Here is a 72089-nt window from a genome sequence, read left to right on the forward strand (position 1 = left end):
CCAGCTGGGATTATATATTGCCTAAATGAGGTCCAAGCATAATGCTCTGTTGTAGATAAACATTACAATTGAATACACATTTAACATTTATTAAATATTTATTTCCTTAAAATAATACAGTTTCATATAACTCTTTTTGTAGAACTTCACTGTATAACTCAGAACAACAACAGAAAGAAATGTTTTAAATTTCACTTGAGAACTTGTGTGCCCATCTGTATTTAAAAGGCATATGGTAGATGAATAGAAGAATGGCCTCATGGTACCTTAAACTTAAAACTCTCCCAGAGGTTCGAAGCATTTATTCGGCAATTGATATCATTTTCAAGTACCCTCTGGCAAATATCTTCCATTGCCTTATCTTGATTGGCTACAGGGTATCGGTACACTTTGAGCCAGATGGTTCTCAGTTACAGGTTTAATTGAATAATAAAAACATATTCCTGCATTTTCCAGGGAGGTTTATGAATGCTGTATGAGCGATTTATAATTTACTGCATTTTCACTAAATTGAATCCTAAATAAACAATGGTTTATCTCACTTTTGATGGTGAATGAACTTGTGTTGTGTTACTTTACTATTTTATATATTTAAAATCATGCCCAATTTACTCACAGTAGACGAAGAGTTTATATCACAGTGCATACAATGGATAAAGTGCACCATCCAATCAGAACTAAATGAAAAAAATCTGCTAAAGCATATTGTTAAAGAAATAATAAAAGTTCCAGCAGAATGTCAAACTGTTTGTCTAAGTGCTGCACAAGATCTGCCCCTGGGGTCTTCCACCTACTCAACAGCGCAGCCCGCATCCCAGGGGCTGTGAAATGAGATGAATGTTCAGTAAGGTGTACCAGACCAGGCAGGAAAGGAAAAACTACCTTAAAAAAAAAGAAATGTGCTTCTCTTGTACTTTCTTTCAAACATGTTTGTAATGTTTGTAAAAAGTCATTGAATTACATTTTTTGTCATGTATTAATAATATATATATATATATATATATATATATATATATATATATATATATATATATATATTACATCTAAATAATATAATGTGATAAACAGACATTTATTATTTTTCATAATGAAAAGAAATCTCACTGGGACATGTTTCTTTGCATAATTATGCTTCATGCTTATGACAACAGGCATGATGTGTGGGGTGCTGGGAACTTGAAAAGGCCCCAGATATATTAAAGCCTTGACATTTTACCATTTTGAATGGTACAATATTGCTTAAATAGTCAAACGGGAGCCAAGTGTAAGTTTGACAGGCTCCCCAGAATAAAGATCGCAGACCCGCATGCAGATGGTTTGAATTTCAAATGAAAGAAATGTGTTGGAACTGAGTGACTTGGTGAAAAAAACTTCCTTCACAGGAACTCCAGTAATTAAAACCCATGAGGCTAAGCAGGCCAGAGCTCCTAGTTTGTAGTGAGAGAGTCGTGTTTCTTTGACAATTGAGCCGATCTGATCTCCATCTCTTACCAGGGATAATATTGCTGAAATATTATTCTCCTTTTTAATGAACATTATATGGATAAATCATATGTGGAAAACGAGTATCTGATTAAAAATTCAATGCCACATTTCATATCATATTGTTCTTGACGAGCCATTTGAATCGCTAAAAGAGGTGATAGACTAGCTGTGCTAGAAAACCCATGGGGGGAAGAAAAGTATTGCATGTGTTTTCAAAGACAAAGTCTCTGTGATTTAATGAACAGTTGCCTACCTTTATTAAAGACTTCTACATCTTTAAAAACAATTACTTAAAAAATATACATATTTTTGATTATACTTTGACTAATGTTGCCTTTACATTGTGTGAGAAAACATGTTTGAAGGGCAGCATGAATGGCATGTTTTTCAAACCAATACTCATTTATTTATTTATCATCTGTGCTGTTCAATTCAGTTCAAAATCAAAATGAGATTTAGACATTAAACAATATTGTTTCTAGAAAAGAACACTATTTTATTTTAAGGAATATAAAATGCATTATTAAATCTGTTAAAGCTCTTACTGCTAAACACACTAAATACATAAAAAGTAGGTATGTAGTTTATTTTAATGTTCAATTAAGTCCATTGGTACATTTTGAGTTGTTTAACAATGCAAATGTGTATGTTACTCCCAATAAGAGTTACCCCATTCTCTTATCATTATCATTTTATTTTATAATGTATTAAAAAACACTTTCTGTTTGTATGTATGTGATTTTTGTTTTAAAGAATAACTATGGCCTTTCTTGGGCAATGTGATTTGGAAAAACTGAAATGTATATACAATGAAAAACAAAATTATATATGTACATAGTGGTATTTATTGTATGTTTGTTTGTGTTTTTATGCTAGCAGTACCTGTTTTATGTTTGTTTTGTTTTTTAATTTCTTGCAGCTAACTTGGCGTTTCAGAGTTTGCAATGTTTGTAGTTTATATCTGTGTGCATACAAGTAAGACCTACAAAGCTAGAAATTTTTCATTCAAAGGTTAATGGATAGGCAATGTCTAATTTATATATTTTAAACAGGGTATGTGTCCTACATTTTTGTTTTTTCAAATTAAAGAAAGATCATGTTATGAAAACAAAAAACAAATTAATGAAAATGTGCTTTTTTATTTCTGGTGCCCTTCGATTTCCAAGATAAAGACCACAGTAGAGAGTTTGTAGAAGCAGCAATTTGTTTCTGTGTGCAGAGCGTTGTTGTTGGATGGGAAATAATGGTTGCCCCTTTCAAGGAAATCTTTTTATTTCTCTACCCTGCTGCTACTCTGTGAGGGCTTCTTGGAGCAGGTCACTGGCTGAGCCAAGAACAATTTCAACTTCTCAGTTTAAAAACAGCACAACACACAAAGGAGCTTGTAAGACCACACTGAAATTTTCTTAACTGAAAATTTCTTCAGTTATTTTAGCTCAGTTTTTGATATATATCCTAAATTAAAGCTCAAGAGCTCAGCTATGCCATGTAAATTTTAAATAGTAATTCATACGTGTCAGTCACTCATAATGTCTGTTATTTTAACACCGTTTGCCAATATGCAGATGGAGGGATGGCAGGGAATGCATTCCCTTACATGGCTTCACTGTTGTGGGTCTTTTCTTCAGGTAGGGTTGAGCTGGTGGTAAATACACGCACACACACACCCACACACGTACACACACGCACACACACATTTTGTGTGTGTGTGTGTGTGTGTGTGTGTGTTTAACACCAGCTCAGCACTGCAGAGAGCATGTGACTCAGTTACAATGCCAGGCCAAAGAAGTTTGTGGCGTTTTCCAAAATTACGACCTCATTAAATAATCTTTACGTACTTTATTTTTTAAGACTTTTATCATGATTCTACAGTGGTTAATTTATTTGGTAGTTTAAAACATGCATTTGATTACAGTTTTTTTCATGGAGAATTAAAGTTTTATTTTCCCACACATACAAAAAAGCACAGAAGAGCGAGTACGAGTTCAAGAGCGAGTTCATACAAAGCAGTCTACAGAGGTAACTAGCTGCATTTTTATGTATTGTTTGTTTGTCTGTGTGTTTATTAATCAAACAGATTAGAAAGTGTATTCTATATCCATTTTAATTGCAAATCTCCGCTAATTAATTGTTACATTTAATTATAAAGAAATATAATAGATATCTAAATGAAATGTCTGTCAGCAGTTACTGATTTTCAAAATGTTCTTGCTCAAGAAAGTCAACTGTTTCAATCTGTGTTATTAGTGAAAGAATCATTATTTTCTTTATTCTAAGAACTGAAAAAAAGTTGTTATAGAAGTTGTTAAAGAACGCACACACACCAGCAACTTTCTGAATGCCCTTTGCTGCTCTGTCTGGTATAATATCTCAGACCACATAGATCCTGCCTTTAAAGAAGGCAAAGATAGGTTAGGTACCGTGTCAGTTTACTCTTTACTTTAGTGAACCCAGTCCAGCACCAAACCAACCACTCCACTCAATATGATTCAGCACATAGTCAGGGATGGATGACTATGAAGACTAACCTATTCCCTTTCTCTCTGTGTTAAAAAGCAACACAGAACCCACCCTTATGAAGATTTTAAGAGAGAAAAAAATATTTCACATGCCCCGGAAATCTCTCTGTAGTTCAACACACCTGTAGTTTAAAGCATTATAGAAGTATTGACCTGCTTTCCTTTGGGAGACAGTGTGACTAATCATTGCTCTAACATAAAGTGTAGGTTAATCCACCAACCTTTTTGGCCTCTCACAGCCTTCATAAGTATATCGCACACCTCATTAACACATAAATGGGAACATGCTAGCCAGCTATAAAACCCCAACTTTCAGTATGTAGACCATATATTGACTGTAATTCCAGCGAATGGCTTAATGACTTAATGTTTGTGGTTAAGTGCTTAACACCCACATCAAAACTGCATTTCAGGAGGCACACTGGGACAAAAAGTGGTCTATCAGTATCATTTTTCAGCTTAAAAGCTGCTTAACTAGACACACAAAATAATAACGCAATTATTCATTTCAAGGATTTACTTGTGTTACACATACATTTTTATAGTTCTTGCACACTCAGTCTTATAATAAATAAATCATTGTAAAATTATTGTCTGCTACTGACCTGAATTTTGGAGATACCCCAAGCTAAATGACAATGTATTATTCTATCCAGACTCACAGATATATCAGACATTTTATATCAGACCTTTTGTAAAATACGGATATTTGGATATCCTGTGAACAAAGTAATTCCTTAGATTGTTTATTTTGCACGTTTTCCAAGTCTTTAAATCTGAAAAGGCAAATTGTGCAAATAAAATGTTTAGTTTAGTTTGTATACTTTTAAATATGAGATAGTGAATGTGACAAACAGAAATTATAGGTTGAGATTTGGTTAAAAAAAGTTTCTCTCTGACAGCACTGATGTTTGGGCTATAATTCTCTGTGACCAATCACGGCTCAGGGCCCACGCACCGCTGTACGGTACGGACTCATGAATGCAACGAAATCTACATTATTTTCCTGTGAAACTATCATGAACAAACCTATAAATACGGATATATTACTGTAGTAAAATTCACACTATATGTGCGCTCAAAAGAGTATATTTCATATACTAACACATGCTTGGTAGAACATGTTCTGTTATTCGATGTCTATGCACATTTAAAATGGCACTTTCTAGGTTAAAGTTGTATGAACCTAGCAGTAATATCCACTTTACTCAGCACATACGCTAGAGAACATTGGCCTTCTATTCAGATTTTTTCCAGTAACACAAGACACTGCCAGTCTCCTAGAAACCTTCCATATGTACGTATCTTGCCCATCAAATTTCACAGCTACTTTTTTATTATTAATGACTAGGTGTCTGAAAGCTACTGAATTAAAAAAGAAAAAAAGAGATATCAGTTCTAGCAGGCAACTGACATTAAAAACTCCTTTTAACAGTAATCTGTGAACACTGGGTCTGAGTTATATTGTGTACTGCACTGTACAAACTCCCCGTCTGAGTCTTGCTGTTTTTAATTGGCAAGGGCTAGTGATGTATGTTCTCTGTCTCTGGGAGAATATTGCTCCCTGGTCCCCGATTTCCGCCACAGAGCACCTACAGTCTGTTGGAGTTTTTCAAGAGCGGCATGTTTATTTTGAAACAGAGAACACTATTCATTCGAGATACAATCATTGCTGTTTGCTAGATGAAATAATATGAAGAGTGGAGGAAGGGGCATTTTTGAGAGCCTAGTCTTGAATTCATTGAAGCATTTCCCCAATTAAATCAAATAAATATGAGTTCGATCTGCATTGGGTTTCCCTCTTACCCTGGAGCAAGTGTGGCTCATATGTATGGGTCTCTGCATGCTTGATGATTAATTTGTTTCTTTATTTTTATGACCAGGATACCCATTGGGATTTTTGGATGTAGAGCATAATTTATAACTCCAACAATGCATTCAGCATTAATCAATTATTTTTGTATTTTATGAAGCACTTGTTCCAAGTTTCAAAGCATTTTAAATATCCAGGTTACACTAGACATCATATGTATATACTATGAGAGTTATCAATACCCCAAAAAGATTTAAAGTGCATTTAAACAAATATGATGTGCAGACTGCCGAGGGACAGAGCAAACACTACATGAACCTGTTTAAAATATATATACTACTAAAATGTAGTTTTATTTTTTTAATATTAACCTGCTCTGACATATTTTTCTCAATAAAATACTGACCATTTATTTATTCATGATCATTACATCCATATGGTCTCTGTTACCTCCCACAGCAGCACAACATAATATCTTTATTAAATATTTGGAACACCTGAGCTTAGGCCTTTAGGAAATATTTCAGTCTTTCACAAAGTAGATGTGTATTAATATGGTCCAAAGAAATCCTAGATGGCCCAAAAATATTTTAGGGATCATATGATTGCCACACAATTTTTTTTGCGCAATTTAAAATTCATACAGGCATGTATTGTTCTCACATGACATTGTAATATTCTCAACAGCTTACCTCTTCAGCATACATGATCCTGGTGTTGGTTACAATAAATTGTTAGTGGAGTAGAGTTTGGCAAAGGATTTCGGCAAAGCAGAACAACGGACATTAATTGTAAATGTGGATTTATGGGTGGGGGGGTTACACATATGCCTGCCTTCAGTGATTTATAAACAATTATTGTTCAAGACAACTGTGGAAGAGCATTATCATGTGAAAGTTGTAGGTGCAAGTGACAGCATGGCTATGAAGCAGGTCCCATAGCTGTGAATGCCCATATTTGTTTGACACATGACTTAACAATGATGAAACATGTGCCAGTTCAAGATTAGGGAAGCTGAGGCACAGTGGGCTTTGAAACAGGATCCTAGCATATCCTGACAAAAGCCAAGTGCATAGCTCCTTTGAAAATTGTATTAATGCTACTGTTGACCCTGAAGGTTAATCCGTTACCATAGACAATTAGATTTAGTGGCTGTTGGAAGATAAAAGTGGCTAACAACACACCAGCTCCAAGCAGATGAGAAAAAGATGGATGTCGTCAATTTCCTTTAACTTTATGCAACTAAAACTGACAAAGCGAATTGGGAAAACTGTGATTAAAATGCTGCTGTGCCGAGCAATCAATAAGTGATCGCAGGTGGACACAGAGATCTGAAGTCATTTGAATGGCACTTAAATGCCACAGAGCAGAAGACAGATACCAGCAACTTTCTGAACAACTACAGCTTTGAGTGGGTCTCTGTTACAGAAGCTGATTTACAATCTTGGAGGCAATTGTGTGTAAGTGTGTGTGCATGTGCTGTTTTTGTACTCAGCTCTCTTTTAGGAGGGGTAGGGGAGAAAATCATTTTAAGCTAAGATGGCTTTAGAACATAAGAACATAAGAAAGTTTACAAACGAGAGGAGGCCATTCGACCCATCGTGCTTGTTTGGTGTCCATTAATAACTAAGTGATTCAAGGATCTTATCCAGTCTATTTTTAAATTTTCCCAGATTTTCGGCTTCAACCACATTGCTGGGGAGTTTGTTCCAGATTGTGACGACTCTCTGTGTGAAGAAGTGTCTCCTGTTTTCTGTTTTGAATGCCTTGAAACCAAATTTCCATTTGTGTCCCCGGGTGCGTGTGTCCCTGCTGATCTGGAAAAGCTCCTCTGGTTTGATGTGGATCGATGCCTTCATGATTTTGAAGACTTGAATCAAGTCCCCACGTAGTCTCCTCTGTTTCAGGGTGAAAAGGTTCAGTTCCTCAGTCTCTCTGAGTAGGACTTTCCCTTCAGACCTGGAATAAGTCTGGTTGCTCTCCTCTGAACTGCTTCTAGAGCAGCGATATCTTTCTTGAAGTGTGGAGCCCAGAACTGTCCACAGTATCCAGATGAGCTCTAACTAGTGCATTGTACAGTCTGAACATTACTGCCCTTGTTCTCAATTCTACACTTTTGACAATATACCCTAACATCCTGTTTGCCTTTTTTATTGCTTCCCCACATTGTTTGGATGGAGAAAGTGAGGAGTCCACGTAGACTCCTAGGTCTCTCTCACGTGTTACTTAATCTAGTTCTGTTCCTCCCATAGTGTAATTATAGTGGACATTTTTATTACCTGCATGTAATACCTTGCACTTGTCCACAATGAATTTCATCTGCCAGGGTTGGCCCACAACTAAATATTATCTAAGTCCCTTTGAATAACCTGTGCTGCCGAGATTGTATCTGTTGAGCCGCCTATTATAGTATCATCTGCAAATTTGACAAGTTTGCTAACTATCCCAGAGTCCAGATCATTAATATAGATTAGAAAAAGCAAAGGCCCTAGTACTGATCCCTGTGGAACTCCCCTAACAACCTCACTCCAGTTAGAAGTGACTCCTCTAATCGACACCCTCTGTTTCCTACACATCAACCAGTTCATAATCCATCTACTTACAATACCCTGAATGCCTACAGCTTCCAATTTGAGGATCAGTCTTTGGTGGAACTATGGGCTCAAAGTAGCCCACCCTGCTCACTGATTGGGTCAGGAAGAACTGTCACCTGTCACATCCCCTGTTCTAAGTGTCATTTGGAATATTTGAGTTAGCGGCCTATAAATAATTTCCCTCATTTCTTTAAGTAGTGTTGGAAATATCCCATCTGGCCCAGGTGATTTGTTTGTTTTTAATTCTGATAGTCCCTGATCCTGATCGCCAAATCCTGATCTCTCTTAGGGTTTGATTGGACTGGTTGTTAACTCTGTTTTTTCTTTTGTAAAAACCTCTGTGAAATACTAATTTAGAACATTTGCCACATCTTTTTCCAAGATACTTCCATTTTTGCCCTTTATCTGTTTCACTTCCTCCTTTATTGACCTCTTGCTGTTGTAGTATTGAAAAAAGCTCTTTGCATTAGTTTTAGCTCCAAGAAGTATGTTTCTTTCTATTTCCTGGCAGATTATCATCAAATAAATACTGAAGAGCAGTGAAGTTTGGGATGGACTGTCAGGGAAGTGACCAATTTGAACAGACAGACATCACACACTAACCCCTCTTCTTCATCATCATATTTTTCTATAATAACATTAATACTACAACTACTATTACTACTACTATTAATAATAATAATCTTTAGGTAATCTAATTGTAGTGAGAAGCACAGAATTTCAACGAGAAATCAAATTAATTTAAATAAATAAAAATGACTGTTGATTTATTGTCCAGGACTGAGTAATCAGAGGGGTTTCCAGTGCACAAATGCCTTTGATGATTCAGGGTGATGCACAGGATTCCAGGTGCTCTTGCACAGACTTTCCACGCACAGGTCAAATAGCGCAGAACCGCTCTTTTATTCCTTCCAAACAATAAAGCCTCTTTGCCTGAGCTGTGCAAACAGGAGCAGTCGTGCTCTTTCTTTGCTGACTAAGTCTGCTCCACTTTATGCCATCGCCGGCTTCACAGGCAGCCAGGAAGTTCAAAATAAAAAAAAAGGATTTATTTTTGTTTTCTTCCTTTTTTTGTCTCTTTTAGGCGAGATGAAAAATGCTTAGTGATTGTAAGCAATAAGTGCAGGGCTTTTAGTCTGGAAACAGTCTGGCTGCAGTCCAGAGGATGAAACATACAGCATTTGAAAGGGTGAGGGGGGGTTACAGGAATAAAAGAAAAGAAATGCAGGGGATTCAAGCTACTTAAAAATGGAAAATACTATCCAATACAGCATACATCAGGGAGAGTATGAACCCATGGCAAATACAGCGAAGCAACAGACTCTTCACTACATTTGATGGGCTAGAGAAAATTAGATTTTTTTAAGTTAGATTTTTTCCGGTGTATTAGTGAATTTAGTTTTAGATGACCCAAAGCACGATTTAAACAAAAAATCTCTCTAGAAACACAGAGGCTCGATGTGTGAAGAGCAGTGACATCATTAGGCCCGGGCGTCCGGGGCTACAGCCCCGAATGTTTCATGAATAGCCCCGGATCTCGATTTGTTTTCTTTTACAAAAATAATAATAATAAAAAAATAGACCCGGAACTATTCATCTGTCATTCCGATCATGCATTAAAGCCATCGAAAATATTATGATATCATTGATCAAAAACGCAAGCATGATACCCACTGCCTTGTTCACATCTTTGCAGCAACTCCTAAGCTTCCTGTTCCTAAATATCTATTGTTTTTCTAGTACATTTTGACCCCTGCTTTCTCCTGTGTTTATGCCTTATGGATTTCCCTACTAGTCTTGTTCGCTCGAATGCCTGACCTCCTGACTGTGACGTTACTATGCCTCTTGTATTGCCCTTTTTGTACCACGCACCGGATCCTGGCTGTTTACTTGCGCTTGTCATGTCTGCTGTGATCCCCAGGCATGACAGCAAGTATGTTTTGGGTCCTCTGTGTGTCATTCAAGCAGCAGATCTACTGCACATTGCTTGGCACGCGTGCATTTTGTGTGAGCTGAGAGAGAGAAAGAGAGAGAGAGTGCACCAGTTACAGGGCTTGTCATTGTTTGCATCTGGTGGTAGCTAATTCACTAAGGCAAGACATCAGCTGAAGGGCGACTATGGATATAAGAAGCTTTTTCAAAAAGAAAAAGGATCATGAATGCAAGGAGGCACAGGCGAGGCTAGAGGAGGTGGAGGACGAGGACGAGTTATCTCCTGTAGCTGTAGCAGCAGATGAGTCAGGAGTGAGAGTGCCACTGCCTCATCTAACGTTATAAGCTCAGGTTGGTGAAGAAGAGGGCTCTTTAGCTAGCTAGCTAGTCTAGCTCAGTGGTTCTCAAACATTTTTGTCACAAGGCACACCATTTATGAAAACAAGTATTTCCCAGGCACACCTATACATATGATTATAGCTATGTAAATCATCATAAATAAGACTAATTCCAAGGCACAGCAGTGTGCGATGGCACAGTTTGAGAACCACTGGTCTAGCTAGCCTGTACTCACTGTGATATTGTGCAACATGGGCTAAGCATAGAAAGAAAGGATGACCTTACTTAGCCTTTGTAGAATACAGCTGATAAGTCTTCAAGCCATATTTTGTTTCCCCTGAAGCATATGTATGACTCGTATGCATCTCTGCAACCGATTTGGCGATTGAAACACCCATCTTGTTTTATTTTGATTTCACCTTTTGGTAGAGCACAGTGTCTCACATCTTATATTCATTTTATTGTAGTATGTTTTGGGTCCTCTCAAATGGAGGCAATGCTCTAAGGTTGCTTGCTGCTAGAAAATGTATAGCTACGCTAGATATTTATGATTTAATGAAAATATTTCAAGACCATTGATTGACAATGTATAAGTCTAGCTAGCCAGCTAATGTTACTGCTGGCTGGAGATTTTTTTCAGATCAGTTTTTCTTTCCTTTTTCATCCAAAATCTTAGTTAATCTTTTTTAGTAATACTTATTACAAAGTGCACCAGATTAATACATTTAGCTGTTCAAAATCTTTTTTTTCTTCCAAAGACCCCGGACCCCCTACTTTGGGTTTAGACTCTGGGCTTAGCCCTGAGTGTATAGTAATCCTAGCAACACCTCTGGTGAAGTGTTTCCACTGGTGGGTAGTCCTCAGGTGAAAAGGCCACAGTATTTGTATGCAAACACAGCCAGCTTTCAAAATTTCCATTAAAAGGAAAATAAATATATGGCAATTTTACAAAATGGCCAGAAACATTATATTGCATATATTTGAATGTATGTCAATGATTGCTTTTGGAAAAAACAACTGGAACCTTAGCAGAAGGCAGAAGGTTAACATTTGGGGGTTTGCCCTATATAACAGAACATCCTACTAGCTGGAATGAATGAAGGAGAACCAGTCATGGTTTAATTGAAAAATAAAGCAAAGGTCTCCAAACAAGCCTGGAATAAACATATAAACTGCACTAATCAACAAGCACCTTTACAGATTTGGACAAGAGCCTGCAGAGCGACTCAGATAGGCGTGATGTTGCCTCACACGCTGTCTGAGCTTCACAGAGTCATGTTTAGATACTGGTCTTCGGCTTTTCCCAGAACCTGTGGGGATTAAGCTATTAGACATGCCAGGAAGAGCAAAGAGATATTCCAAAGAGTTATTCCCTCCAAAGGGAGTATTTTCAAGTCCACTAGGGACTATTATCACTGTTTGTTTTTGCTGAACGTTATAACATTCTTCCCTGTAGTTTAATATGCTGAATTTAATTTTAATATTTCCCATACTTCAGTCAGGTCTGTGTTTTCTCAATTCATGGACGCACTGATCATATAGATAATGTTGTACGCAATATTTTCCCCTTAAAAAAACATGTATTCGTGTGTCTTTTGACTTTCTCTTAATGAAACTTAACATGCATACAATTTTGGTTCTACTTTTCTTTCTTTTTTTACGTTGACAAGTTACAGAGATCATGATTAGTCTGTCTCTACACCTGTGCAGTCAAGACACTGAACTGATGTTGTTTAAGGGATCGTGGGATTCATCACTGTATGAAAACTAGAACAAAAAGTGACAAGTTTCCTAGCACCAGAAGTCTCAAAACAATTTTGTGTTTTTCAACTGGATGCAAATGAAAGAAATGGAAAAAAACACACCACTGTTTTACTAGGTTGCCTGCTGTGATTTGTCACTTCCCTCCGGACTTGGTTTCCAAGGAAATTTTTGAATACAGCATCTATTTTGCTTGGTACAAAAGCTATAAGACTCACTAAGCCTACCACAAATACAGACCCATTAGCTGCCCACTTGTGTGTCTGCTTCCACAAACTGGAAAAACACCCACTTTATGGCAATCCCCTAAAATGAAAGGTTGATTCCAACATGATCTCCTTCTCTAACCTGTCTGTAAAACAGTGAGCTACAATAGGTGTATGGTTAGCTCATGTCTGCTGTAGCCAGATTAATCTTTTCTTGGGGCCTGACGCAGACAAGATGTTGAAGTTTAGTTATTTTAGGGGGAAAAAAGGAAGAAAATGGATAAGCTATATAAAGTAAAATGATGCACAAATATAACAAAAAGACCACTCAGCTCTTCTGAATCAGCAGCATGATTTTCAAACTTTTTTCTCTGACAGTAAATACATTGCAAGAATGTGACCGTCACATTCTGTTTATAAGCTTTTTACATTCCTCACAAATAATGGAAACCAGGAACAAAACGCCAGCATTGATCTCAGGACACATAATGTGACAAGACAATAATCTCCAGAGACAGACCAAAAAGAGCAGAGAATGGTCTTCAGCAAGGGACCTTTCACAGGCCGGTTAGACTGAGAAGTGTGTGAAAAGGGCTTTGGAGGAGCAAGTTTTTACATCATCATCTGTGTAACTTGTTTGTTTTACTAGAGAGTGTACAGAAACAGATTCGATGTATACAACAGACTGTACACATATACAATGGCACTGGAATTAAATTAAAAAAGGAAAAAACAAACTAAGTTTCCCAACTGATGAGAAATGTTGTAAATTAAATGTTCCATGTGATTCAATAGCATATATTTTCAATTAAAGTAACACTATTGCTGCTACTACTATTAATAATAATGATAACAATTGTATTAATAATTAATATTTCAGTTGGGAGAATATTCTGGTAGAGGTTTTCACCACATGAACTGGATTCACTTAAATGACAAGCAGGGTATCTATCATTGCCTTTTTTTCCTTTATGGTTGTGTTTTTGCTTTGCTTTACAACAAACACAATCTGTACCCAGTTTGGTTCAATGTCTAGAAGGATTAAACGGATTTGAAGGATGTGTTGTCAATTCCTGACTCTTTCATGTAACCAGAGAAACTGAACTACTGTGTAATTTCTGCCATCTTTTATTTTGTGTTTGTTTCTTCAGCTGTTTTTCCAAATGCACTTATGGACAAAAAGGGGTGCAGCTCCGATTGTTTATTTGAATATATTGGGCTGGAATCATTTTCAGACTGGGAGATTTATTTGTTCTACTGAAAAAGTCGCTTGATTAGATTGAACAATAGTCTCCAGTCGAGAGAACAGGCATTTCCTTGGGGGCCTTTTTCGCCCACCAATCCAGCCCTGTCTTTGCCAAATATTTATAATAAATATGAAGTGAAGCCGTCTCTGTCAGCGATACTTACAAAGGGTGTCATGTTGTCAGTTCAAACCACAACAGAAAACCAGCCAGACTAGTAATTCCTATAAAATCCCACCACATGTCAATCAAACTTTACACCAAACGGAATAGACGAGTTTACGCGTTCCAGTGACATTCATTTGATATGCTGTCTAATCGGGGGACTGTCACCATTCAGTTTGACTCTGATTTTTCATTTCCCTGCATCTCTCTCTCCCCTCTCTCTCATTCTCTGTCTCTATTTTCTAAGTGTTTCCAGACTTGATTGAGACTTCCTGCTCACTGTGGAAATTACACTGAAGATTTCTGGCAGCTTTGCACTGATGTCAAAATTGATTACAGTATATAAAACAGTCCTGTGGTAGGATGGTAAAAGCAAGATTGATGTCTCTAAGAGTTTAAGAAGCTCTAAATTTGCCTTTTCAGAGTTCCCTCATCTATCGGCACCACGCTGAAAACATGACATCGCTGTTGGTTCAATCACCAAGTTGGAATCATCACCTTTGAAGTGATACAACTTGGGTGTAGGCTAGGATAAATGTTCTTTTTTACTCCCCCTAATATGCTTTATACCTTTTTAACCAATGTTCTTCTGGAGCATCTCGGGAGTGAGAGATGTTGCACTGCATTGATTAAATGAAAGCTACTGGGTTAAATAAGGTTGTGTTGTCTGAATGATGATAATTTTAAACGGTGTATCTCCTTCTGTGTTGATACTGAAAGACCCCACATCCATAACATTTTTGATTGGTATGTTTTTGGGCATGTAGCACATACACACTGACTTTTAATCTGCATTTTTTATCTGTATATTAATCTGTAGTATATGAGCCGCTGTGGTACACCAGTCATAAATAAGGAAAGGATTGTTGAGCGCCTGTAATGTTTCCATTGAATTTGGCAACGGGAATAGATAAGTGTTTTGTTTTTATTATTTGAGTGTTCATAATTAAAAACGTATTTCCAACCAGGCAGACTTTGTTAGGGGACCAAATTATAATGCCTTCTGATTTGATTGTTTTTTGGGGGTTTTGTGTCTGGTTTTCAGCCTTCTTATAAAATCAAGTGCCCATAATTACAAATGAATTAAGGCTGTAAATCTGCATGTCTCTATAGCCCTTGCCTGTCTAACATTTTCTGTCTGCAATTTAACAAAGGGGAGCCTCAAAACTCAAACACGAATGCAATGAGCAAGGCAGTCGGATTACAATACGGTTCTATCAAATCTAATTGAAACATACAGCTGCTTACAAAGCGGTTAAATGATTTAAGAACCGACTAACTGTGTACCGATTACATCTTCATCCAAAGCTACTCGTTTCACTTGAAGCTTCCCTACTGCTTCGTGTGAATTGCTGTTCCACCTCGTTTTTCTGTTTTTGCTTCACCATCCAAAATCCTGCCATGTTTAATTTTTTTATTCATCCATCGAGTGTGCAACTGCTTAACCAGCATTTATGACGGGGTTCACAATATTGCTAACCCTACACTGGAGAAACAGAGGCACCCACAACTTGGTTCTTTCTGGATTATATGAAGGCAAGCCATTAACACACTATGGTTTGTGTCTTCACATAAGGGAAAATGATGCATAACTCATATTTGCAGCGTTCTGTAAAATACACTTTTAAAATGAACCGTCTTGATTGCCTTCACATAAATACTCCGGGCTATATTCCATAAACTTATTTTTTCTATGGCTCTTACTTATCATACAGTTGGTTTATTATGTTTCCACCCAGAAATACCGTTTTTTTTTTTAAATCACAAATCGCTTGCCAACGAAGGGAAAGGTTTGAGTTGATTTCTAACTACCCAATGACAATGTCCTGAGCTGTTAGAACAGAAAGGTCCCTGATTACTTACTGTTAATTGTGTAGAGGGGTGTGTGGATTGATTTTGGTCAATTTCCAATGCATTTCGGGATTTGAGCCATATAGATCATCACTGCTGACAGGCCTCTAGAGCCAGTGCAAAAAACTTCCCAGTTTCTTAATGGAGGCTCACACAGGACTTCAATGTTCACAATATGGGTCAGGGGGTTGAGTGGACATTACCCATCCCCTGGTCTGAATCCACAATGGACAGGGACGTGGATTTCTTCTAATAAGAATTTCCTCTGGCCAGGAAATGAAGAGGCCGGTGGACAGTGCGCTGTATGTTTTAACATGAGTTTTTCCATGAGATCCAAAACAGCTGCTGGGAAATACTTCTATGATAGCCATTATTAAGGGTACTTAAGTTAGGAAGAGTATTTATTTAAACATGAGAGCTACACCTGTATTTTATTTGAGGGTAATTGGAAAGGTCACTTCTGTTGACATTAGGTTGTCTTCATTAATTTCATTGCAAATATCTAAAACAGCTGGTTGGCTGAACTTGCACGAGCACGGTGGACTTTACACATACAAGATTATATTTATCAGATTTGAACCAAAAGTGGGTTTTTGGACACAGTGCGTTGCTTTATTGAAATGAGAGGCCTGGACAAAAGGATAATACAGCTGCATCCAAAGAGCAAGCACTAAAAGGAGCAGCCAGCAACACATTTTAATTGAGAAGATGAGTCCATGAGACAGGGCCTGATTCAGACAACGATGCCACAAGCAGATATATACTGCATGCATTACAGATGTGGGAAAATCAGACAACCACATTTTTTTTCAAGGAAATGCATTTTAATATGAATGGTTCCTATTTAACTTTAACAGTAAAACCTGAGTTTTAAGTGTTGTGCTGGGTGACAGCAAAGCCAGTAAAGCTGAAGTTAACTCAGCTCTACATTAAGCTCATTAACTTAGCCAGTAGCCTTTACATCATTCTCTATATAAGTTTTAAAAGGCTAAGTGATAAAAAAAGTGTGGCTGCAAAAAAATAATTAATAATAATTATAGAGAGATGAGGACTCTGTGACAAGAAGGATCAAAGACAGAGCAGATGTCAGCCTGTATTTACTGTCTGTATAACAGTGTATCAAACTGAAGGCTTACAGATTTACTGGCTCTGTAAAAATAGTTGAGAAAAATGTGTCTGAGTCTGTTATGAGACATGTTTGACATTAATGCTTCAGTGTATATTATACAGCTTTGAAACTTTTAGATTTAGGCGACACAACCCAAGGACAGGGGGTGGTAATGTTTAGATACTAATTAAAAGCCAGCGAAGGCACAGTCCTATTCCACATGCGCTTACTCATGTGGAAAAGAATAGCAATCGAGATTTATTTTTTTTGAAAAAACTGTTATTCCTGGCAGTGATGTCATTCAATAAATAGAATTTGCTGAGTGATAAATCATACATACTGAGATTTCTGAGTCCCGGCAGCAAGAAAAAAGAAAAGCAGTTTTCAAAAACGGGGATCGAATGACCAGAAATAGGTATTTCATCTTTGAGACAGACACAAAAGCACCACTTTGATCTCTTGTTAAGTAGCTGCTATTAACGTGTGTTGGTAGCCAAAACTTTCCGAGGCAGACAGTGTCATGTATAAAACTCACATTCTTGTAAGTCAAGGACAGGAGTAGCATGAACTGACTGAAACATTTTAGACTCTGTTAGCTAAGTGAGAAACATGGCATAATGTGTTTTTCTTTGTGTCTACTGCTTAGGTTCACCGAGAGTACCTATTTTATGTACGACTTGGGGTTCTTGATTTGCCGAGGTGATTATTATATTGCAAGTGTTATACTATATTATACTATGCCAAGGCGATATATTGCGTATTCCATTCTCTCTCTTCCGTTATGCTTTAGTTTACTTGAAGGTTTTAATTAGACAGAATTATATACTACAAATTACCTCATTTTCAACAGAGCTACATTCAGTAGATGTAGTAGAAACAAGTGTTTTCATATACAGTACGTAGTAAACTGAAACAATAATAGATCCTATCAAATTAGAATTTATGTTGGTCATAACATTTTTAACATTACATATCTTATTCTGAATTCAGTAGCTGAATTATTAATCATTCTGTACATCATATATCACCTTTAATGTTAACACTACTTACTGCAGGTGTTGAAAATGCATATTTTACACCTTTAGGTACAAAGAACATGTAACTCTCATTTTTTGAAAATAGACACTTTTATTTCAGCATCAATCAGTGCAATCTGAGACACAGTGTTTAACTTTCTCAGTTGTTTTGTCATCCCAGTTCATACCACTGAAATTGGTGTATTGTACATACTAAAGGAGAGGCTTCGCAAACCTTCTGTATCTTAGTCTTACAAATCAGGACCGAGATAAGGGAGGCCAACACAGTTCAATAACTTTCTCAGTTAGACTGCCACCAACAGAGAAAAGACAGACCTAAAAAATTAACACATTCATTAGAAATATTTATTTCAGTGTGTTATTCAGAAGATCAATCGGTTTGTATGTTGATTTTCAGCAACTGCCTGAATTAGAAAATTCCTTATTGACATGATATACTGTCAATATAACTACAACACAACTTCGTCCGTAATCATTCTGCATACAGAGTCCCATTGCAAAATCTGGCCACTGTGAATAAACTATAGTCCAAACAATAGTTCCCATTTTGAAGGGAGATGAATTTGTAGTATTTCATGTATTCTTATAATTCCACGTATAATGTTTCTTTTAACAGTGATTGCCTGTATAAAAGCTTTGTTTATTTTACAGTGCCTATACTTATTTATTATATCAGTTATTGGGCTTATAAAATACAACTCTAGTATCTATGTCATTCGCTGTGCTGTACTGTGCCAGTAATTGATGCTTTTTTAACAGGCTGTCATGCTTAACAAGGTTTCTGCCATACTATTAAAAAAATATATAATATATATATATATATATATATATATATATATATATATATATATATATATATATATAAATGTAATTCAGCTAAGTGATATATGACTTTTCATCTAAGGAGTGTAAAATGCAAGTGGCAGTTAGCAAAAAGAGCAGTCACTTTGGTTCTCTAAGGCAGATATATCAGTCTGGGGTGGGAGCTGCATTTAAAAGCAAAAAAGCACAACAGGGAATTAAACAACATGTGGGTATCCCCAGAGCAGCGGTAAAGACTGAACTTCAGCACAGCCAAGTGCGCTGGAAAATGTGAAACTGGAGAGTATCAGCAGGGGGGCAATAGCCAAGGCACATTAATACTGATCCTACTGAAAAGGGTGAACCTTTATCTGCATACATATACATATGGTAAATGTTTCTAACAGCTGAGGGCGCTGTTGCCTTAGTTTGGAATTCTGTGCTCAAATCCCTGTCCTTGTGCAATGTTTGTGTTGTAAAATAATAATTTGTATCTCTTTTTGATCCAAGCTGGCCTGCATCATTTATGCTGAATAATCTCTGTTTTGTCAGGATTTCCTGTTGCAGCTTTAAAATGTTTTTTACTCTACAGTCCAAACAATTCCCTCAGATATTAACATTTTTGCTAGTTCAATGCCTTGCAAATGAGTATTTATAAAACGCATTGGCCATGTGATTTCCTGAAGACAATATCTAAATCCTTACACAATGACATCATACATATTGTCAGTCAGTGTCAGATTTCCTTTAAGTCATAGCAGGTGCAAAAACACAGGTGTGGGACAAACCTTGAAAAATAAACCACATTCAGAAGATAAAATTGAATACTTATAAACTATTAAAGTTAAGATTGTACACCATGATTAATGGTATCAGCTTACCTGTTAGTGATATTTTGGTCAGAAAGATCAATTTCATTTTGTTTGGGTTTTACCACAGATAATATGAATAGTATGTATATATTTTGATATTACAATAACACTGAAATATGTGTGGTGAAGATTACCAAGTTTGTGAATTATACTTTTTTTTTTTTTTTTTTACCATTTGCTTACACAGTAATTATTCACACCTATTTGATATAATTCTATACTCTTACAATTGCATGCAAAATATTAAGCAAATATGCCTAGCCTATACCCTCATAAACACGTCACATTCTCTGTTTTATTGGATGGAAGCATTGGTTTTAATAGTGCCATCTATGCCTAAAAAGTAAATTAAAAATACTTCATGGTACAATGTAATTTGAAAACAATTCTGGTATACTGTTGAACTCAGGTATACCTTCAATACATGTGATACAGTAGACTATTGTGTTTTCTACTATGAAATATATCCTGCTTTCATTTGAGTCACTGTAATTTCAGCTCATAATTATAAATTGACTCCTTCCTCATTACTTGTCGCTGTAGTTCTATCAAATCAGACATATGACCGACAAGAGGCAGCTGTAATTGAAATAACTGACATCCACGTGGCCAAACGACAGATCATTTTTACACTGCAGTTTACACTGAGATGTGCTGTAAAGTAAATCTGGATGAGAAGGAGCTCAAGCTGCAATGAGAACAGACTCTTGAGATATTCAATGGACTGTTTCTTGTGTTTAGATTAATAAACAAGTAGTAAACAAAAGATCAACAAACAGCAATTTTTTTCTATTGTTCCCCATTACACTCTGAAATGAAAATGTTAAATTAAGTATAGAAATGTTCAAATCAGTCTTACAATTAAGCTGTACAATTAAGCTTGTAATTAAGCTGAGTTGCCCTTTCTCAATTTCTTCAACAACATATAATGTAAATATTTTTTTTATTTATTTAAGATCAATATATAGGACAGAATGAACTCAGAGACATTAGCACATTTAAAAACTCTTCACTTTCTCAGTCTCGACATGCCTCGACACATGCATATCACCATCTGACCACAGGACCAACCCAAAGCACCTTAACTGTCAATTAGGGTCACAATGATTCAAGATTTCTGATCGTTACCTTTGGGATTGGGCGTGTACAGCACTGTAATATTACGCAGCTAGAAGAGCAGCAACCAATCCGAGCACAGCGAACACTGACATAGTCAAGAGCCTAACCTCCCAGGATCTTAGATACTGCTAAGTTAGTTCAAATGTTAGAATATCAGAAACTGAAACTGTGTGAGGTGTTTTGTAAGTGTATTAATGAATGGGAACTGGAAGCTGTGACATGTTTATGATTTTATATGAATGGTGGTGTATGGAAGCAGGCGTGAGTGAGTGTGTGTGTGTGTGTGCGCGTCTGTACACAAGCATTTCTTTGGAGTTTAAAAACATTGCAGTTAGGTGTCAGTGCTGATGCCATTAAATAAGAACACGTTGAACTTATAAAAATAATTTATTGATTGTGGCACCCATTGTATTTTAATCATCACTCGGGTGGCTGTTTTTGTCTTTGTCTTTCTACTGGATAATTAAAATCAGGAGAAATCTTAGACACAAAGAAACACTGAGGGTTTACATTTGGGTTAGCAAAATTGAATTGAATTTCGGTGATATGAAGTGAGGGCTATAACATTTTTCTGGGAAAAAATCTGTGACGATTTAGGCCTATTGAAACAAGGTTTGTCCCAGTCAAGCAGATATTGATACTGATAAATGGTCATGCCACGAGGAACGAAAATGGCAACAGCAACCAGTTTTTAAAGATTAAGATTCTACGGATACCATTTTCATGGTTTCTTCTCAGTGTTCATCGCTCACTTTGACAGCCTCTTTGCCACATCCATGTATGCTAACTCAATCTCCTTGTCGGCTGCGCAGGTGTTGGTGAACTCGTCCCTGGTGTAGGCGTTCTGCAGATATCGCCACACTCCTGTCATCTCTGTGGGGATTTCATAGTTACGGTACTTCTTTGCTACAATCTGTGAGACAAATTGTGAAAAACAACACGTCAGAAGATCTCAGAAGTCATCACATTACAAAGATGGGAGAACAGCCTCTGCCTAATCCCTGGCTGGAATAAATCATCCACAGGGAACGGGAATTAGAATACTTTTACCTTTTCATTCCAAATTATGTTTTCAGCCTCACAGTTGAGGATAAAGAATCTGAAAGTTATGTAGGATTTGTTAAGGTTAGGGTGGCTTTTCTACTGAGGTTCTTCAATCGTGTGTAGATTCGTATGGGCCTAGCTTGAAGTTCTGCTGTTGGCTGGGTAATCTATGGATGCAAGACAGAGGTGTATAGTGCCATAGTACTTCATACAAACCCCAGCACTGTAAGCGTACACCACTGTCAGTGCTCACCTTGACTATGTGCAGTTTTGGCAGGAGGTTGCAGTCGGCCAGGGTCAGATCGTCTCCATCCAGGAACTTGCGGTTCGATGCCTTCTCATCCTCAGCGCTGTCAGCGTCGATCTCGTCAGGCAGAGGAGTGTTCAAGTAATTGTCCAGCTTCCACAGAGCCTTGGCCAGCACCTTCTCCAGCCCTGCAAGACACCCCCACAGCGCCCTGTCAGCACACACTCTGCCAGGCAGATACAACTTGTGTGTCAAAGCCCTGCTAAGAAACCAACCCTGTTCTCAGGCACAGCTCATCAGGGGTCTGATCACAGATCTAACAAGGCAAAAAACCCACTGTGACAAAAGGGGATTGAAACATATATCAAAGTCTAGATGGAATTACTATCCCAGGTTCCATTGACACACTTTGAGCCCTGTTACACAGTCATGCAAAAACCTCCCTTATTTCTCAAAACAGAGTAAGCATGTTGGTCCTAATTGATAGTCAAGCTCAGGTGAGTGCCTTTTTGAACTTTGAAATAGTAATTGCCTTTAAAAAAAGCTAGTATCTGAGTAAGCTAGCCTCTCCTGCAATTGTTTATATGGACACAAGATGGCAGCAAAGTCAAGCACATTTGACATCCTTCAATCAATTGTAGGACAGTATGTGTAATCCAAAACTGAATAGCTTTTTATAATTATTTGGATGAAGCAGAATTGCTGTTAATGAAAGTTGTACCTTAATATACAAATTCATACACATGGCATTGCTGATTTAGTGTTGTGAAAATGCTGCATCAGGAAAATAAGTAAATATAATAACAAAAATAATGTCATAGAAAAATACTGTATATGATATCTTTACCACATGATACAACACTACCATTTTACTTGTAAATATTATTTGTATATGACATTTGCATGTTCACACTAACTTGGTGATGACTGCATTGTCAATATGCGATCATCAAAGTGGAAAGGTAGGACATGCTCTTGTGAGCAGGTATGAAACGCACACCTTCTTTGACTCACCTGCATTGGCTTCGGGCTTTGTGTTCTTGATGTATGCAGAGAATTTGGCAAAAATATCATTCCCTGCAGTGTTTGAATCCCTTTGCTTAGCAGCAAGCTTGGGATATCTGTAGGACAAAACCACAAATAGCCTGCTCTTCAAACTGTATTGCACACTTGTGTTCATTCATGAAAATGTAGAATCTTTCATATTACACAGGTATTCTCTGTTTAATCATGGAGCTGTGACACTGACGTCTATGTATATGTATATGTATATTTATATGTAAAGGTGGGAGGATCAAATCAAACAGGTATCAGTACCAAATCGAAGACTGAGAAGTAATTCAATAATCCTGTTTTTTAAAAAATCAATTGGAAATGCAGTTCTTTTAAGCTTATTCCTTTGAGTGTATACATTCCCTGCTAGTCCCAGAATAGAGACTCGTCGTAGGCCAGGGCTGCACAGAACGTGTGGGATTCCTCCCACCGCTTAAACCAGTTTCACCACTTGCTGATGGTGTTTTGTCGGACTGTTTGACCGCACCGTTACTTCATAATCGTATTATTTTTAGGGGGGCTGAGAGAAAATACAAATAGGGTCTAGCGACGCCCTTGGTTTGGGCAGACAGAGCGCCTTGCAGTGCGTAACTACAGGCACCAAGGCTGGACTGACAGTGCCAGTGTGCTGGATTACATACTTTGGGGGTGCCAAGACTTCCTCCAGGAACTCCTCTATCTTGTTGATGTCAGTCTTGACCTCACCGTTGAAGGTCAGGAAGGGCGGATGCGTCCCGGGGGCCAGGTTGTGCAGGTCAGCAGGTTTCCTAACAGTGGGAATCAGGCAGGGGAGAGGAAATCCAACAGGGTTTCAAATCAAGAGTGTGTTTTTTCTGCAGGTCTTTAAGCTTGTAAATAATAAGGATAGCGCTAAAACACTGCCATATACATTCACACTGCATTACATCGCATAGCTGAAGTCCTTTTGGATGGAGCCCTGAATTGGTCACCCAGGCAAAGCAATGATTTACCTTTTCAGGTCAACGGTGGTGACATTGAAGACCACGCCCTTGAGCCACAGGATCATGAAGAGCCGCTGTGAGAACGGACAGTTCCCGATGCTCTCCCCGTCACTCCCAGCCTGAAGAATACAAAGAACAGTGCATTCTTTTAACAACTCCACTGTGTCCCTCACTGCAGACATGTCAGGAGGACAGCAAAGCTACCATTAATGATGCATCACACAACAGAGAGACTACAGCATGGACAGTGTGAAACAGAAAACATGATGAATAATTAATAAATATTTACCACTGTAATTAACCTTTATTTGCTTAGGGTTTGCACAATAGAAGACACTTATGCAATAAATAAAACAAATATATAATTAGTGTCCTACAGTACATCGCACATGCAGGAGTTTATTTTTAATGAATGAAGAGAAACTAAACCGGAAAGTGCCCATGTAAAACAGTTACTGTCTACTTGCATTACAATGTAAGGTGAAAAGGGCAATGTGATCTACAGGTTTACGCCACTTAAAAAAACAAGCATCACTTTCAAATTGTGAAAAAAGACAAGGCTGCTACATTTGGTTTTGTGTTTCCCAAACGCATCAGCTCGAGCTCCTCCCTCCCCATCACTCATACACACAACAGACCTGCTCACTTTATTGGCAATTGTGATTCACATATCCGCACCACACTGCACTGTGACTGTGAACTTCAGAAATGTGTGCTTACATGACAAATAGCAGTTTCCAAAACTTTGCCTCCCATGCTGTGTTTCTGGCAGGACGTGGTGTACAACGCTTGGGTGCCCTTTGATCTCTACAGAAGAACCCACTAAAACAATTGCTTTGGTTAACAGGTCAATTCCCTGAGCTGATAACACAGCAAAAGCAAGCCAAGGTGTCATACAGAACAGGAAAGTCTTTCTAATTGTTGATGTGGAACAGGTCAAGTGCAGACCTGGGACAAAAACAGGTCAAATATTTTCAGCTTTTGTTCAGATATGTCAGTCTAGTAAACAGGACGTGAATCTGATCAATAACCTGAAATAAATATTAATGATCTGAGAATATTTTTAATATTCATGAATTATTATTATTATTATTAAATTATCATGAAATTAACCTTAATTTTACAGATTTAATAATAGATTTACAGTGTTACTTTCTATACATTGTTGTAAATTGGTGTAAATGAGTGTTTACTGTCTCATTAAAGACTGTTACCTTAAATGTATGTTTCTGTTGTGTACATGCCGTTTCAGTTAATCTCCCGATAAGAGATCTGCTTTACAAAGCAGAAACAATCCTAAAATATACACTCACCTAAAGGATTATTAGGAACACCTGTTCAATTTCTCATTAATGCAATTATCTAACCAACCAATCACATGGCAGTTGCTTCAATGCATTTAGGGGTATGGTCCTGGTCAAGACAATCTCCTGAACTCCAATCTGAATGTCTGAATGGGAAAGAAAGGTGATTTAAGCAATTTTGAGCGTGGCATGGTTGTTGGTGCCAGACGGGCCGGTCTGAGTATTTCACAATCTGCTCAGTTACTGGGATTTTCACGCACAACCATTTCTAGGGTTTACAAAGAATGGTGTGAAAAGGGAAAAACATCCAGTATGCGGCAGTCCTGTGGGCGAAAATGCCTTGTTGATGCTAGAGGTCAGAGGAGAATGGGCCGACTGATTCAAGCTGATAGAAGAGCAACTTTGACTGAAATAACCACTCGTTACAACCGAGGTATGCAGCAAAGCATTTGTGAAGCCACAACACGTACAACCTTGAGGCGGATGGGCTACAACAGCAGAAGACCCAACCGGGTACCACTCATCTCCACTACAAATAGGAAAAAGAGGCTACAATTTGCACAAGCTCACCAAAATTGGACAGTTGAAGACTGGAAAAATGTTGCCTGGTCTGATGAGTCTCGATTTCTGTTGAGACATTCAGATGGTAGAGTCAGAATTTGGCGTAAACAGAATGAGAACATGGATCCATCATGCCTTGTTACCACTGTGCAGGCTGGTGGTGGTGGTGTAATGGTGTGGGGGATGTTTTCTTGGCACACTTTAGGCCCCTTAGTGCCAATTGGGCATCGTTTAAATGCCACGGCCTACCTGAGCATTGTTTCTGACCATGTCCATCCCTTTATGACCACCATGTACCCATCCTCTGATGGCTACTTCCAGCAGGATAATGCACCATGTCACAAAGGTCGAATCATTTCAAATTGGTTTCTTGAACATGACAATGAGTTCACTGTACTAAACTGGCCCCCACAGTCACCAGATCTCAACCCAATAGAGCATCTTTGGGATGTGGTGGAACGGGAGCTTCGTGCCCTGGATGTGCATCCCACAAATCTCCATCAACTGCAAGATGCTATCCTATCAATATGGGCCAACATTTCTAAAGAATGCTTTCAGCACCTTGTTGAATCAATGCCACGTAGAATTAAGGCAGTTCTGAAGGCAAAAGGGGGTCAAACACAGTATTAGTATGGTGTTCCTAATAATCCTTTAGGTGAGTGTATATGTATTGCTTTAGAATACCTTGCTAATCTTAAAAAGCCTCTTTCAGATCCAATAAGATAATATCACGATTATGATTATTGACATTACATCAGCTGTTTTACACCTTTGTTGTGTATGTCAAATTACCAGAGCTAAGAAGCACAGCACCTTCCATTTTATTACAAGGAAATGAATCTCAGCCAAATTTCCATATCTCTGTATGGGGGTATCAGGTTCTCAAATATTAACATGAGACAGCTGCTGAAAGTTAACACTGTTACTGGATACCTGGGGCCGCTGAATTATACATAGAAATTCCATTACCTGGGCCATTAGGCCTTCAGACTGTGCGCTGTATAGGAGCCTTTCAGCCCCTGAAGAGTCCAGACTCGAAGCACTGTTTGATCTCCTAAAGAAAGCACTGGAAAGGCCCTATGACCCTCCCAAGGTTACTGTTTAAATTAAGACCATTACAGTAACTCCTTTGAACCAAAGACCCATTTGAGGTACACATAGTCGCTGTTTGAAACATATTTCAGCATCACAGTGCTCCTCAGTCAACTCTGACTGTATGTTTCAAAAGAGTTTTCCAAGTATTTTCATTGGGGACTTTTTAAATTACAAGCCACAAAGGAATTTCAGTCCAGTCCAGACCAACATGATGTAACTCTGTTTTATGTTAGGATCAGATTACTTGGGGATTCCCTCTTTTACATGCTAAGGAAATTATGAATAAACATTTATAGGGATTTTTAGTTTTTCGGCCTATTCTCTGTGCTTCTCTGTATTCTACTTGATGAACACAAACAAGGTAAAACAATCTCTGTAGGCTGATCACGGTCACTCCAGCCATACATACACTAATTACACATTGTAAATTTAGACCATAGAAGTTAAATGGCTCTTTTTCCTTAATAAACACAGGTTAAATTTAGGCAGTGTAGGCGAGGTCCTGTATTATAACTTTATTAACACCATGTATGACAAAAATGCAAATAAGGCAATTTGTTGCATTTTCTCACTCTTCTCTAAACTGAAATCAGCACACACAACACTGCCAGTATTATACACCGATTACAATGGCTTGAGACAATAAACTGATTAAGAAGACACAATATAATTTGCATCAATTGATATCCAATCTGTTTTTGTTTCAAACCCTCTGTTTATCCACTGAATGAAAGGGAAAAAAAGCAGTGGTAACACAATACAGCGCCCAGGATAAATAGTCAATCAAGATCTAGAAAATGACAACAATAGCAGTCATGTGTCAGTGTCTCTCTCTCTCTCTCTCTCTCTCTCTCTCTCTCTCTCTCTCTCTCTGTTGGCTGTGATCTGACAGGAGCATGTGCACGCTTATCATAGATGCAACTAGAAGAAAAACAAGGTCACTTCACAGTTGTTAAACGAACAGGACAGAACATTATCAGCAAGTGTGAATGTTATAAAAAAAACAGTCTTCATCAATCTGAATATATATTTTTGATGTATATTTATTTTAAGGAGTCTTTGCTCTGTTAGACGGAGTCATTTCAGAAGCTGTTGAGGAGTACATTAGGAGGTAATGTAGTGCTTTGTTTTGCTGATGCAGACCCAGGTGATGGTGGTTTTGTTATGTTTCTTTAAAAGTATTTTTCTTTTCCTTAAATGTATGTAGCCTCCTGGGTGCTCCCAGTCACAAATATCCACACTCTGCATGTGATTAACATTAGAAATATTGTTCCTGAAACTATAATTTGTATCTTTTCAGAGTGAGTGTGTTGAACACTGATTCAGCCTGGAGAAAACTGTATGGAGTTCAGGTAATTTAACTGAATTTGTCTGTCACTCCATAAAAGACAAAGGTTTGAGCTGTCATTCATTTCATATAGACCTCTAGGGTGTTTATTCCTGGCAGATCAACACAGCTTCCCTGTGTTGCCATTTTATTGTGGGTATCTTTTCTGAATGGTAAGATGCCACTGTTAGGTCATCAGCAATGCAGATCCTGACGATCAACAGCCCTTTGGAAAAGGAAAGTGTGCTTATCAACAGTGGGGACGTGCGGTGTTAAAAAAGCATGACTCCGAATCACATTAATGATATACAGCCAGCACACACCCTGCACTGTCAGCCCCACAGCCCACCCCTTAGACCTTGATCCCTGTTAAGAATCCACAAGGACAGCACTGATCAGCAATTATCTGCTGAATACAGAGATTGCCCATTACTGTTCTTCATAAAACACAGGATCAAACGGGAGTCATTATCAGTGTAAGATCATTAACTTGTACTGGGAGGACACATATAGAAAAGGGACATTTTTACCAGAACTTGTCAGATACAAATACTGTCCAGTTATCACTATGAACTGCTCAGTTTCATTTCTCCTTTAGCTTTGTGAAGTGTTGTAAATTTCTGCATTTAAAGTGGAACACATGCACTACATGTACGTATTTAAACCACCTTTTTAGGCCTCTTTTAGGTATTTTAACTGAACTACCTGACCATTCTGAAAAAGAAAACAAAACTTGACATACAAGTATTAGCACACACACTACCTACTTTAAATTCCCTTTGGAAAGACACAGAACAAATATCTCTCCTGATGCAAGTCAGTAAGTGTACCTCACCAACTTCATACATTAACCACAGAACACACACTGATTCAAAAAATATATACATTTTTATTGTTCCAAAAGATAAGCTTTTCAGCTTCATGCATTTGTAATTATTGTAAAGCATCACTTTACACAATAACACAACAGGAGCTATGAATTAGGTTCATCATTTGTCACTGTGTAGAGGATAAATTGACAATGTGGTAAGAGGATGAGAAAAAAGGAATGTTATTGTTATTTCATCCAGCTCTCCATCATTTCAATATGAGCACAAGTCACAGACTCGTAGTATGAAAATAGTGAATATCAAATGTTGAGTAGACTGTCTTTAAGCATCGGTCTGAGCTCAGACAATAAGGCATACAGTATAAAAAATAGGACTACCAAGCAAAATGGTCAAAGGATTTAAGCCTCGTATGAAACAACTTGTTTTCTGTTTTGCTTTGGTTTTCTGTCTCTGAGGCCCCCTTTCATTAATACACCAAGTGGCATATTTTACATTGAACCTCAACTATTTCAAAGCAAAATTAACAGTCAGAGCTCTCTCATGATTACCATGTGAGCTCATAACTGTGTGAGGATGCCATAAACCTGACCTGAACAACACCCCCATATCACTAGTTGACACAGATATCAACATAATTGCATAATTTCATTTTTACAAGACCGATTAGGTTCCATAGCTGCAGAGGTAAAGTGCTTCAAATAATTAGTCATTAAGTGAACAATATAATAATTAAAATGTTAACTTAGTGATTTACCTTCACAATAAATATACATTACTTATAGATGTGCTATTGTTTGTTTGACATATTAACAACAAAATATTTAAACAAATCTGCTCACTATATATGTAATTTTTAATGCAGCATTCAGCCTTAATTTCCATCTGTTCTATACACCATTACTCTTAACTAAAACACAATCTGATCATGACACAAAATCTCAAATTATATATTAGCTATTGCTACATTCAAATAGCCTATATATACATCTTGAGATATCTATTGTTAAAACTGACAAATATAAAATAAGGACACAACTGAGGGGATACCTTATGTATGTATTCAAAAGGACCCTTTTGCAATCTGCTTAATGTTAGAACAGTAAAATCAGTTCTTCTTTTCCTAAACTGATGGACGTCCATTTCACTGTGAATCTAATTGATTTGCATGGCAGACATTCAGTTTAGGTAGGAATGTATGCCATAAACTGGAACCCCTACATTTAAATTCAATAACACTTATTGTGCATGCTGTACTTTAATACTGTGCAAAACATACTGTAATACTGTACTCAATGTGAGATTTACTAGAGACGTGTGTTTATATTAATGGGCTAAGATATCTGTTGAACATCAATCCTAATATACTTAATGTGAGCCTGGTTTCAATCCTGGAAGAAGAGACACTTTGGTGATAACTGTCTGCTGTCACAGTGACACAGTAACAGGCAGAGGATTATTGTGCAGTGATGTATTGTGTGTTCTGATCTGCTCCTTCTGACTAAACCTAAAGACTAAGATATACTTTTGACTGGTCAGGATGACGTTTAATATTTCTAAAAAACCAATGTCATACAAGTTCAGAATGTTACGCTGTGTTTATTCAGATAATCCTGCACAAATACATGTAGCTTCATTTTAAACTACAGTTCCATTTGCTGTTTGTTGTCACTCACCTAGCAACTCAAATCTTATCACTCAATTTCAGCATAGTTAATGCAATTACATTTCAAACATGTGGATGACAGCTGCATCTTTTATATGGCATGCAGAACACAATCTAATCTAAAAAGGCTGATTGAATATTACTCACTGCAGTCTGTGTGATTTTGCAAATACACTACATTTACACTACAGTACAGAAACACCTGTTTTACATATCCCAATTCTTCCTTACTATATGAAAATCAATGTATGAAGCTCAGGCTTTGAGTCACTTGCTGGGGATGCAAATTCTTCTTTTGATGCATTAGCTAACACAACCATCAGGAAAATGTAATACTGAACCAAGCCAGCTGTGCAATTACAGAGAGGTGTCTGCAGTTAAAGGTTAAACTGGAGTTGAATCTCATCTCTGCTCTCCCTGAAAGGCAGAGGTGGCACAAATCTGACAAGTAACATAGAAGACACAGTGCTTCTTCAGTGTGCAATGAGAATGATCATACAGGGATAGGACCTGGAACAAAACTTGTCAAGATAATGTACTGATCAGCCCTGAGTCTTTGCTCTCTGTCATGAAGCCTTCTGACCAGGTTATGAAATATCCAGTATATTTCAGTAGCACATGTATTTCTATTTAACAAGCTCAGCACTGACCCAGCTGACAAGCACAACACGAACTCTAGTGCATTCACCTCAGCACACAGCAGCCTGGTTATGCATGAAGTACAATACTTTACCAACATCAGGAAAGACTTTGAACAAACTTGTTCATGACTTTTATATGTTAAACAGAATGTATAGCAAGACAGCAAGAGTCAACAACAGAAAACACTGGGGGGAAACCCAGTACACAATACACACACAGTACAGGCATACTGCTGAATTAATGAATATTCAGAAGCCATGGACCATACCTTTTCTTATCAATCATAACTGCAAATTGCCTCACCCAAGAAAACATAGTTTCATACAGCATTATCACAACATCATAGTGTGCTACAGCTTTACAACCACTGCATTATAACAGTTACACCATTCAGAAGTCAAGCACCTAAAGATAAATGTATTGTTTAGACATGCCTGTGAGCACAGCTACTTATGTTACTTGCACGTCTGTCAGTGTAATTTCGAAGTAACCACAAATAGTAAAGGTTTCCTCAGCCAGGCCTTCTTCAGAGGAAATGTCACTGTGTTACCATGGCATACAATTAATAACAGATGTTAAAGATAGCTAAAGCAGGGAGGACTGTGGCTCTGTCCAAGGGTTTAAAGTCCTGTGCTGTCAGCTCCAACAGAGTTCCCCAGACTGACACAGCAGGAGGTGCTTGTGCCAGCTACTCCAGAGAGGTACACGAGTGTGTCACATGAAAGCCTTTCACCTCTCTAAATCTGACCTCACAAACTGTGCCACCCTATCCTTTTTAAACAGCAAAATTCTGTCATCATCTCTGCAAACCAGAACTCCACTCACGTGCGTTTCCAGATTGTATAAAAATAAAACTCTGGAAAGCTTAAGCAGCTGGACACACTTTCAGCTGACTTTCCCATCTTTCTAAAACAACATCCAAATAATGAATAAGCATAGCAGAACACATGCTGAGAATTAAGCCCAGTCTGGAAATCTTGCATTGCCCCAAAAAACACTTCTTGAAATATTTACAATTAGAAGCTGCGACATGTGAGGTGACAGCAGAACAAATACTGCCCTTCTTACCTTGACAAACAGCTCAATATCAGGATCCTTGTCTTCTCCATTGGAAGAAGTGGAGTCTGTCATTTTAACCTTCCTTTCAAAAACCCAGGAAATATAAAGGATATTCCTCAAGTGTCTTCAGAGAGTCACAGTCCTGTAATTACATTCTCCCACTGCTGCTGAGTTACCTTGTACTTGCCCGCACCTGTGTGATACCTGTCTGTCTTCTTCACTGCTTCACCCTGTTTCTTAATTTATAGATTTTCTTACTAATTGCCCGCTCTAACAGTCCTGAAAAGAGCAACAAGTGTCTGTGCAGTGTTGTTTTGTTTTTACCTTGTGCCCAGCTGTCAGTGCTAACAGCGCTCACTGTCAGAATGAAGCCAAAAATAGCTGGGAGTAAAGATAGGTGGAGGGCTGGCTGTAACAGAGGGAGGAGCCATGCCTTCAAGCATCAAGTGAAAACACCTCTTCGCTTTCCTCTTACCACTTTCCATCCTTGCCATGTCTCTTCAGAAGAATCTGATTGCTACGTTTCTTCTTAGGGAAAAAGATGTAATGTTTGAGTAGATAAATATAAGCTTATGTGCATTTAGTTGCATTTTACAATCCCGTGTTGATGTTTTGTTTGAATCAGAATATCTTTTGCAATTTTTTTCTATATCTCTTGCATAATCTTTGGCCATTATTTTTACATTATTGTTATTTGTAAAAGGCTATGTAAATATGTGTAAATATTCAAAATTAACAAACTGCCCCTGATTTATGAAAACAGCAATAATGATGTGGGAGTTTAAAACAGACTAACACTACTTTTTCAGTAGACATACTGTATGTCTGTACTGTTTGACTGTGGGTATGTTTATTTTCATTCCCATATTTCTCTGATCTGTATCACACATGTCCATCTTACTGCAATTTCGGTCTTTTACAACAGCATAATATAGCAAAGTTTACTCATCATAAACATGTACCATATATATCTTATCCTCTACTACTACACTGAACTATAGCCCAGCTTTCACAACTATATAACATGCAGTTAAACATTTAAAGAGACCATCTGGTTTGTTTTTTCTCACATAGCCCTGACATAACTGCCCATTACATTCACCTGACAATTGAGTTTTCCAAAAGCAAACAAGACAATAATAGAACCATCTCCTGACTATTCAACATTCAGCAACTTTATTTAATGCAGTTTATCACAGCAATTGTGATTTAAAATCGTGACAATAAGAATTATTTATTACAAAACTACAATTCCATTTTTATTACTAAAATATAATTCAAAGTTTTACGTAAGTTATATACCATTGCTGATGCACAATACTTTTTCTAAAATTCATCTGTAGCACTAGAATAGACTCCTGGCACTGTCGAAGGGGATCTTCGTGTATAGTTATGAGTCATAGAACTCGCATATGATTTTACCAGCACTGACAACATTTCTATCATCACTCCAAAGGCTCTTATTTACATTCTACAAAAAATAGCTCACTGACATTGCAAAAACATTTTTTGAAAGACTCATGCATGTTTTTCATATGGTGTCCAAGTCACATGGGTCCAGCCAGCATGTCAGAGTGACTGTGGCACTATGCAGAACGCAGTACATAGTGAGGCATGCAGGAAGTAATATACAGCTCTAGAAAAAATGGAGACCACTGCAAAATTATCAGTTTCTCTGGTTTTACTATTTATAGGTATGTGTTTGGGTAAAATGAACAATTTTGTTTTATTCTATAAACTACTGAGAACATTTCTCTGAAATTCCAAATAAAAATATGAATGGAATGGAATGGCTGCCATACATGTAGAGATTCTGATTTAAGAAAAATTTGCAGTGGTCTCTGTTTATGACATAATAGGACACTGCAGGTGTTGTAAACGGCTCCTGTAATGCAGTGGGAGAGATGGGAAAGCTCAGGGAGGAGGTGGGGGCGACTGGGGCATTCCAGTGAGTCCACTCTAAATTTAGAGCTTCTAGAATTCTCTTCCCCTCTCTGACACTGACATCATTTACAAGAACAGGAGGTCTCGTCCTGTCAGCAGAGGGCAATAAAGCCCAATTTGGACCTGTAGCCCACACCCTGACCTTTGGCCAATGGTCAACTGCTGCAATTGTGAAGAAATGTCACAGCAATGAACAGAAAATGGTAACCATATATGAATTATGGAGATATATAAATTAGAAAGAATAAAAGTATGAGAAACATCAACTTTTTATCAACTTTTAATCTAGAGATTTAAAACATGTGTACACATGGTATGCCCAAAAGTAAAAGTGCAGAAGTCCATAGCCCATAGTACAGAACCCTTCTGAGTGACACTGTAAACTAATCATTCTTCAAACACACACAGGTTACCCATCTGCTTAGCCCTTTAGTACTTGTGTGTACTTACTGGGATGTTTACTATTCAAACCATAGGATATCCAGAAATATTTATAGTAATAACCCTGTTCGCATTGCTTGAAACCGTCAATATCAGAACACTTGTCCACCCGTATAAATACCTATACATTCCCCTCTGTGGACTTAATTCCACAAGTGCAGCATGTAAGAGTACCACATAAACTAACCTATCCCTTACTGGGATCATTTTGGTCAAACCGCTTTAATCCAGCACTAGCACATGGGTCTTGTTCAATGCTGTCACCATAACAACTGCAACAAATATTACCAAGCACACCAGCTATTTCTCCTGCCTGTGCTCCATATTAGCAGGAAATGAAAGTAAATACACCAATATCTGCTCATAAAAAAAATGAACAAGGCTTGGCTGACAGGGTGCTTTGGAGCAGTTGCAGTTCAGTGTCAGGATGGCGCAGTGCAGTTTTCCAGCTCTGAGACTGCATGTGAAAGAATGAGCTGGGTTCATTATTAATGATTGTTCAGCAGCACAGGCCTGGAAAGCTCAGGCATGTTTCACTCGATAGGCCTCAGAGCGCAGGACACAAGAGGAAGATTCCCTTGTGAATAATTGATGACTTGCATGGAGCTTTGGTTTTATCATTGGCATCAGTTTCAGAGTTGGTTTATGTTTTTCATTTTTTTTGTTTAGTTTTTGCTTGGTCCCTGGCTATAAACACTAAAAGTGCACATGCATAACGAACTACTGCATGCCTGATTATATTGCCAGCATGAGATTTCACAACTGCTTAAGTGTTACTGATATTTCACTTCACTGCTGTTTTTCATATACAACTTTTACACCAGTGAAGATACAGCCAGAAAATGAACTGGTAAGCAGAGAGGGGTCAGTGATATCTGCCTGAGTTTTATTGTTGCTGTATACTACGTATTTCAATTCTACTTATTATTTAATAATAATGTATTTTAGTAGCTACTTAAAGATTATTTTTACCATCTTTCTTAATCATGGAATATTGAAGTTCTAGTCTTTACTACTGTCTGTTTTTTTTAAATTAAATCCTGATAGCAGATGCATTAATCTGAGTTGTATAAACTTAATGATAAATGCTTTAATTGTACCTTTAGTGTACTTCCTTTGGGTTGAACAAATCAAATTATACTTTAATCTGTTTATCTTCATATAGGACATACTCTTAACACTGCTCTGCTAAGTGAATGTATAATTCCCTTACTTAGGTTTACAAAAATATAATAAATCAATTATGATCATTTTACAGTGTATACCTATGATTTGTGACAATATCAATACTTGAATCACTCTCTCTCTGCCTCCCCCCCAACCCCCATTGGAAAAAACAATGGATTCCTCTCAGAATTTGTTTAATTTACTGTAATTAATTTTCCTGTTTTCAGACATATTTTTAGCAACCCTGGCATCCATGCCTGAGTATGTTCACGTCCCAAAACACTTTCATGTGGGGTTGTATTTGTTATTGCTGGAACTCTTGGCAACACTTAAAGTGTCGAGTTTCTGAGATAGTCTGTTTATGAAAGGCACATAGCTGCTGGAGTACCAAACTCCACGCTGTCCTGCAGGTCCATGCCATTCCAGGAGCCCGTGAGCTGCTCTACACTTATATATGAACTCTATTTTTAGCTCCATCAGTACCGATGGCATGCCCAATCAGAGGTTGCCATTCGGAGACTTTGCCCCCACACACCCGGCCAGCTCAGAGTCCTCATCAGTAATTGCAGTAATCCCTCTGGGAGGGACGCTAACTCCTGTTAACTTCTGTACTGCCATGGTAATTCAGAAGCTACTTTAATTTGCTGTCACCAAAAAAACACAAATATGAAAGAATTATAGTCCACGCCTTTTTTGATCAAACTATTTTAAATCAAGAAATCTGGTGTTTTAGAATGAATGTGAACATCTAACTGGTCATGGGATACTGGATTATCAATGAGAAAGAGCCATTCAGCACATATCCATGCTTGTGCAGACTGTGATCTGTGCTGCTGTACACAACGGCAACATTTTCCAGCTATATCCAGAAAACACTAAACTATGCCCATCACTCAGCACATTCATTCTGGGGCTAGGGATGCCACTAGACACAAGAGAGCAGAGCCTTCTAGTGGTATTGTGTGTGTACTGCAGGAGGGGATTGTGGAAGGAACTAACCGCCTGCAAACAACAGAACTTACTGATTGAATTGTCTTCATAAAAAGATTCAGTATTTAACTATGTCTTTAACCTAGAGGTATCAAAAGCTAATCTCTTTTTGTTTTCTTTTTCAAGTACACTGCACTATTGTGAAAGGAGAAGGATTCTAAGAGCTCCCTGTAACATGTGAATACATTTTGCAGTAAATTATTTCCTGCTTTTTAGCATGTAGCTTTTTCTCAATTATTGTGACCAACTGCTATTATGACACTAAAGCTTCACGTGTTCCAGACTTAACACATATTGAATAAGTAATGTGATGTTTATTCTGGTTAGTTCAGTTTTCACTGGATTAAACTATAAACGAGTCCCACTTTTTCTGCAGGTTATGAGTCTTGCTTGGGAGGGTAGCACATTTTTCTATTTTGTGTGTGTGTGTAATTTTCAACATGAAGTACAGTTTCCATTTAAAAATAAATATTCTGATAAATAAAAGAGCAGACAAGTTACAAACAAAAGTTATATTTTATAATGAAACCCTTTATGTTTGTGACAAATTGAGATGCAAATAAACAGAAATTCTGCTTTGTTTTGCATTTTACATATCCGTTTGTTGTCTGTGGTTTTCTTGTAGATTGTAACAAAGGCATCAGCTGCGTTTTCCACTTCAGTGACATGGCTAGTGTTACACTCATGGTTGCTAATGTGCTTCAAAAGCAACACATACAAATTTGCTTTAACAGCAAATCAGTGCAAAACAAATTCACTCAGCAAACTAATCAATGAAGTTTTTATACCCTTTACAAACAGCACTCTAGTCTAAAGCCTTTCAAAAGTCTTTCTAGAAAAATACATATCACACACACAAATTAAAAGGCTGGAAATGCTTTTTCAGTCATCCAGCAGCATTGTTTTGTGTAAAATTTGAAAGGGTTCACTTAGTAATAAACCTCTGAGTACTGGGTCTACTGGGTGCAATGTTTGCTCTTTATATGAACCACAAAGAAATAAATGAACAGCCAGTCATCTGTGCTGCTGCTCAGGTTTGCTTTACTGAAGCATTTCTCCTTCTCAGACTGCATGCCATATGCAAATTAATATGGTGGTGGGATGTCTTTGAATAAACTCTGGCTTAACGTAGAACAATTATTTCCAAATTTGACCATTGTACCATAATACAGAAAACTCAATGTGTCAGCCATTGTCTCATAAGGGATAGCCAAAGTGTTGTAAGGGAAACTTCTGAATATCTTTTACATTTGGTTTCTAATACAACACATTATTTTTGTACTTATTTATATTACTTCGCATTAACACATCAATAGGGCAAGAGCAAGAACAATACAAATAATAAAGAAAATATTCATATTATTGTATGCTTAGTTTTTCGGGTTTTGGCAAAATGCTTATTGTCCCTGACAGATCAATTACTTTATTTGCCCGCTCTATACACTAACAAAGCTGTCAGACCCAAGCAGATCAAAAGAAAGGAGGCCACTTACAATAATAGGCAAGGAAATGGCAGTTTATTGGCTGTAAGCATGTTGCTATGCTACTGACATGGGACAGCACACTCTGACAGCTTTGAAAGAGACGTAGGCTAAATTAGATGACAATGTTATCTCCATTTTGTGGTGTGCAGTGGATGAGCCACTTTAACACAGAGAAATTGGAAGGCATATCTCCCATAAAACACCAACACACTTGCCTACCCTACACTGACCCTCCAGGTATAATATTCTGTTATTTATATATTCTTCATGCTTGAAAGTAGGTTGAAAAAACTAAATACAATGCAGACACAGGAATATCATTAATGCATTTTAAGGTTTATAACATTGAGGCATCAAATATATATTTACAAGTATAGTTAGATACAATCAAGAAAATAAAAGAAAGTTCTGAATTAAGAGGGTGGCTCATGAGATACTGTATATTGCGTTGAAACATTTTTCATGTTAGCATGGTGCAGTATTTTTTACTTTAAATTGGAATTTCCAGAATTTCAAAACCTTGCAGTATTGCTGTGCTGAATTAATTAATCTAGACTGCAGGGAAAAGGGACAACTTTGATTGCATGCTAGTTACATGACTGTAACAACTGAATAGGACAACAATAAATAGTCTGTTGATGAATTTGTTGCCATGGAAATAATCCACAGGTGAGAGTTCCTGCATCAGATTCGATAAGCCTGTCAGTCACTTTTCAAACCTGCATCTCTTGTGTAAGGTATTTAGGCCTAAATCCCCAAACTCCCATTATACTTAACAATGATCTGAAGAAAACTGCACAATAAAATACTGTCTTCATACAATATTCAAAAACACTTGGCTGATTCACTCACATCGGCCTCTTCACAATCAACCCACAAACCTTTGTTTTTTCTTTTCTGATTTAGGCACTGTGATATACAGTCATTGACAAAGCAAAATATTTGACAACATAGGAAGTATATATTTATAGAAACGGTCTTTAAAATGTTGTTTTCATATGTTGTATTATTCCCTTATTATAAGCAAAGCAAGCAGAAGTATTCAAACTGGTCCCATTTCTCATTTCATGCAACTACCTGCTGGTTATTTGGTATCATGATAAGTATGATAATCAGAGGGAGGCAATATTGAAATCCTAGTGAAATAATCTGGTACACTTTACAATGCAGAGCACCAGTAATGCAGAGGAACAATATTATATGTTATGTCTAGTTGCATGTTCATTTCAGAAGAAAATAATATTACTAAGTGTTAAAACCAGCTATAATCATGAGTGTCATTGCCAATGTCATCTGCAACTACATTGACCAGGACTTTCTTAAAAGCTGTTCAAGTCATCTTTGTTTCATCTCACAGAGCAATTTTCCATAATATCCATTAGAAAACAGACTGCTATTACAGAAAGACAATTTCCACTTTTTGAAAATGGCACACTCCATTGTCAGCAGGTAAAAGGGTTTCTATGGAAACATAATACTCTGTTATCCTGTAACAGAAAAGTACTGTGAACCAACTGCATGACTGCAACAGATAAATCTGCGCTGTAACCGAATAGGCCTGTCTCCCGCTAACTGCAGACTGAAAATGGAAACTTCAATGTGTGGCTGTCATTGAGTCCGACAAACCTAGCCAGCACCCAGACAGTGAATCGGGGCAGGAAAAAAACAAAAAGTAGAAACCACATTATTTTATAAGAGATTGCTTTCCTGTTTAAAACCTTCTATTTCAGTTTCAACGGGAATTGTATGTATCCCTAACTTTAACTGTAACTATATAAAAACTCTTCTATATATTTTACATTATACAAAATGGCCTCCATTGGATTATGGTCAGTGCAGAAGACCCTCAACATCCACAGGTTGATATCATAGTGAAATATAAGATATGACAATAAATATTTCATATATTCATGGATTTAGATAAATACAAATGTAGCTTCTCTTGTAGAGTCTCCAGATTTGATACCACTTTCCCCTGGTGATGTTTAAAAAAAAAAAAACAGGAATGACTAGAAAATAGTTTTAGCTTTGTCATAATAAAAATATAAAAATAAATAAAACCATTCATACGTGTCCTTTAGAGGATGGTATTGAAAGGGTGAAGGGACAAAAACTTCATTCATTGAACCTTTTATCACTGCTCCTGAAAATGTATGAGACTAATAAAAAACAGCCTGTTTTAATAATCTCCAGCACACCTTACTCTGATGTGAGCAGTAAGTTATATTTTTAAATCTTCTGTTTTATCTCTTATTCTGGACACTATATATTCTAGCTCTTAAATATATAGTTGCATTTTCATTACTGTATTAAAAATGTATTTTAGTTATGTTTATTTGAAGACACAGGTCGTTATTTTCCTCAACTTTTCACAGTCTTGCCACCGAGACAATGAAGCCAACACTTTCCACTTAACTAAGCATAAATACGTTTTGACATTCTTCTAATCTAGATTGTACCTTTGCACATCTAAATGTAGCCCACTTTTCATAATCAGATGTGTGTCTTGTGTTACAACAGTCAGGCCATTTATTGTAAAAAGAATGCTATTGCAGAGTGGAGGAATCAATTAATCAATTAGATAAAAGGAGAATGGTGCAGGCTGAAACTGGCTGAAGTTCTGACACGTTCAGCAAAAGCTTTCACACGATTTTTTCTTTCAAATGACAGATCTGGAACTTAAATATAAGCTTTGTCTGAAATTGATGATATAGCTGTTTTCATAGAAAATATTGAAATATTTTCTATAAAACGCTTCACTGTGATGCTGGACAGTGAATGTACCAAACACAATTGAAAGTTCTGTAAGATCAGTGTAAAAGCAGTCTCAAGAAGCAAAATGTTATTTAGGACTTATGCTAATTGTCATACCTGTATGAAATGAATATGTTAGGAAAAAGTTCCCCAAGTACAAGTCTAATTTGGAATACAGACAGGGATGGTCTAACACTTGCATTTAAGCTGCACTTTGAGTAATACATGTTGCACTGCAATTAAGTTAAGTAATTAAGTTAGAGTTACATCAGTCAGAGTTACGAACTGAGCATGTTTGTACACGAACAGCAGCACACTGACTGATACACTGTTTCAAAGCAAACGAGGGGGTAACACGTTTGCCTGTATAGAGATAATATATTTTGTATGATTTATTGGTACATAACTTATAACGTGTGACAAAAGTTAGCATTACATACGCCAACCTGTTGGTTCATCAATAACACTCAGAATTGCTGCAACTATATTGTTTTCAACCTCCGCAATTTCTAACAACCCAGTGCGTTTCTCGTTATGGTGACAAGTTCTTGTTCAAAGGTGGCTTAACCTTGTCGTGTTGTGGTCGCAAAAATGAACAACGTCATACTGGTGGGAAAATGCTGGTCTACACACTTTCTTTTAAAACAGACCAGTTTAAGCAGATTAGTCCCCCAGCTGCAATCCCAGAAAAAAAATCCTATCAATTCTCCTTCTGGTCCCCAGCTTGGGTACTAACTCATGACCATGATAACAACCTGAGTCAGAGTAAAGAGTTTGACCATAAAGCTATCTAACATCCACTATGTACTTTCCCTTGCACTCTGGACTGTGTTATATACTTTGTTTAATGTTTACCAAGCTTCCACAGCCCATCATTAATTCTGTTGATAGAGACAAACTGGGGGCTAGCAAAAAAACAAAAAAATGCCTTTTAACACTGCAGGTCTAAAGAGACCGAAGCCTCTGTGACAGAACTCTTAAATATGCTACAACACAACCTTTGCAGAGACAAATGGCAACATGTTTACTGATGCTTCACTTTTTCAGCTAGTTCCTAGTGTTGGAGCCTTTCCTTTTCAGCTTTTCATTTGAGTACAATCCTAGTATGATGTTTCAACGGCACCTTAGGGAAGGAATACACATTTGTCACACCGATTTCTACAGATCTTGTATGATTACTTTTTTTTTATCATGTAACAGCTGTCAGCAACAGGAGGGCCCTTGAGGTATCCACCCAAGGCACAGAGATTCTCTCCTGCAGTCCAGAAAAACACACTATGTGCGGAAAGTGCATCACACTGCAGTACAGCTCATTGCTCTTCAGTGGGACACAGAATCTGTTTTGTCAGTCAGTGTAACGTCACTCATCTTCTCAGACTGGTTTTATCTCGTCGTGGTTGTTTTTGTGATGTGGAATGGAATGGGCAAGTCTCTTATATGCCCTAAATAACACAGGAATTATATGTGGCTGTTGGGAAAGGGGATGGTTCAGATTTCCACTGCTCCTGGCACACCTGCTTCTAACCCCGGCCACTAATGTTCTTTCATGAACATCAATGCGAATTGAAATGTAACATATCTTAAAAATGACTCAATATATTTGTCCCCTGTACTTTTCCTGTACTTGTCCTCTCCGTTGGCTGTTTTATCATTGTGTTTATCTCGGTCTCTGTTAGACCTAATCAGTAGCTGATAAACATTTTATAACATGAATAAGGTTGGCTACTATGCCAGTGTGACCTTGGAAGTAAAGCACACAGCACTTGCTTGAATAACTGTGTATAGAGCAATATGACTTCTTGTGTCTAGAAATCAAGACTGCATGTACTGGTCACAAAGCATTCTTTATAAATTTCACTACTTTGGGGGTGAGGGTGAATACAAGAGAAGTTAAGACAGTAGAGGAAAACAATTGACCATTCTTGCTTGTTTGATTGATAGTAGTCCATGAATCAAGCAGGCATTTCTTGAGAAATCATTAATTGACACAGAAAAGCAAACAGGAATTTAACCAAGAATGTGCTGGTTGAGTTTCAAATGAGGCTGCCAGGTAAAGCAGGGCACAATAGTGGTGCACACTCTCCAAAACACTGTACACCAGTCTGGGAGTTCATATACATAGCTCTTGAACACACACACACACACACACACACACACACATCTAGCAGAAATGTTTGTGAGAATATGACTGACCAGATGAGAAAGTCTTTACTGCATAATGTGCATTTAGCAATCCAAGAAATGTGTTTATGCATATTCTCATTGTTCATGAAAATTTACTACCTTGGGCATTATATCTTTGATGCCATAATTTTTTTTAACCTGCATTGTGTAGTTTTTACGGCTCTGTGATTTCTGCCCACTGCTCTCTGAACTATGACTGATATTTGTTAATAATTACAAACAACTGCAAAACCTTTAGCATGATTTACCACAACGGGTCTCTATTGCACCAATAAAGTTGTGTTAACAACAACACGTTGTATGTCAAACACTGCTACAATTACTGAACCCCTAGTGATAAGACTTGCATATGAATGCGTGCATATACACCCTACATACGTGTGTGAATGGATCAGCTTGAATATATTCTGGTTCCTATTCTTTTTATTCGCTTAGATCGAAAGGGTTGTTCGTAAGTGTCTTAAAAGTGTTTTACCTGCACAGTCTTTTCATATTTTTCTTCAGTGAAGATTTAGATAAGTTAAGGTAAAACAAAGTCCACTTAATAGACTTATTCCACTAGAATGGTTTAGTTTTCCAACCCTTACTGATGTAGGATTCATGTGAAGACATACACAAAACGTGACACCCGTCCCGAAGACAAACCCCACTCCCCTCACCTGTCCAGACTCGTCCTCACCTTTACGAAGAGAGAGATGTCCGCTCGGTCGGGGTCCAAGTTGTCGTCCTCTCCGGCATTATTGTTGACCACTCCGTATAGGTTGTTGGAGCTGATCTCCTCCTCGGGGCTCTTGGGCTTGCTGGTGGGCAGGCGATACGCCATGAGCATCCCGTCATCCGCGTTGTCCTCCTCCACCTCTGTGGGGCTGGACATGTCCTCATGGAGGTCGCCTTGCTCCGAAGAGGACACGCTGCCAGATGCATTTCCATTCACGTACATCGACTCTTGCTCATCTTCTCCATGTTGGGACCCGGCGTCTTCACTCCGGCTTTTCTCCCAAGACTCCCTCTCCTCCTCCTCCTCCTCCTCCTGGCGGTGGGACGAGCTGGAGGAGGACGCGTCGTGGTCTTCTTCTCTCACACGTCTCTGAAGCGGGGGAGACCCGTCCCCGTCCGGAGTGAGTCCCACGTCCATGTACTCGGGGGACCGGGGGGGGGACGGGGGCGCATTGACCTCGATGGCCTCGTAGATTGGATTCACGGCTGAATCCGCATCCGTGCCGTCCGCGGGGTTCTCGTACACCGCCGGCTGGTTCTCGAAGTGGACGTGCCTGTGGGGGGCATAGCTGTCATCCGGAGTGTCGTATTCTCTCTCCTCTCCTGCTGGGACGGTTTCGTAGATGTTCTCCTGATGTTTATCCATGTTTTGGTACTTATTCTTGGGGTGTGGGGCTGCTCTTCGGGATAGGCGCGCCGACAGGTGGCTGCAAGCTGCTGGGAACAGAGTCTGCGAGCCTGTGCCTCTTATCGCAAATGCCTGTTGCTGTAGCTGTTGCTGCGCATGAGCATTTGGAAACAATGGTCGCGTTCGTGTCGCGCAGATTTTAGCAGTTCTGCGCGGATCTGCCCGGCTCCACCAATGGGAGAGGAGGGATTCTGCAGATCTGCGCAGAAACGTGGAAATCTGTGGCTGAAAAGCAGGGCAGCTGTTTAGTAATCAGCGTCCGAGACTCTGGCTTCTGAGAGGTAAATCTGTAGTTTCAAGTTCTTTTGCGAAATAGGATTCAAACAATAATTAACTTTTTTTTTTTTTCCCATCCGGTGCGATTAATAATATATATATATATATATATATATATATATATATATATATATATATATATATATATATATATATGTATGTATGTATAATATGTATAATATATATACACCGATCAGCCATAACATTATGACCACCTGCCTAATATTGTGTAGGTCCCCCTTTTGCCGCCAAAACAGCCATGACCCGTCGAGGCATGGACTCCACTAGACCTCTGAAGGTGTGCTGTGGTATCTGGCACCAAGACGTTAGCAGCAGATCCTTTAAGTCCCGTAAGTTGCGAGGTGGGGCCTCCATGGATCATACTTGTTTGTCCAGCACATCCCACAGATGCTCGATTGGATTGAGATCTGGGGAATTTGGAGGTCAAGTCAACACCTTGAACTCGTGATTCATCAGACCAGGCCACCTTCTTCCATTGCTCTGTGGTCCAGTTCTGATGCTCACGTGCCCATTGTAGGCGCTTTCGGCAGTGGACAGGGGTCAGCATGGGCACCCTGACTGGTCTGCGGCTACGCAGCCCCATACGCAACAAACTGCAATGCACTGTGTGTTCTGACACCTTTCTATCAGAACCAGCATTAACTTTTTCAGCAATTTGAGCTACAGTAGCTCGTCTGTTGGATCGGACGACATGGGCCAGCCTTCGCTCCCCACGTGCATCATTGAGCCTTGGCCGCCCATGACCCTGTCGCCGGTTCACCACTTTTCCTTCCTTGGACCACTTTTGATAGGTACTGACCACTGCAGACCGGGAACATCCCACAAGAGCTGCAGTTTTGGAGATGCTCTGACCCAGTCGTCTAGCCATCACAATCTGGCCCTTGTCAAAGTCGCTCAGATCCTTACGCTTGCCCATTTTTCCTGCTTCTAACACATCAACTTTGAGGACAAAATGTTCACTTGCTGCCTAATATATCCCACCCACTGACAGGTGCCATGATAACGAGATTATCAGTGTTATTCACTTCACCTGTCAGTGGTCATAATGTTATGGCTGATCGGTGTATATATTATATATATATATATATATATATATATATATATATATATATATATATATATAATATTGTTTTATAGGGCTAAAATTATTTATAATTATTTGTATTTAAAATTATTTAGGATAACATTTATATAACCACCTCTATGAATACAGTATTGTGAACAAATTAATATATGATGTAGAATTATCACGTTGAACACAGTGAACAGAGAGGGTCAGAGATGCTATTAATTCGTCATTTACATATCATGCAAGCAAATACACCTGCAAAGCAATGATAAAGAAGCTACCGTTGCCTAGAAGTGAATATTAAACAGCAAGTAAAATATGGGCTGTCATGCAAAACAGGGTGCATGTCTAGGTGACTTTCTTTTGGGAGAGGTGGAGAACACATAATGGATGCTCCCACTCATAATTGTTCCAGGCTAGAGAAAAATAGGGCACATAGTAAGCTGATCCAATGCTTGGAGACTTCAGCAGGACATGAGCTGCTGGGGAGATTTGCAGGCTGGCTGTTGAGTTCTATGGGGACTTGTTCATGCTGGAGGTCATGGAGGAGACAGATTCCCAGTATTTCCTTGAGGACCTCCCACAGGTTTCAGAGGAGAGATCCAGGCAACTTGAGCAACTGCTGAGTGAGAAGGAGCTCACTGACACTTTGCAGGGCCTGAGTACTGGTAAAGCTCCTGGGATCGATGAGTTGTCAGTGGCTTGTCTGGTCTTTGTTGAAGGTGGATTTCTGTGAGGTGTTGGTGGAGAGTGTGCAGAGGAAAAACTGCCTCTGAGTTGCCGGAGGGCAGTGATCACACTGCTCCCCAAGAAAGGGGACCTCTGTAGCATAAAGAACTGGAGACCTATGACACTGCTCTGTACTGACTAGAAGATCTTTTTTTTAAATCCTGCTGCTTTATGGTTCCAGTTTTGGGGTAATGAAGCTAAATGGCATTTTAAGTGCCCCTTTTTCAGTACAAAGGAGCATTCGGCAAGGCTGCCCTCTCTCTGGCATGCTGAACTCTTTGGCTATAGAACCCCTGGTGAATGAGCTACGGAGAGTGCTGACAGGGGTGACATTTCCTCAGTGTCCAGATATGTCTTTTAAGGTCAGAGTGTACGCTGATGACATAGCAGTGCTTGTAGTTGGAGCCGGGGATTGGAGCAGGTAGAGGCCCGACAGAGAAAGTCTGAGAGGCTCTCCAGTTTATATGGCATACTGAAAGAATCCCTGATTCTGAATACTTTTTTCAAAACAGCTAGTGGAGCAATCATATTTCACTAGTGTGTTAGTAGGGGCAGGAGTGGTGAAAGTCAGGCACTTGTGAGATTTTATTAATTTTAGGTGGAAAGAGCCCAATGTTTTGGCTGCAGAGCTGGGAATGAACTCGGTTCATATAGTGAAGCAGATTCTCAACCAGGTCCGTGATACTCTGCCTAGAGAAGGGCTGTGTTTGGTGGAAAGAATGCTTAGGCAAAGGAGGGCCCCGCAGACTGACTCTGATTTCCCCTTGTTAACTGTGTCCCCAGCACTCAGTCAGCGGTTACTAAAGGTTGAGAATTTTCTTTATCTACTGTTGAGGGGAAGCAGGTTTACAGGGGCTGTGTGAAGGTTCATCACCAGTAGAAGCTCCAGCAGCTACCTGACACGCACTGGAGAGAGCACTTAGGGGTGGGGGAGAAGTTTGAACTGCACTGCAAAAGAGATCAGGGGATCTGCAGTGGAGGATCCTGCATCCCATCATTGCCATTAACTATTTTGTGTCCATCATTAAATCTGAGGTTACAGACAACTTTCCTTTCTGTTCCCTGAGGGAGACTGTTTTCATTGCTTTCTGTACTGTGCAAGACTGAGGCTGCTGTTTGTTATGATGCTGAAGGCTCTGATTGAGTGTCTGGTTTTATTGTTTACAAAGGTGACAAGATTGGCATTTTAAAAAGTAAAAAGAACAAGGTCAATGGTTTTGTAAATCAGGATCTTGAGCATATTTTTAGAATGCTAGTGCTGTCCAAAATAAGAAGAGACTTTCCATTCTACAGAGGAATGCAGGATTTGGACAGGTTTGAGCTCAAGTGTTGAGTTAATAATGTGTTGTGTGATGTATATCTGATGTATTTGTGATGTTTTTTTCCTTTTGCTCTTGTCTTTGTTTGTGGATAGGTGGCAGTGTGTGGGGGATTGGAGACTTTTAAGGTCTTGAAGTGTTTATGGTTTGGTATGTAAGATTATACTGTGTTATTGTTTTTTGAATTTGTTAAATAAAGTTATTTTTAAAACCTAAACTTATCTATCGGTATATCTATGTATCTATCTAAAGAATGTGTCATTCATCCAGGTCAATCTTAACTATCCCACATGTAAAGATCTGTGCTTTTCACAATTCCAAGAAACACTCTTTATGGTTTTTATGTTTTGTCAGCTTTATAGTACTTTTAAGGGTGTCACTTTCCACTATCCAGTTAGTGTGTATTTAATTCAAGACAAATCAAAACAGATAAAGCAAGACTACAAGGAAGCACACTCTGAAGTGTAATATGTTTCCTAGGCAGTCACATAGCCCCTTAAAATAAAATATTTCTTTATAGGCGGTCAAAAGGGTATATTTGCAGAATCAGAGGATTTATTGTGGGTTGCTGACATGGGGGTGGTATTAATGGTGTAGCAGGGTGAGTCAGTCAACCTTGGTACCAAGCTGTGTCTCTGAGGGGAATAATCTCAGCTCACTGCCCCAATCTACTATTATCGATAACTATGCTGTAGTGGCTTTGTCCCGGCCAATTTAGACGCCCGCTGGCAAGCCAATAACTTAATTTCCTCACCCATTTCTGTATCAGTCTTGCAGCTGACTGTGCTTATTTATTGAGCTGTAGACCAGCAGTCTACAGTATATGATCATTGATACCCACCCTGTTCAATCCACAATGTCAAGCAGCCACGTGTGTTGAGATTTACCACGTATGTGTGATATGAAGATGTCAGTTGGTGAATATATTACAGAATCTCCAATGATTTCCTCTCAGAGTGTGGGATGTTAAACCTGTTTTAATACATGATCGACTATGCAGGTGTTTTCTAGTGGAAATGGCCTGTAAACAAATAACTGTTGCAGTTATACAAAATGAACATAATTATGCGTATGCTTTAGTACAGCAATGCATCATATAATATAATCCTTCTGTGATCATCAGAATGCAGTTCCAACACAGGTTCTGACTGAACAAGACTAATCCAGGACCAAAATGTGGAGACCTGAGAAATCTGAGCATTATGATATACTATTATTTGCTTTCACAAAAATATGCTTGAATTAATGTAATGTGTTTCTTTTGCTGTTATCCTATGCTTACATAATTTCCATACACTGTAAGATGTCAACCTGTACCTCCCAAGGTTTAGACTTTTATCATGATGCAGGGGGCAATTATGAGCAATAAGAAGCAATAAGAAGAATGTGCACTTTGCCACAGATTCCAAGTCACAGATAAAGCAATGGTTTTAATATTGTGTATGCAAACAATTATATGTAGGCTTAAATGGCATGTACTGTTCTGAAAATACGCTCCATTAACTTAAACAAAGTAGAAATATTTGTTCCCTGGTATTTGTCTTAAATTTACACCTCGGTTTCACAGGCTTAAGCGTCGTGCCGTGTCGCGCCGGAGTCCCAGAGCTGTTTCTGTAAAAGCAGGCCGCTGTGAAGCCCGGCCCTCTGATGGAGGAGCAGCGACTGTGGGTTTGGTTTGTGTTTGTGTTAAAAACAGAGACAGAGAACAACTATGAGCGACACAGCCTGAGGAGGAGAGGACTTTTGTGTCTATTTTATTCTTTCTGCTTTACATGGTTGTAAACAGCGTAATAAATACACGTTTCTGTTCAGAGATATTGCCCAGTGAAGACGTGAGCTCACGACCAGGTCACTGTGACCTTTTCAACAGGGGGCGCTAAATATCCTCTAGTCAACTCCGCCTAATGTAGATGGGAACATTTGTGTTACCCGAAACGGTGCATTATGGGATTTGCATGAAGTTTTGGTGTATTTTTTCCCCCTCTCACAATAAAGGAAAACCTGCACAATTTCTTATTCCAGTCTTCTCTTTTGCATTTTTAACACGATGCACCTGGATTGTATTCTCACCGATGGGAGGAAAGCGGCGCTTCACTCTTGTTTAAACGCGCAGTCTGTGGCGCTGTGAAGACGCCGCCATTTCTCAGAACAGGATCAGAGAAGAGCGATATGGTGAGGCATTTTCATTTACTTCTTTTGTGTTTTCCAGAAAACTGCCATTAAACCAGAGATCATAGACTATAGCAACTGAAATATGCAATATTTACTAGTCACTGTAGCTGTGTCAGTTTTCTTTACTAAACACTAGAATCGCCCACATTTCGCACCACATACGACCCGAGCAATGCGCGGCTGCTATGAAACGGCTGTGTGAGGAAAAATAAAATAAAGAAAACAAAGTGAAAATTAAAAGTGGCGTATACATCGGTATGCACATATCTAAGCAGATTTATACATTTATAAAACACAAATAACCAATCATACAAAAGCATAAAACTAAGACATCGCGGTTTGAAATGGCGCCGCTCTGTGCGCTGCAGACCGCCGCGCGTCACTTGATCCGGATTAAGACTGAATTGCAAGGGAAACCAGAAACTCGCTGCGCCGGTCCGGACAGACGAGCCCAGTGCAAATCTGCTCATAAAATAAAGCACTTTTCAGCAACCAACACGATTATAACTCTTTCACACTGACTGTGTATTACAGAGACCAGTTTGTCGGCTACATTATTACCACAGGTCCGGGGGTTTGAGAAGAAAGTATGTATAACGTATTAATTATGAGGAGTTTCCATCTGAAACGCCGTGTTTAATTGAAATATTTAATAACATAACAGATATGTGAAATTCACATTCGCACTTTTGAATTGCGAAAGCTGCACAAAAAGCGGCTCTAACCGCTCTAGTGTTAATTACATTTAAAACTAAAAAACGCGAGAGGTTTATTACAATACAACAATTACATTACAGAGAAACAGACCCGTTAAGAGATCTTAATGCTTTAGATTTGGTGGAGGCTGAAATACTTTGGATATACTGTTTGACCTCATTTTCAAAGATAGTTTTTTAGGACTACATTTATGAATGTGGAATTTTGCCAGTATAATAAGATTAAATAATAATCACTTTCTTTTTCTTTAGTGTATTCAGAGAAGGCCACGTCCGCTCCCTGACATCAGGTATGGCCTTCATTTGTAATGAAAAATATTTGATCATTGTCTGTTTGCTTGAAGTCATGCAGGTGGAAAAATATGGATTCTGTTTTAAATTATGTAATTTGTAAGTATTTTCATTCTTCCAATTGATGCTATAATTGTTCTCTACCTTTTTTGTCTCGCAGCAAATACTAATATTCAATTTGTCATTCTTAAAAAATAAATAAAAAGGAGCATCTGGAGCAGAATCAAGGAATCATTATGAGGGATCAATCCTAAGAAAAAGTATTCCTGACGAGGATGAACACAGCCAGTTGGTCGACAAAGTAGGGGAGTTTGAGGGATTTTCAGTAAGTGTAATCACATTATTACAATTATGATTTCCCCCTGAGCAATATTTATAGTTAACTGATTACAGTATGTCATTTTAGGAAATATTGTGGGCTTTACAATCAACTGGATTGTGCCAAGTGGTCAGGTGAAAGAACTGTTACCAAACATTAGTCATGCAATTGTATTATTTTTTAATGCTTTTTGAAAGAGTAGTATTTGTATAATGTATCCGGTGAACACGCATGATTCTCCATTGATATTCCACAAATTGTGTTGTATTTACAGCTTGATTTTCTATTCCAGATTGTGTGACGGTAGGTGGCGGTAGAAGTAAAACGAGGAAAACTGAACAAAATGAAGACTACAGTAGAATTCTAAGTGCTTCATCAAATTGAAACATTGTACAGATCACTAATAAATACATTTCTGAACATATTACTGTGTGTGTGTCTTGAATCTAATTACTGAATATCCATGTCACAATGAACCCACAGAGTGAATATAGTTAGCTCACAGTGACCTCACATTCTTCACTGGGGGAAGAGCTAAATGTGTAGAAAACATTATATTCAGACAAGCATTACGTTACTGTAAGAAAACTTTTCCATGTGTAACAATAATACTAAATAGCAAATATGTTGTTTTATTATTATCGTCATTTGTGCTAGTATATATGTATTTTAAACGGCACAGCGTGACTCCCTTAACTTATTACTCTTTCTAGTCAGGGCACTGCACCGGTCCTGTGAAATCCAAGTGTTTAATGCACTCAGGTATTAACTGTAAGCAGTCATTGTTTCTGTACGTGGATTTCACAATAAAACTAATTTCCTCGCGATTGCACTCGGCACTTGAGATTATATCTTCCGACACAATGTATCTGATCTCTTCCCTGTCTGTCTACAGTCCAGCACACATCTCTCTTCTGAAAGTGAATCATGTCCTCAGTGGGGACGGACGCTTATGGACACGTCCAGCAGCAGATATTTAACCTCCACAAAACACGTCTGTGTCTGGACGCTTGGCCAGTGGAAACACCCGTTAAGCGTCCGGGGCCGCCAGTGGAAACGGGGCATAAGTAGTTTGGGTGTAAATGCATGCTACATACACCTTCAGATACTTTGCAATTACCATTTTCAGTCCCTATTTCTTCTCAACTGCTTAGTTTGCATACCATCAGATTAATCAGTGTGGCTATTCTTTTGATAAGCAGTTCTCATTTTAAATGCAAAATAGTTCCATGTGAAAGATAACCAGATGCTATTTGAGCAGGTGACACACAATACCAACATACATTTTATGTTCAACAAATAAAGGAAGGTAAGTGCTGGTGGTACTGATATATGGCCTTCAGAGAGGTCAGCTGAACTGAATTCTCCAATTACACATTCATCGATAAACAAGGGGTTCACACAGGATCAGGCCACCCAGATGCAGAATATATTTCTTCGACCTTGCATTTATGGAGAACAAAATACATGCTTACACTTTATCACAGCAGCAGATATCTTATTGTGGTGATTGCTGGATCATGGAGCTCTGTTGCTGCTTAACCAAAGGAACCAAGGTGAGGACATTTTCACTGCTTCAGAAGCAGTTGAATTAATTATTGAAACGTAACCTTTCATGTTTTCATGAAAGGCAGTAAACTTTAAAATTATGAGCACTGCTACCTTCAGGCTGTTGCCAAAATATAAGCAACTCTATTTCTTAACAAAAGCCTGCAGAAGTGTATTGTCCTTTATTGTGTAAACTCAGTAGCCCTTCATGGTAAAAGATCCAATCTAATAATGTCTGAATATTACCATCCCTTAGAATCCTTACCTGTTTTTAATGACCAAGTGCATGGGTATAAAAGGATACGTCATAGAATAATTTCCTGTGCTGTCAGTGTATGTGTTATTTTTTGTTTTTGTTTTTATGGATCTTGTCAATGAGAATATTTGCAGCAGGGTCAATGTCAGGTTCAAACAAAATTAGATTAATTGATTCAAGAAAAACATAATTAGTTGTTTTTTCTTGAATGTCCAATTCTTCATGACTACCTCTAACAGTATATATTTTTAAAACATTATCATTCCATTTTTATTGCTATTATATGATTGAGCCCCCACTCTATTTTAAACTAATTTCTTCAGTCTGCTGTTCTGATATTGTAAACACTGCATTTAAAATATACATATAGGAACTCTTTATAATAATTTCCATGATAATTTCAGATATATGAAAGCACAAACACACATTGGTTACAGTCCAGAAATCATTGTTCAATATATTTAACCTAAGAATTTAAAGGTCTGCCAGGTGTGTGTTATGTCCCCACGTGTTATGTGTGTACGTGTGTGTCTTGTGTTTTGTTCTCGTTTTATCCTATCTTTTGTATCCCAGGTGTCTTGCTGTGATTGGTTCCTACTACTGCCATTTATCATTCGCTTCATCGTTTCTGTCCAATCAGACGTCTTCGGTCCCCTTCAAATACCTGTCATTTGGCATACCTGGGTTTGCTATGTCCTGGCTGTTACTTTTACCGGCTTTTGTTATTGATCTGATTGTTTTTCTTGTTGTTGTTGCCATCTAGCAGTTGTTTTTCTTTACCCCTTTTATTTATTGTTACTTAGTAACTTAATTCTTGTTTTGGGGAGATAGGTGAACAGGCAATGCACCCATGGGTTTGCTTTACAAAATGTAGGTAACCTTAGTATAGACACACTAGATTAGAGAGGAGTGCCCCTCTCTTTGTAGTCTAGGTAGAGTAGTCCAATAGGGTCAGTGTGTATCTGTATCTAATTTTTTCCGGAGCTGTATATAGCCCTACATATGGTCCTGAAATGGTATCACACATGACCTTTGTAAATAAATCACCTCTTGTTCTATTTGAATTCTTGTTTCCGTCTGTCTGTGTATATCCCCCGTTTTGATATGACTCATTTTGGTATGTTTGATATGATTCCTTAACATATCCCTAGACTTGCCAATTGGGGTCGTGACACTAACACATATGTATCACAATTGTTCTCCTGCCCGAAATACACATGAGTTTGGTACCACTGCAGAGACAGCCAAGATAACATTTCAGAGATGTGCATTTACCGGTTTATCTAGCAGTGTAGGTTACATTGGATGTTCTCTGTTCCTCCATTGGGACAGTGCAGATACAGCACCTTGCAGTCATTCTGAACTAATACAATATGGTACAATTCATCTCCCCATCCAAACAATGTGGGGAAGCAATAAAAAAGGCAAACAGAATGCTAGGGTATATTGTCAAAAGTGTAGAATTTAAAACAAGGGCAGTAATGTTCAGACTGTACAATGCACTAGTTAGAGCTCATCTGGATACTGTGTACAGTTCTGGGCTCCACACTTCAAGAAAGATATCGCTGCTCTAGAGGCAGTTCAGAGGAGAGCAACCAGACTTATTCCAGGTCTGAAGGGAATGTCCTACTGAGAGACTGAGGGACCTGAACCTTTTCACCCTGGAACAGAGGAGACTACGTGGGGACTTGATTCAAGTCTTCAAAATCATGAAAGGCTTCCACCACATCAAACCAGAGGAGCTTTTCCCGATCTGCAGGGACACATGCACCCGGGGACACAAATGGAAATTGGGCTTCAAGGCATTCAAGACAGAAAACAGGAGACACTTCTGCACACAGAGAGTCGTCACGATCTGGAACAAACTCCCAACCAATGTGGTTGAAGCAGTTCATTTTTTATTGCCTATATTGTTAATTATTATACTGCAGTATTTGTAGCTGTTTGAATTTGTTTAAATGGTGTAAGTCATATATAACATTGAACATTATGGAGGTACTGATTTACTAGAAAGGTTTAGAGATTAACTGGGATTAGAGTGATTCCATTGATTCATGCAAAAATGTTATTGAAATATGTATATAAAAATGATACATAACTGACAAGCCCAAAGCCTCCTTGATTCATGTGTTTTTATTTTGTTTTGAATTAGACCTACATACCCTGTTTGAAGTGTCTGAATTGAATTGTACAATTATTGCAAATTCTTTTTTGATATTATGCATGCTCGGCTGATCCTTTAATCCCCATAATATAAAACATGCTATAGTGTAATTACTTTCAACCTGACAGGATTTAGAGAGCTCACACAGTGGCCTAGGTAACACAGAAAAACACACACAAAATCTATTTTTAACTTTGACATATGCCTAATACTGCTTTTTAAAGTGCATATAAAATATTACATTTTATTAGACAAAAAGACTATTAAGACTAATATACCCAGTGACAGGTGAATTCAATTAGTCACAGGCATTGAATTAGATTACAAAGAAACTGTTTAATAGACTGTAAATTCACCCAATCTTCGCGATTCTACATGCATCAAAGCGCCTAGTAGAAGAAACTGTCATGCAATTGAGGCGAGTGGGGGCCGCAACTGTAGCTCCAGGAAACAAAGGCATTTGCATCGAAGTCCCCCATTGTAGTCTATGGAACAACTACCACAAATCCGCACTGCTGGCATACAACGCTACTTTATCCTATGCTTTCCAGACCCCCCAGAATCTGGCATCCACTTGCTTCGGCATTCATCTCGCAGCTTCCAGGTGCCGCACACGGGATGCTTTAGCCCACCTGCTCCACGCCCACAGAAGCCGATATTGCTTTAGCCTTACTGGTCTCAGTTTAATCTCTTACAGCCTCCATTTCTCGCATTTTATGTGATCCTATCAATAGGCTACATTTAAAACGTGTTGTGTTTTGAAGGTGCCTTTACGTAGCCTATATGTGCATATATTTATTTTAATAACCAAGACCACGCATTAACGGTGACATGCAGAGACTCAAGGGGGGGTGGGGGGGTGGAGACTAGTGTGGGGCTGTGGATGAATTGTTGGGCGAATCAGCAGTGACTATTATTATTTTGATTGGGCCGTATCTGTCAGAGATATGACATCACACCCTGTTTATAGTCAGAGAGCGAGAGATGCAGACATGTGCAGCTATTCCAATATTGCTAGCCTAAGTCAATAACATGAACTTAATACATACATAGCATAATTGAATGAGGTGAAGATTCATACATAGTTATATAGATATATAAAGATGTATCATTACATCGAGACATTGAGAGAGAGAACCTCTACTACAGAGTAAAGGGTTAAACAGTGGGGGAGCACTACTTAGTTAAAGTTATTCACAAATGTAATTGGCTGATTTTAATGTTTTAATTATGCATTTGTGTAATTATTGGTATTTTAAAAATAACTTTCTGAGGTGTTCTATCTTTGTGAAACGTTCCACAATATGGGCTACCATTTAAATGACAATATATATATATATATACCATTATTGCGATTGTGCCCCTTCCAGAGTCCATTGCAATGGTTGTCGCTGATTCATCTGCACACCCGCACCCCCATACACACCCCATCATGGAGAATCCCCCCCCAACTCTGTGATATGTCCTCCCCCCCCATCCTCAGCTTGACAACTTGGTTACACAAACAAGATGAGGATGTGGCGGGGTTGGAGGACATATCACTGAGTTGGGGAGGGGGGGGGTGATTCTCCACAACAGGCGTGTGTGGGGGGGTGGGATCGGTATACGGACACGAATCAGCGGCAGCCATTACAACTGACTCTGGAACGGGCAAAATCGCAACATATATATGCTATGTAGTCATTTAAATGGTAGCTCATATTTCGGACCGTTTCACAAAAGATAATAAACCATTACCAATAATTACACAAATGCATCATTAAAACATTAAAATCAGCCAATACTTTATTTCATGAATAACTAAGTAGTGTTCCCCCACGGTTAGATTTGCCCTTTACACCGTAGTAGAGGTTCTCTCTCTCTCTCAATATCTCGATGTAACAATAAATCTTTATATATCTATATGACTATGTATGAATCTTCACCTCATTCAATTATATGATGTATGTATTAATGTAATGCTATTGATATAGCTGGCAATACTGGAATAGCTGCACGTGTCTGCATCTCTCACTCTCTGGCTATAAACAGGGTGTGACATCATATATCTCTGACAGATATGGCCCAATCAAAATAATAACAGCCACTGCTGATTTGCCCAAAAACTCATCTACAGCCCCGCACTAGTCTCCCCCCCAGTTTGAGTCTCTGCACGTCCCTGTTACTGTGTGGTGTTGGTTATTAAAATAAATACATACACATAGGCTACAGAAAGGCACCTTCCAAACACAACATGTTTAAAATATAGCCTATCCATTTGCCTCTCCATGGGATCAAATGAAAGGCGACAAATGGAGCGCTGTAACACACGGAACTGAGAGAATAAGGCTAAAGCAAGTGAATAGCGGCTTCTGGAAACTGTGTCAGAACCGTGAAGGATAAAGCAGCGTTTTTATGCCACTAGCGGGGGTTTGCAGTAGATGTTCCAAAGACTACAATGGGGGCTATATCGTGAAGGCTCAATGCATATGCCTTTGTTTCCAGGAGCTACAGGGGCGGCGCCCACTCTCCTCGATTGCATAAACTTTCCTTCTACTAGGCGCTTCGATGCATGTAGAATTGCAAGGATCGGGTGGTAAATTACCATTTTAGTTCATTCAAACTATCGAAGTTCTTAAACATTAATATAATCAATGTATGTTACCATAAAGAATTAAGCATTTAAGTAAATTGAGTAATTGTTCATTCATACGAATGCTCAGTCTCAATAGCAAATCGACTCAGCGGGAAGTGGCGCAACATGTGGCAAGACCCCCACAGTCAGTGTCCGCGCACAGCAATGCCACAACCGCCAATAATTGAAGCACCACTATACACGGTCCTCAAACCAAGCACTGCAATCAACTACAGAGCCCTACCACGGACGCGCCTCGCCCCGCCGAGCCGATGTATTTATCTACTGTGCCCATACACCATTATTAGTCATCTAAGAAACAGAATAGTTACAAAATGGAATCTAATACAGTTTCAAACAGTAAAATAAAATCTAGATATTTTTTGCCAATTGCAGTGAAGACTGGTCTAAAAGAAGGGTCTGAAATCAAAATCAGTAGTCATTCCCTCGGGAATCGGAGTGCTGACATTATGTATCCAAAAAGCCTCTCCTTTAAGAAGAAGAGAATCCAAGTCACCACCCCTCCTGGATAGTTTCACATGTTCAATACCAAAGTATCTGAGGGACGAGATAGTGTGTTGTGCGTAGCTAAGGTAGCAGCTACAGGATAGATGTCATTTCTGCATCTGATAGTACTGCCATTGTAACAGGGCTCATTTGGGTTATAATGAGCACGTTGCAAAGTGACATAACCCCTCAGTAAAAGTAGTACAGTGTTGAGCCTGCCACGGTGGGAGACCTGGCCTTTTGGTGTAGAGGGCTTAACACTGTACTGTGCTGGAGCCGCTGCGGTGCAGAGCGCTCGGAGGGGCACCGGTGGTGTGCGGTTCGAATCCTGGGCGGGGAGCTCCAAACTGCATCGGCTACATGATGTTCGACAATTCTACTTTAAAGAGCATGTCTACTTTTTCTGGCATAAGATTTACCACACGGACATTGGATGAGATAATTGGACATTGCACATTGGACTGTAACTTGTTGCACCTGCTCTTGGATCCCCCACTTGCTGTCTTTAAACGTGGGCAGAATCTTCGAGACAAATAGGTTAGAACTGATGTACCCCCTCCTTCTGTACAATCATTGTTAGCACATATACCTGATGGTAATTACAAATGTGGAGCCTGAGCTCAGTGTCATTGTACAGTGAAATGCCATTCATTTAAAAACCCATGGTCTGACAAAATGATTCCTCTCAAGGGTATAATTACCTGTGCAACAAAAGGAGTGATCTATCTTATTCAATGTCCGTGTGGTAAATCTTATGCCAGAAAAAGTAGACATGCTCTTTAAACTAGAATTGTCGAACTTCGCAGTACTATCAGATGCAGAAATGACATCTATCCTGTAGCTGCTACCTTAGCTACGCACAACACACTATCTCGTCCCTCAGATACTTTGGTATTGAACATGTGAAACTATCCAGGAGGGGTGGTGACTTGGATTCTCTTCTTCTTAAAGGAGAGGCTTTTTGGATACATAATGTCAGCACTCCGATTCCCGAGGGAATGACTACTGATTTTGATTTCAGACCCTTCTTTTAGACCAGTCTTCACTGCAATTGGCAAAAAATATCTAGATTTTATTTTACTGTTTGAAACTGTATTAGATTCCATTTTGTAACTATTCTGTTTCTTAGATGACTAATAATGGTGTATGGGCACAGTAGATAAATACATCGGCTCGGCGGGGCGAGGCGCGTCCGTGGTAGGGCTCTGTAGTTGATTGCAGTGCTTGGTTTGAGGACCGTGTATAGTGGTGCTTCAATTATTGGCGGTTGTGGCATTGCTGTGCGCGGACACTGACTGCGGGGGTCTTGCCACATGTTGCGCCACTTCCCACTGAGTCGATTTGCTATTGAGACTGAGCATTCGTATGAATGAACAATTACTCAATTTACTTAAATGCTTAATTCTTTATGGTAACATACATTGATTATATTAATGTTTAAGAACTTTGATAGTTTGAATGAACTAAAATGGTAATTTATCACCCGATCCTTGCAATTCTACATGCATCGAAGCGCCTAGTAGAAGGAAAGTTTATGCAATCGAGGAGAGTGGGCGCCGCCCCTGTAGCTCCTGGAAACAAAGGCATATGCATTTAGCCTTCACGATATAGCCCCCATTGTAGTCTTTGGAACATCTACTGCAAACCCCCGCTAGTGGCATAAAAACGCTGCTTTATCCTACACTGTTCCGACTCCCCAGAAGCTGGCATTCACTTGCTTCAGCCTTACATCTCCCAGCTTCCAGGTGCGCACACGGCATGCTTTAGCCCACAGTTCCAGAAGCCGCTACTTTGAGCCTCTAGAGGACTAGGGGTAGGGGATGTCAGAGGGGGAGGAGCTGGTGCTGCCGTCCCCAAGGCGTCTCATGTCCAGAAGGGAGGAGCAGGAGGCCCAGCCCCCTGAAATGTTTTTTGGGGGGCATGGGTGAACTGGCTACTCCTCAGCAGCCCTTGCACGTGCCGAGAATGACTCTGGGGACGGCAGCTCCTCCTCTTCAGCCTGGTTGTGGGTCATCCTGCTCACTTGTGGCTGTCCACACCAGTCCGCCGGCAGGTCATCTGGGCAGCACAGAAAAGAATACGACATTTCAAAAGAATTCAAAAGGCCAGTACAATTATGTTTTAAAGCTAAAAAAAAGTAAATGCCCCACAAAGTCATATATTTGCACTTGAACATTTTTTGCCCAATGCCAGTGAAATCAAAAGCAAAATATTTGTTCACCCTTTTAAGAGATGAATCACATCCAAAATTACATTAAAGTTAAGTTTTAAGCCATAAAGATTTTAAATTACCATGTGAACAGAAATTACATATTGCAGAACATTCATATGGCAGGACAAGTTATCTACATGGTTATTTTATGCTACATGAAGGAAATAAAAAATATCATCTCTTTTCCGTTTCTGCTTACATTGCTGATCGGTTCTTCTCCAGGTGTTTCTCGATGTTGTTTATAACCTCCACAGCTGCTTGTGGGATTCTAGTTCCTGGACCGAAGATACTGCTGACTCCCTCTTTGAACAAGAAGTCATAGTCCTGTGGAAAAATACAAAACCATTTTATTTTAAACTAACTAAAAAGAACAGGTGATTCTGACACCGCAAGTCTAAGGTTCACAGGAAATGTGTCAGACCACAAAAATAACCTCTGGGCATTTTTTTTTTAATTCAGCACCAAAATTAACCCTGAGGTCAAGTGAGTTTAAAGTGCTGCAGTGAAGTGGCCCATCAGCTGTTATTCATTATAATAAGGTCTGCAGCTTCCGTAAGAGAAAGCCTGTCTGAAATCACTATTAGCATATCACAGATGTAGACATACATGATACCATATGCCTTAAGGTCTGTAAGTTGTGCTATACTGGTTTGAAAAGACATACACAACATTCTTAGGAGATAGTATCCCGAGTTAATTCACTCGACCAGAGTCGCATTACCCGTTACACAGTTCTCCTATTGGAGAGGACACAAGCCTAACTGTCCAGCTGTGTGTGTGTGGTACACAAATACAATACAAATAATGAAGCACATTTGTGTATGTAGCAAAGTAAAATAAAAATCACAATTTCCTCTTACAAGATTATACTGATGCTTAAAAAAAGAAAAAAATCTAAATTATTTTAACAGGCTTTAAATAGGTGAAATTGTTTTTCTATGTTAAATAACTAAAATCAGAAAATGTCATTCCTAGCCTATAAACGAATACAATGGGTTGAATGGCCTCCTGTTGTTTGTACACTTTCTTATGTTCTAATTAAAGCACTAACTATGCTGTTACAGACAGTTATTCCATGTTCATTACATCACCAAATTTGATTCTTAATAGGGACTGGATTGTTACCTCTGCACTGCATACACAATTGTATCTTATGCTGTAATATATTGTCAATTACTGCCTCTTTAATCATACAGCTTGGTGAATGTATTAGAAGTGTACAATTGAAGCAACATTACAAAACATAGGAATCAGATTAAATGTATTAATCAGTTAGTCGTCTCCATCACTTCGAGTGAATGGAACTTCCAGAAAATGATAGAACACAGCATAAAAAAATGCATGAGGAAGCAATAAAAACCTGTTTTCATTAAATATATGAATAGACAGCCCATGTTTTTAATTACAAGCATGGAAAAGCCACAAGCCTTCTATAGACCTTGTTTCTTTAGTTTTTTTACAGTGGTGCCTAGATTAATGTAAGCTTAAATACTTCAACAAAGAAGAGAGACAATGCAATGTAATGGAAAGGGATGGTTTCTGATCAAAGGCTTCATAATTATTGTTGGTGTGGAATTAAAGGGCCCTGCTCCGTTTGTCTGTTCTATATATTACTACTTATATCTCCTTATTATCTTTTTCATATTAAAATACTGATCACATTAATGTATGAGTAGGTAAAGTCCACACTGATAACGGAAAAAAAATGTAAAGTCTCCCACAGAAACAATGCTTTTTAAGTAAATTCATTTTTAAGTAAATCTAGATAAATAGTTCTGGAAGTGATGTAAAATTCTGGCATGGTGTACGTATTTATTATTTCAGGAAATCCCTTTTACTGTAATCAATATATCTGATTTTAATTTTAACTGAGGCCACATTAATTATGTGTACCCAGTTTAAAATTGAACTAATGAGGAAACGCTTAAATAATATACGTATAATTAATGGGACTGTCAAAGAAGGGGGTTTTAAACTAGACACTAAAGCATTTTTATTTTTCTGTGGTGACTGTCCAGCAGTTAGGCTGTTATATTTTTTTCTTTATCTTAAACCCTGATTATTCTATGAATGGGATGGCATTTTAACACACAAGATGTGAGAGGTATAGGAATGTTTGAAATGCTGCTCTGTGACAGTTCAGTTATTTATAATATTAATAAAATTTACCTGGGGAGGAATGACTCCACCACAGATGACAAGGATATCGGGGCGATTCAGGTTCCTCAGCTCTTTGATGAGTTCTGGAACCAGAGTTTTGTGGCCGGCTGCCAGGGTGCTGACCCCCACACAGTGAACATCAGCATCCACAGCTTGCTGGGCTACCTCCAGAGGGGTCTGCAAAACATGGAGCAGGCTCATTCATTCTTAGCATCGTTTCTCCTTCACTAACCTCTTCAAAAGCACAAGCTGTGACAGACACTGTCCTGTGCACGCAGAATGAAGAATGATATTCTTCCCTGTTTTTACAATGTTTCCATTCAAAACAGAATAACTATCCTATTTTATGGAAAGCAGCTATTCATTGTTATTAAATATCAGCCACATTATTTCTGTATGTATCTAGCAATAAACAGTGTCTTCCAAAACAGCACGCGTTTAGAAAGAAAGGTACACATTTATACATCTCTGCTTTTATACCCTTCCATTCTACTTTTATTATATCACAATATATCAGCAGATATAGTTACACAAAACTAGTTTCCAGTTTGCTGCTGATTGTTGTCGGCATTGCATTAAAAAGGACAACATTGAAATTCCTCACCATTCTTAATATGCTACTGGTAAAAAAAGCCAAGAGGTTAAATATAATTATTCCGTCAGGATTATCATACAGGCAAGTCAAAAGGTTATTCCCAAAATCTCAAAAGTCTTTATCAATAATTATACAAATACAACAGCAAGCAAAATAATACATATCACCCAGTATAATGCCAGTGTCAAATCATGCTGTAATAAGGAATATTGTCATGTCTTTCAAATCACTGAATAAATATTTGAATTTGTTAAAAGGTCTGTTGTCATGGCACCTAATCACTGTTGGTCATGTACAGGAATAAACACATCTTATGTTAACTTCAAGTGCTGTGAAAGCAGGTGTTAATTGTTAAGAGTGACCTCATGAATTTACACAAGCCTTTCGGAAATCCAAACTTCCAGAAGATGGAGGCAGCACATTTTACATCTATATGCTAACACTGAAACTCCACTCAAAAAAGTCATGAGTAGCCCAAACAAACGTACCTGGAACAGAGGTCCGATATCTACATCGAATCCTAAATCAGCAAAGCCAGTAGCAATCACTTTGGCTCCTCTATCATGTCCATCTTGTCCCATTTTGGCAACTAACAGCCTGGGATTTCGTCCCTCATGCTTTTTGAACTGGATTACCCTGTAAACAAGATGAGATTCTTAATAATCAACAGATCAGGCTCTGGAGCAGGAAAATATCCCTTCCTAATTGATTTGCCTTTTTTGTATTTTTGTACTCTCATGGCAGTGCAGCTTAAATCACAGCTACAAAACAACAACAAAAAAGCTACATAATAAAATCATATGACCAGTGGGTGAATTAAACAGGCTATGATTTCTACAATTATTCGCAAAGTTTACTATAAAGAATATCTAGGGCCAGACCAAATCAAAACTCTGACCTACCTGCAAAATGTTAATTACAAACTTGTACCCCATCGCATTATGATTTAGAAGTAGTAGAAAGTGGCTTCTAATAATACATTAAAACTCATTAGGCTACAGGTTTGTACCTTGAGATTCGCTGGTGGTCAAAGTTTAGATTGGGTCCAGCCCTTTTAAACCTCCCTCTGGTTAGACAAAGAATTATCTGACACAGGGTTGCTATATGTTAAACATTATTTTTCAGTTTTCAAAGTGACTAGACACTCAAGCCTGTTAGACAGACCAGCCTGTTAGCAAATGTACACATTCCTCCCATTCACGTTCTTGTGATACTGGAGGCCTCACATTTTCCATGTAAACTACACATCAGTCTGTTTAAAGAAACACTTTGAAGTGGAATCACCAAGTCCAATTGTAATGTTATTAGTTTTAGAAATGGCTATCTTTTGACTCATACACCATCCCTACGTATTGTTATTTGTTCCCAGGCCTCCCAGATTAGTTAACACTTATCCCTGTAGTAGTGAGAGGGCAGGTCAAGGGGACGAAAATGCCATTTTGTGGTTTTCATATGGGGGAACAAAGAAACCTAAATATTAGCTATAAAGAATCGTGTTTTGAGACATGTGGATTACAGCAGTCGGGACTTTTGTATTCCCTTTCAATTTAAGTGTTATCCTATGCTAGACCGATCACATGTGCATTTGTTTAGTTCTTGATTTAGCCATTAAGTGCAAAAAAGAACTTGCCATTGGAATGCCAGTGTTTGGTATTAACTTCTGACCCTTTTCTCTCATACCCCTTACCTGTTGTGAGCTTCAATGATTTCCTGGTTCTCTCCAAACTCACTGCGGTAAGCTCCACTCACCATTCGGGTACTGGCTTTGTGCTCACCAAACACTGCCTTCATTGCATCAGTGATCTCTCCAACTGAGCATCTGAAGGCAAAACAATTTAAAACAGTGTTATGTACAAATCAATCACCCAACTCGCCGACAGAAACATGTCAACAATAAATTCTGCACTAATTCTGCACATACTTCTGCTTGTGGCAATTCTTAGTTGTCATTGCTTAGTAGAGCCGCCAATGCCTTCATCGTCAGCTTACACAGTAACTGTCTTCTGCTGATTTATGCAATTGTATACACGGTTGCACAAACTTTTTAATAAATGTGTTGTATTTTTGATTAGGAAAATTAAGATTTAAATCTGTGATACATTTATAAAATATACATATAAAAAACACAGAAATCGTTTAATATTAGAACTAAAGATTTGCATGATTTTCAGCCACCAATAGTGCTTGTCAAGTGTTGCTTGAATGCATTTAAAATATATTACATCAGTTACATGGTATTTTGATGCTATATATGTCTGCAATTTTAAGATAATTTCCTTTATTGATATAAATCAATATTCCAAAACCTAATGGACTAGACGGACATTAAATTTAAATTAATACTTTTCAAACATCTATGTCGCCTTGTTACAATCCCTTTACTTGTATGGGTTCATGAATCCTGACATCACCCTTTCTGTTCTCAGAATTTAGCTCATGCCCTGTGGACAACTTTTGCAGAATGGAATTTTTCTCAAAGCAGCCATTTAATAAGACTTTAAAATTAAGCTTATTCCAGTCATTCCTCAATCAGGATAGACATATGAATAGCTTTAGCAAATTTACAAAAGGACATTACTAAAGCTGAGTAATCGTATAGGTGGATTCAGAAGATCAAAAGCAGAAAAACATTTCGAAGCTTCATTTTAATAGCAAGATAAAATTACATATTAAAACATTGTGATGTTTTCTCATATATTCACATACATGTTGCCTTTTAACCCTCTAATAGGAGAACAGTCAGACTTGAATGCAGTGGATGGCAAAAGGTTTATTTAAAAAAAAAGAAAATCTTAATTGACCATGCATATGCAATTATCTATTTTATTTTTAAATTGTTAAAACTCATTAATATTATTTTTTAATAGCCCATGTCAAATGTATAACAAATACATTAGATATTTAAAATTCAGTTTTAATTATTATTAATGTGATTCACAGATTTGCACCATTAATAATGGATCAAAATACTCCACATGTAGAAGGGAATACATGGGGACATTCCTATAAACACACCAATCCTTCAATAATGATGTGAACAAAAGCAGATTAATGACAGTCATGTTGAAATAAGTCATTACCTTGAAAATTGTAATACAGCTTCAAGACATGGTTCTCTTCCTATTTACAGTTAAAAACACGAAATGCAATGGGCCTGTAACCTTTGCCACCTACAGTAAAAACAAACTGAAAATCTGTTCACTTAAATCAGCTTTGCAGTTCAGGAAGAAGAAGAAATAAATATGTGGTATAAAATAGCACAGATAGAACTACACTCTTCACCAACCTTGCCCTGGCCGCCTCCACTGCCAGCTCCAGCAGATTACCCTGTCTGGCCTTGGCACACTCCCCAATCGCAGACAGGCACTTCTGTGCAGCCTCATTGTTTCTGCTCGCTCGAACCTGTAGGAGGCAGTGAAGGAGACGGAGCTGAGCTTCAAACCAACACATATTTACAATAGAACGGTGGGCGGAGCATGTGCAATTTTGCACTTTTGTTTTTAAGGAGGAAGTTAAGGTGAATCCTACCAATGCTCTCATTTTTTGTGAAATTACAGAAATATGCATTCACATTTATTTAAACTTTTTTTTTCCCAAAATGTAAATGCTCAAACTGAAGTCTTCCAGGGAAAGATGAGTTACAGTAAAAGTCAACAAGAAATAAAGAAAACAATGAAATATTTTGAATGCATAAGTACTCAATATTTGGTGGATCCACCTTTGGTAGCAATTAGAGCCATGAGTATTCTTTTGTAAGTATCTACCAACTTTGCACACCACCTTGCTGCAATTTTTGCCAATTTTTATAGGCCATTTAAGGACATTCACTGTCTTGCTCTTTAGCCACTCCAGTGTTGTTTTAGTCTTGTGCTTTGGTCACTATCCCACTGACAGGTGGATTTTCATCCCAGTGTTGAGTCTTTAGCAGACTGAACCCCCACCCCCAGGACCACAAAGTGATTCAAAGTCAGGTCAGTTTTTTTATCCCAGTCTGTCCCTGCTGCTGAGAAGGGGTATCCCCAATAGCATGATGCTGCCACCACCCTGTTTGACTGTAGGGATGGTGTTGACTGGGAGATGTGCAGTGTTGGGTCTGCACCAAATGTAATGATTGTCATGGCTTCCATCTTGCAACTCTACCATACAGGCTAGTTTTGTGAAGTTCTGGATATTGTTTACTAATGCACATTGTCTCCCATCTCAGCCATTCAACTCTACAGGTCTGTCAAAGTTGTCGCTGGCCTCAAAGTGGCATCCCTCACCAGTTTCCTCTTTGCCTGGTTACTCAGTTTGGAGGGACGGCCTGATCTGATCAAGACAGTGTCTGGGTGGTACAATGCACCATCCAAATCTTGATGATTGAGTAGCTCACAGGCCTATTCCGAGACTTCAATATTTTTTGTACCCATTCTCCAGACCTGTGCTTTCCAATTACTTTATCCCCGGCCTGCTTTGAAAGCTCTTTGGTCTTCACTGTTGAGTCTTTGCTTAAAATTCAATACCGGACCAAGGAACCTCGCAGAGACAGGTGTTTTTAGTCAGAAATCATTAGAACCTCTACTATTGCACACAGACAGAGGGCATGCCACTAATTGTGTGGCTCATTATGGTCATTTTGTGTACATTAATTCTAGTTTGCACACAGCAAAGGGTTTGAATACTTATGCAATTCTGACTTTTCCATTTTTCTTTCATATTAATTCTCTCTCTCTCTCTTTTGCTTTGAATCTGTTGATCTGGATGTGTATATAACACAAATTCCTACTTCTAAGTGTCATGACTGCAAGCTTTAAAGCAATAAAATGTGAAAACTGTTTTGAGGATCTGAATACTTTTGCAAGGCACTGTATAATATATACATTAATTGAAATATGTCTAGTGTGCTTTATTAAGTATCTAATTATTCTTACCTTCTTCAGTTTTTCAATTTGCTTGTTGCGCACAGCAGTGTTGTCGATTGACAGGACATCGACTGATTCTTCTTTCTCCAGACGGTATTTGTTTACCCCTACAATGACTTCTGAACCTGGAGGTAAAGAGAGTAACCGATTGAACCATGAACTGTGATAAGTAAAACACAGTCTATGCTGTCTTTCAGATGTAACATGTGAGCAGTGGCTATTAATTTAATAAATATTACAGTGGAAAATCAGGAATAGATTTTGTACTAGTTAAGGTTTTTGGAGCATGTAGATAATACTTTTAAATACATATATTTAAATAACATGGAGAGGGAAAAACAAAACACTCGAGAGATCGACTTTGAGGGCGAGGGTCTGCAGAAACATCAGGTGGGCAGTAAAGCAAGTGACAGCGGCCTGGGGGAGTTCAGATAAACTGCAAAACATAGCTGGAAAAATACTGAAATCTCTTGAAGTTTAAGACCAGGGGTTCAATAACAAGAGGTATATCCTGATCCAGCAAAAAGCAAACTATAGTAAATCTGAGTGCATAATATTTGTCTTATGAAATACTGCCTTTTCAGCCAAACTCAGATATATGTCACAAGGTAGATTTCACTGTGAAACATATTAACACAAGGACATTTATAGGAGCAGTTTATATTGGCAGAACTGTCCCATTAAATCACATACAGTTTTATTAATGCCAAGCTTGCCACATAATGCTGACATATGTGTTCAACCCAGAATTTACATTTACCAGTTGTAAAAACTATAAGTGTGACATATGCAGTGGAGCTGTACAAATAATTATAGATGGCTAACAAATTATTCTGTCGACATGTGGGATAAGTAGGCATACAAACCATTACTGCCTTCAGTCAAGATTAATAATTGTATTGGTGTTTACAGTCTCAGGAAAATTTCATAAATTCAGTGATGCCTGGATGCAATCCAGTGATTCAGAGGAAACCTGTGAATGTAGTAAACTTGTCTTATAAATAAGACAATCTAGACCTATGCACCCAACATTTACTATTGTTAATTTCTTTTAGAATACCTATGACTGGAATTTAATCTGATGATGTGTTATTACATTAACATATAATGTCATTACTTTTTTTGTCTATAAATTATTTGATGATTTTATATGATTTGCGAAGAATGTGAAAACAACAGTGCAGGAATGAACGTCTGAGGGGAGGGCTGGCTGGCAGCCATGGCAGTGAGTGACAGAGCGACAGGCAGTCTGCCGTACCTGAGTCGATGCGAGCCTGTCTGCGGGCGGCACACTCTTCGATGCGCAGTTTGGGGATTCCCTCGGCCACCGCCTGTGCCATGCCTCCCATTTCTTCAATCTCGTTGATGAACTGCAGGGAAGAAGCCATTCAGGCCCACAGGCTATGTGAGTTCATTGTCTAACAGCTTTATTTTGAGATGACATATTGTTTTCCCAATTAGTTTAAAAACTATAGCGTTCACTGAGGAGAAGTAAAAACTAAATTTGTAAAGGTCTAAGCTATATGAATAGAAAGTTCAACATTGCATTTGTTAAATTATTTCCGGAAGACACATGACTATATATACACACTAACTGCATATATATCTATGGATTTTGCTTTAGTGTTAAAAAGCAGAGGGCTAAAATACGATGACTGTTAACCAGGGCCCGCCTGAATACACGCAGTCAGGTTGCAGACCTTACTTTGAGAGCAGCGTTGTAGACATCGTTAGTGAGAGACTCCATCATGTAGGACCCCCCCCATGGGTCAGCCACTTTGGGGATGCCAGACTCCTCCTGGATGATGATCTGGGTGTTGCGGGCGATGCGGGCGCTCTTGACTGTGGGCAGACCCAAAGCCTCGTCGAACGAGTTGGTGTGCAGGGACTGCGTGCCTCCGAATACTGCCGCCATGCCTTCAATCACTGTGCGAATTATGTTGTTGTACGGATCCTGGAAAGAGAAAAACCACCGGGAAATCAGCAATCAAATAAAGTAAATATTTCCCTTTTAAATAATATATGTAATACTACTTACACCATTGCTAATAATTATACAAAGTAGCACATAATTAATTGATATTTGTGACAAAGCAATATTCAGGTCAATAATATTAGTAAGAGAAAGCAAATTAAGTTTATTAGTGCTTTTTGTATATGATGTGCTTTATATGCACATTGATTAACTACAAAAGAGCATCCAGTTCATTCACCTGTTGTGTTAAAGACCATCCTGACGTCTGGCAATGTGCTCTCAGCAGGAGAGACTTTGGGTTGCTGGGCTGGAACTTTTCTTTAATTAAATTAGCCCACAGTCGCCGTCCAGCTCTCATCTTGGCGATTTCCATGTAGAAGTTCATTCCGATGCCCCAGAAGAAAGACAGCCTGTAAAAGAAAAGCATTCCCATCAGTTTTGTGTACAAGGTGCTTTTGTGTGCACCTCTATACATCCCAGAATTAAGTTACATTCACTTCAATCAAGGTACTGAAAAGAAAAAAAAAAATTAACTTACCCATACTTACCCTGACTGTTTTGATATTAGCTTATTTTAATCTGATCAGGAAATTCATTAAATAAATATCAAAAGGTTTTTTATTTCTCCTGTTATTTACTTTTTTGTGTGAATTACAATTTGTACCCCTAATATTAAAATCATGTATTATATATGTGTGTGTGTGTGTGTGTTTGTGTTTATAAGTAAGAAATAAACTGCTCTGCTTTCTGCCAGAGCTTCCCACCCATCTTACCTGGGAGCAAATTCATCAATGCTTAAGCCCGCCTTCAGACCAGTCCTGCAGTATTCCAAACCATTGGCCAAGGTGTAAGCCAGTTCAAGGATGGCATCAGCTCCAGCTTCTTGTAAGTGGTACCCACTGATAGAAATTGAGTTAAATTTGGGCATGTGCTGTTTCAGATAGAAAATAAATTAAATTAATTCAAGTATTTTTCTATTATCAGATTCAGATTTTTGTGAAAATGTATCATAATTGCATCACAAACACCAATACCACCTTTTGCTTAATTTTTCCACACTACTCACAGTGGTACGATTATATTTATTGCATTACCTTTGTTCTGTACCCCTCAGAAAAAAACACCATCTGAGCAGTTCTATATGCATTTTGTACAGAATCAAGATTTAATTCTGGATAAAAACAAAACAATGCTAGTCTACCTGAATTGTTTGGATCAAATTACAACTGTAAGTAGTGGAAAA

At 38.4% G+C, this 72089-nt stretch overlaps 2 protein-coding genes across 4 annotated transcripts in view; both read right to left on the reverse strand.

The window, feature by feature from the left end:
* Nucleotides 1-21214: 21214 nt before the first annotated feature.
* Nucleotides 21215-45063, reverse strand: clic5a (chloride intracellular channel 5a). Of its 2 annotated transcripts, none has more exons than XM_066704394.1 (6): nt 44277-45063; nt 24162-24271; nt 23832-23957; nt 23152-23258; nt 22144-22325; nt 21215-21759 (listed from the first exon to the last, which is right to left on the reverse strand). In XM_066704394.1, exons 1-6 carry the CDS (start codon nt 44958-44960, stop codon nt 21595-21597), a joined length of 1374 nt encoding a protein of 457 aa, XP_066560491.1. In that variant the 5' UTR covers nt 44961-45063; the 3' UTR covers nt 21215-21594. The 2 variants fall into 2 exon arrangements, with proteins under 2 accessions (XP_066560491.1, XP_066560500.1); XM_066704403.1 differs by lacking the exon at nt 44277-45063 and adding an exon at nt 32643-32995.
* Nucleotides 45064-60669: 15606 nt separating this feature from the next.
* LOC136749834 (methylmalonyl-CoA mutase, mitochondrial) overlaps nt 60670-72089 on the reverse strand; it is a 15114-nt gene continuing 3694 nt past the window's right edge. For both annotated transcript variants that reach the window (XM_066704415.1, XM_066704424.1), the window contains exons 4-14: nt 71620-71777; nt 71085-71256; nt 70577-70825; nt 70130-70241; nt 68881-68996; nt 67257-67372; nt 65658-65789; nt 64459-64606; nt 63385-63552; nt 61415-61539; nt 60670-61061 (exon numbers count right to left, since the gene is read on the reverse strand). In XM_066704415.1, the coding sequence (XP_066560512.1) occupies nt 61058-61061; nt 61415-61539; nt 63385-63552; nt 64459-64606; nt 65658-65789; nt 67257-67372; nt 68881-68996; nt 70130-70241; nt 70577-70825; nt 71085-71256; nt 71620-71777 (1500 nt within the window). In that variant the 3' untranslated portion in view covers nt 60670-61057. The remainder of the gene's footprint in view (nt 61062-61414; nt 61540-63384; nt 63553-64458; nt 64607-65657; nt 65790-67256; nt 67373-68880; nt 68997-70129; nt 70242-70576; nt 70826-71084; nt 71257-71619; nt 71778-72089) is intronic.

Source organism: Amia ocellicauda, chromosome 1 (genome assembly GCF_036373705.1).
Source record: "Amia ocellicauda isolate fAmiCal2 chromosome 1, fAmiCal2.hap1, whole genome shotgun sequence".
NCBI lineage: Eukaryota > Metazoa > Chordata > Actinopteri > Amiiformes > Amiidae > Amia > Amia ocellicauda.

Coding starts and splice junctions, on each gene's coding strand:
- clic5a (XM_066704394.1), bottom strand. CDS start 44,960: ATGGATAAACATCAGGAGAACATCTACGAAACCGTCCCAGCAGGAGAG. Junction 24,272..44,276: donor ACATCTCTCTCTTCGTAAAG/GTGAGGACGAGT, acceptor TGTATTCTTCAG/GCTGGGAGTGACGGGGAGAG. Junction 21,760..22,143: donor CAAAACTGCACATAGTCAAG/GTGAGCACTGAC, acceptor TTTGTCTCACAG/ATTGTAGCAAAGAAGTACCG.